At 44.9% G+C, this 70464-nt stretch overlaps 1 protein-coding gene and 16 non-coding genes across 17 annotated transcripts; 4 read left to right on the top strand and 13 right to left on the bottom strand.

The window, feature by feature from the left end:
• The first annotated feature begins 6308 nt into the window (after window positions 1–6308).
• On the top strand, window positions 6309–10364 carry LOC137302236 (probable G-protein coupled receptor 139). Its single transcript, XM_067971889.1, has 4 exons — window positions 6309–6368; window positions 6458–6702; window positions 7506–7684; window positions 9457–10364. The coding sequence occupies exons 1-4, from the start codon at window positions 6309–6311 to the stop codon at window positions 10362–10364; spliced, it is 1392 nt and encodes a 463-aa protein (XP_067827990.1).
• Window positions 10365–22470: 12106 nt separating this feature from the next.
• trnad-guc (transfer RNA aspartic acid (anticodon GUC)) lies at window positions 22471–22542 on the bottom strand. The gene has a single exon. It is a non-coding gene; the product is annotated as a tRNA-Asp (tRNA).
• Window positions 22543–23495: 953 nt separating this feature from the next.
• trnad-guc (transfer RNA aspartic acid (anticodon GUC)) lies at window positions 23496–23567 on the top strand. The gene has a single exon. It is a non-coding gene; the product is annotated as a tRNA-Asp (tRNA).
• Window positions 23568–24590: 1023 nt separating this feature from the next.
• Window positions 24591–24662, bottom strand: trnad-guc (transfer RNA aspartic acid (anticodon GUC)). The gene has a single exon. It is a non-coding gene; the product is annotated as a tRNA-Asp (tRNA).
• A 2066-nt stretch (window positions 24663–26728) lies between these two features.
• trnad-guc (transfer RNA aspartic acid (anticodon GUC)) lies at window positions 26729–26800 on the bottom strand. Its single transcript has one exon. It is a non-coding gene; the product is annotated as a tRNA-Asp (tRNA).
• Window positions 26801–27761: 961 nt separating this feature from the next.
• trnad-guc (transfer RNA aspartic acid (anticodon GUC)) lies at window positions 27762–27833 on the top strand. The gene has a single exon. It is a non-coding gene; the product is annotated as a tRNA-Asp (tRNA).
• Window positions 27834–28856: 1023 nt separating this feature from the next.
• Window positions 28857–28928, bottom strand: trnad-guc (transfer RNA aspartic acid (anticodon GUC)). Its single transcript has one exon. It is a non-coding gene; the product is annotated as a tRNA-Asp (tRNA).
• Window positions 28929–30984: 2056 nt separating this feature from the next.
• On the bottom strand, window positions 30985–31056 carry trnad-guc (transfer RNA aspartic acid (anticodon GUC)). The gene has a single exon. It is a non-coding gene; the product is annotated as a tRNA-Asp (tRNA).
• A 1971-nt stretch (window positions 31057–33027) lies between these two features.
• Window positions 33028–33099, bottom strand: trnad-guc (transfer RNA aspartic acid (anticodon GUC)). The gene has a single exon. It is a non-coding gene; the product is annotated as a tRNA-Asp (tRNA).
• A 1981-nt stretch (window positions 33100–35080) lies between these two features.
• On the bottom strand, window positions 35081–35152 carry trnad-guc (transfer RNA aspartic acid (anticodon GUC)). The gene has a single exon. It is a non-coding gene; the product is annotated as a tRNA-Asp (tRNA).
• Window positions 35153–37218: 2066 nt separating this feature from the next.
• trnad-guc (transfer RNA aspartic acid (anticodon GUC)) lies at window positions 37219–37290 on the bottom strand. Its single transcript has one exon. It is a non-coding gene; the product is annotated as a tRNA-Asp (tRNA).
• Window positions 37291–39342: 2052 nt separating this feature from the next.
• trnad-guc (transfer RNA aspartic acid (anticodon GUC)) lies at window positions 39343–39414 on the bottom strand. Its single transcript has one exon. It is a non-coding gene; the product is annotated as a tRNA-Asp (tRNA).
• A 975-nt stretch (window positions 39415–40389) lies between these two features.
• Window positions 40390–40461, top strand: trnad-guc (transfer RNA aspartic acid (anticodon GUC)). Its single transcript has one exon. It is a non-coding gene; the product is annotated as a tRNA-Asp (tRNA).
• Window positions 40462–41484: 1023 nt separating this feature from the next.
• On the bottom strand, window positions 41485–41556 carry trnad-guc (transfer RNA aspartic acid (anticodon GUC)). Its single transcript has one exon. It is a non-coding gene; the product is annotated as a tRNA-Asp (tRNA).
• Window positions 41557–50826: 9270 nt separating this feature from the next.
• trnaf-gaa (transfer RNA phenylalanine (anticodon GAA)) lies at window positions 50827–50899 on the bottom strand. The gene has a single exon. It is a non-coding gene; the product is annotated as a tRNA-Phe (tRNA).
• A 2443-nt stretch (window positions 50900–53342) lies between these two features.
• On the bottom strand, window positions 53343–53414 carry trnah-gug (transfer RNA histidin (anticodon GUG)). The gene has a single exon. It is a non-coding gene; the product is annotated as a tRNA-His (tRNA).
• Window positions 53415–69047: 15633 nt separating this feature from the next.
• Window positions 69048–69119, bottom strand: trnae-uuc (transfer RNA glutamic acid (anticodon UUC)). Its single transcript has one exon. It is a non-coding gene; the product is annotated as a tRNA-Glu (tRNA).
• Window positions 69120–70464: the final 1345 nt, after the last annotated feature.

Below are 70464 nucleotides of genomic sequence, written 5' to 3'. Positions count from 1 at the left end.
ATCAGGGATAGTCAACATGGCTTTGTCAAGGGAAGATCATGTCTGACTAATTTGATTGAATTTTTTGAGGGGGTGACTAGGCGTCTGGATGTGGGTAACGCAGTGGATGTGGTATACATGGATTTCAGTAAGGCCTTCGATAAAGTCCCCCACAGGAGACTGGTCAAGAAGGTACGAGCCCATGGAATCCAGGGTGCCTTGGCACTTTGGATACAAAACTGGCTTAGTGGCAGAAGGCAGAGGGTGATGGTCGAAGGTTGTTTTTGTGACTGGAAGCCTGTGGCCAGTGGGGTACCACAGGGATCTGTGCTGGGGCCCTTGCTGTTTGTGGTCTACATTAACGACATGGATATGAATGTAAAAGGTATGATCAGTAAGTTCGCTGATGATACAAAAATTGGTAGGGTGGTAAATAGCGAGGAGGATAGCCTCAGTCTTAGGACGATATCGATGGGTTGGTCAGATGGGCGGAACAGTGGCAAATGGAATTTAACCCGGAAAAGTGCGAGGTGATGCACTTTGGAGGGACTAACAAGGCAAGGAAATACACAATGAATGGGAAGACCCTAGGCAAGACAGAGGGTCAGAGGGATCTTGGTGTGCAAGTTCACAGATCCCTGAAGGCGGCAGAACAGGTAGATAAGGTGGTAAAGAAGGCATATGGGATACTTGCCTTTATTAGCCGAGGCATAGAATATACGAGCAAGGAGGTTATGATGGAGCTGTATAAAACACTGGTCAGGCCACAGCTGGAGTACTGTGTGCAGTTCTGGTCGCCGCACTACAGGAAGGATGTGATCGATTTGGAGAGGGTGCAGAGGAGATTCACCAGGATGTTACCAGGGCTGGAGCGCTTCAGCTATGAAGAGAGACTGGGAAGATTGGGTTTGTTTTCCTTGGAGCAGAGGAGGCTGAGGGGGGACATGATTGAGGTGTACAAAATTATGAGGGGCATAGATAGGATGGATACTAAGGAGCTTTTTCCCTTCGTTGAGGGTTTTATAACAAGGGGGCATAGATTCAAGGTAAAAGGCGGGAGGTTTAGAGGGGATTTGAGAAAGAACTTTTTCACCCAGAGGGTGGTTGGAGTCTGGAACTCACTGCCTGAGAGGGTTGTGGAGGCAGGAACCCTCACAACATTCAAGAAGCATTTGGATGAGCACTTGAAATGCCATAGCATACAAGGCTACGGACCAAATGCTGGAATATGGGATTAGATTAGACTGGGCTTGATGGCCGGCGCGGACACGATGGGCCGAAGGGCCTCTATCCGTGCTGTATAACTCTATGACTCTATAACTCCATATACCTGCCTTAGTCATATCACTTACCTTTTGGTTAACAAAATTTTATTCTGTGATAATAGATTTAACAATTGAGCGAGCATCAACTGCTCTTTGTGGAAGAGTGTTCCTAACGTCTCGCACTCTTTGCGTGTAGAAGTGTCTCTTAACTTCACTCCTGAAAGTCCTGATTCTAATTTTTAGGTTATGTCCCCTGGTCGCTAAACTGGCTGTTTTTATATCTTTACAGTGAATTGGGCCAAATCCATGTCTGGGACACCCTTTACTTTGAAATATTGAAATTTGTTCATAAAATGTTCTTCAGATTAATAAGAGAATGTTTAACTTTACTGAGCTGGGTTTTTCTTTTTGGTTAATCAGACATTCAGGGGGTCTATTAAACAGGATGGGAGCTGTTAGCAGTAAACACCCTCGCTTCAGACAACATTCTTTGGCAGGTGGAAACCACTTCTCCATTTAAATCAAATCATAGTAATATTTTACTTGAGCTCCAATCACTGAAGTTTAGTGTTTAAACATAGCAGGAGATCCAGGCTCGTTCTGTTGAAGTAGAATAACAATGAGTTCGTGGGAACTTTTAACAAGAGCAATTCATTTCTGCTCACTGTACACACTGAAGGTGATTTTTCTTCCAGTGGAAACTGCAGTCAGACGGCCCCTCCTCACTTTCACTCTGAGCTTCCTCACACTATTGATAAATAGTGTTCGGAAACTTTAAACCCAATAGATGACAATACATTCAAGTGCAGTGTAGGTCCATCCTACCCTCTTCTGACTGTTGTCTGATTTACATGTAAACATTTCAGGGAGACTTTACAAACTAGATATACTGGCCAGGACACCAGGAGAACTACTTTGGGATTTTGTTTACAATGTTGCAAAAAAATACTATGTATGAATGCTTAAAGAATTCATTCTCAATGAAGCTTAGGATCTTACAGTACAGAAACAGGTGACTTTCCTCTTGCTCCTCATCCAATTTAATGTTCCTCTGTTCCAAGGTCCCTGGACACGACACAAAGCTGGGGTGGAATGTGAGCTGTGAGGAGGATGGAAAGAGGTTCCAATGTGATTTAGACAAGTTGTGTGAGTGGGCAAGAACATGGCAGATGTAATATAACGTGAATAAATGTGAGGTTATCCACTTTGGTTGTAAAAACAGAAAGGCAGATTATTATCTGAATGGAGATAGATTTGGAAAAGGGGAGGTGCAACGAGACCTGGGTGTCCTTGTCCGCCAGTCGCTGAAAGCGAGCATTCAGGTGCAGCAAACAGTTAGGAAGGCGAATGGTATGTTGGCCTTCATTGCAAGAGGATTTGAGTATAGGAACAGGGATGTCTTACTGCAGTTATACGGGTCTTGGTGAGACAACATCTGGAGTATTGTGTGCAGCTTTGGACTCCTTATCTGAGGAAGGATGTCCTTGCCATGGAAGGAGTGCAATGAAGGTTTACCGGACTGATTCCTGGGATGGCAGGACTGACGTATGAGGAGAGATTGGGTCGACTAGGTCGATATTCAGTAGAGTTTAGAAGAATGAGAGGTGATCTCATCAAAACATATAAAATTCCAGCAGGACTAGATGCAGGGAGGATGTTCCCGATGGCTGGGGAGTCCAGAACCAGGGGTCACAGTCTGAGGATACGGGGTATGCCATTTAGAACAGAGATGAGGAGAAATTTCTTCACTCAGAGGGTGGTGAACCTGTGGAATTCTCTACCACAGAACGCAGTGGAGGCCAAGTCATTAGATGTATTCAAGAAGGAGGTAGATATATTTATTAATGGTAAAGGGGTAAGGGGGAAAAGCGGGAACAGGATACTGAGTTAGAAGATCAGCCATGATCATTTTGAATGGTGGAGCAGGCCCGAAGGGCTGAATGGCCGACTCTTGCTCCTATTTTCTATGTTTCTATACTCCCGTTTAAAATAATTCATGGAGTCTCTGTCAATAACACTGTCGGGCAGAACTCTACATTGTCCCTTCCCTCTCTGTAAAGATTTTTTTTGAACCATAAACATGTATCTTTTGCCATGTCACATTTGACCCAAGGGGTTATAGAATGATAGAAATTTACAGCACAGAAGGAGGCTATTCGGCCCATTGTGTCAGTGCCAGCTGAAAAAGAGCTCTCCAGCCGAATCGCACTGTTGGTCTTGGTCCGCAGCCTTGTAGGTGACGGCACTTCAAGTGCACATCCAAGTATTTTTAAAACGCGATGTGGGTTTCTGCCTCTGCCACCCTTTCAGCCAGTAAGGTCCATACCCACACCACCCTCTGGGTGAAAAAAATTATCCACAGATCCCCTCTAATCCTTCTACCAATTACTTGAAATATATGCCCCCTGGTTATTGGCCTCTCTGCTAAGGGAAATAGGACCTTAATATCCTTTTTTTATTTGTTCATGGGATGTGGGCTTTGCTGGCAAGGCCAGAATTTATTGCGCATCCGAAATTGCCCTTGAGAAGGTGGTGGTGAGCTGCTGTCTTGGAAGTGATGCAGTTCGTCTGTCCCTCAATAATTTAAACACCTCAATTAAATCCCCCCCTCAGCCTCCTCTGTTTCAATGAAAACAACTCCAGCCGATCCAATCCTTCCTCATAGCTAAAATTCTCCAGTCCTGGACCATCCTTGTAAATCTCCTCTGGACCCTCTCTGGTGCAATCCCATCTTTCCTGTAATGTGGTGACCTGAACTGGACACGGGTTAAATTTATTAGTCCGCCTGTTCCCACAGGTCCCAGTCGAGTTTCTTCATTCCTTTCCTTGGTTCAATCCGTCATTCACCGATTGGGTTTATGACCGGTCACCACCTCCTGTGATTTCCCCAATTGGCTGCCCCTCTTCTCAGAGATTCTCTCGCTCCACAGACCACCTGCACTCTGTCGGTTCCACCAATCCGGGAAGCTTCACCTGTGATTGGATGAACTCGGTGACCCGGGCCCGTCATGGCGGCCGAATCTCCCACAATGCACAGCGGCAGAGAAAAGGCCCCATCTGTGAGACAGGCCGCGCTGCACTCTGGGAGAATGTTCGCACATGCGCACATCACCCGCCGGATCAGTGACCGCTTCCTGTTGTGTCGCGAGACAAACTTTCCGTTTTTTCGGTTGAGAACGAGCGGTTTTTATTGTGACGGAAACTGACGTCACTTTTCCTTTGAATCGCGCGGTTTGATTTAAATAAACGGCGCACATGCGCAGTGTGGCGCGTCCCTCTTAAAGGGCCCTGGACCGGCCGAGAGTCCCCGAGCCCGGGGACAGGACCGAGAGACGGGCAATGGGATTAGAGCGGAGGGCGGCCCCGGGGAGGGGGAACTTGCATTTCTCGAGCGCCTGTCACATCCTCAGGACCACCCAAAGCCTCGCAGCCAATGGGGGGGCTTTGGAAATGAGGTCACTGTTGTAATGGGGGCAGCCATTTGTGCACAGCAACATCTTTGAATGCGGCAGCACAAGTTGGTGAAACCGTTAAAACAGCATCCGGTTCCTTGGCTTAATAATAGAGAAATAGAGCACAAAAGCAAGGAAGTTATGTTAAACGTTTATAAATCATTGTTCAGGCCTCATCTGAAGTATTGTGTCCAATTCTGGGCACTATAATTTATTAAGGAGGTCAAGGTCTTGGAGAGGATGGAGAGGAGATTTCCCAGAATTATACCAGGGATGGGGTTTAGTTGTGTGGAGAGACTCGAGAACCTGGGATTGTTCTGCTTCGAGCAATGAAGGTTAAGTGTAGAAGTAATCCACGTGTTCAAAATTAAGAGGGGTTTTGATCGAGTAAATAACGAGAAACTTCACCCACTGGCGGGAGGGTCGGCAAGCAACGGACGCAGATTTAAGATGATTGGCAAAAGAACTAGAAGGGAGATGAGGAGATTTTTTACACAGCGAATTGTTATGATCTGGAACGCACTGCCTTAAAGGATGGTGGAGCTCGATTCAATCGTAACTTTAAAAGGAAAATTGGATAAATACTTGAAAAGGTAAAAATTACAAAGTTTATGGGTAAAGAGCACGGGAATGGGAGTAATCGGGTACATCCTTCAAAGAGCTGGCCACTGCACGATGGGTCGAATGGCCTCCTGTGCTGTGAGATTCTAGGATTGTATATTTTCCATATATTTGTTTCTCTAAGAAGAACAATGGCAGGCTGTCTGAGCAAAGCAGATGTTCAAAGGGCCCAAACAGACGAGGCATCAAAGAATCAGGCGTAGATTTCAGCCCAAAGATGTTTTTTCTGCTCCAGTCATCAGCACAGCACAGACCCCTGAAACACAACCAGTCACTCCTTCCAATATCACAGAGCCAGAAACAGACCAGCTCTCAGTTTGCTTTCGAGTGAGTGCTGAACTCATCACATGGTGTCTGCACTAAACTGGCAATTAGAATCTCCTAATCACTTGGCTGTTTGTTAATACGGTAAAAAATCAGATTTTAACTGACCTGCCCTTTTCAATCCATTTATTGATCATTCACAGAGGCCCAAAGAGACCTCTTAGAGTGTCTGAATCAGCTGTACTAATGATGATCCATTAGTTCTTCGCGATGAACGTGATGAAAACATATGTCGCTCGTTGATTTTGGTGTCAGAGGGTTAGATATTTATCTCACGGTGGGAGAGAGATGAATAAGATGAAATAAAGCGAGTGTCTGTGGTAATGTTTGAATGACCGACACCAATCCGGAATTTGTACAATGCTGAATGTTTCAATTCACAATGTGGATTTCCAATGGATTCTCTGCAATGTTAACACAAATCCGTTTGTTCCACAGGAGATGGTCGGGGTTCTGGTCACAGGAAATGTACAAATTCAGAAAATTTATTGTCTTGAATTTCTATATACTTCAGTTCCCAGAACGAATAATTACAGACTCTCTGGGGTACATTTTCCGCTTGGTGATCTGGTGTAAAACTGGCCTTGCAGATTGACCGCTCGTTATTAAAACCACCTGGGGCAGGAATTCTTCCTGGACGGTACCGCCTGACGGCCGGTATCGCTCGATGAAGCTTCCTCCTGATATTCAGTCAAGTCCCACTGAAGTCAATGGAACTGAATATCAGGTGGGAGGTGTGATGGGAGGCCTATCCGCTATCACCCACTTTGTGCTACAGCCCAAGACCATTCTGATTCCCATTGAAATGAACGGCAGGGAAATTCCCGCGGTTTGTATAAACGGCGGGCGATCCGCCCACCAAATGACCTCCAGGCGGTGAAGACATATGTCGACACCTCCTCGTCACCGGGGCAGATTCGGTACTGGCGCTCTGGCATGAAACTGCCGTTGGCTCTGTGGGACTGGATAGACCCAGACCGACTGGAAGTGTACGGGGATATGCTTCTGGCAGACAGCATGGCAGAGTCCACGAGGAAAGGCATCATCACCCTCATCTCCAAGTGAAGCTTTCTTACATCGCCTCTCAGGCAAGTTTATCCTTGCTTAGATAAGGAGACCAAAACTGTACACATTACTCCAGGTGTGGTCTCACCAAAGCCCCGTACAATTGCAACAAGACTTCCTTACTCTTGTATTCCAGCCCCCTTGCAATAAAGGCCAACATGCCATTTGCCTTCCTAATTGCTTGCTGTACCAACATGTTAACTTTCTGTGTTTCTTGCACCAGGACACCCAAGTCTCTCTGAACATGAATATTCAATAGTTGCTCACCATTTTAAAACATTTTGTTTTTCTATTCTTCCTATCAAAGTGAATAACCTCACATTTCCCCACATTAGACTCCACCTGCCACCTTGTCCACTCACGTAACCTGTCTGTATCCCTTTGCAGACACTTTGTGTCCTCCTCACAGCTTACTTTCCCACGTAGCTAGCGTCAGAGATCTTTTTACACTCATATACATTGTAAATAGCTGAGGCCCAGTAAAGGCCGGTATCGCTCGCTGATAAGTCAAGGGTAAAATCCCTACGAGGACATTGGTCCCAGCCTTGTTGAGGTGCAACCCGTCCATCTTGTACAGGTGTAGATGTAGGTCTATTGTGTTATGAACATTATTACTGTGGGTGAATTATCCCACTGTTATTCCGGTGTATATGTAGTTATGTTGTGTTTATTGGTGCTGCACTGTGAAAGGTGTACTCTGTTATATCAGAGAATATATTGTATTGCTGCCGTTGTGTTGTGAATGGTATTATCACGTTATTATAAGATATGTAGGAAATTATTTTGTTCCTTGCTGCAGACTGACTGGTGGTGGGGTTCGGTTCTACAGACGCTCTCAACCCTCGGGTACCGTGACCATTCCTTTTTACTCAGGGCATTTCCACTCTAATTGTGAAGTTGCCCCTGAAGATATATCGGAGCCTCTACAGATGAATAAGAAGTGGAACCGCTGGCGATCCGCTAAACAGCAACATCAGGGTGAAAATTCTCTGCGTTTGATGCCAGCATTCTAGGCACCAATACGGGATGGTTCACTGATAGTTACGGTTACATTAATTAAAGCAAATTAAATCAAAAATATGTAACACTGATTGGATGTATTAATAATTCAACCAATTACAGACATAACTGTATAATCATGAAGGTGCTGGTTGAATTTAATCTCTGGATTTATTCATTACTGACTGGGTTTATTAAATGATTCATTTACTTGTCATCGTTTTGATAATTATTTACAGCACGGAGTAATTTCAACAAGTGCTTTATCGATTGAGATTATTCAGTGATTAAATAATTCCCGACTGAATTTAATAACTGACTTGATTGAAGGGACATTATTGGGCAGCCAATTGTTGACAAAAATATAAACAATGTAACAAGTGTCCGTTTTATGAATGAATCTGGATTTGCTCCAAACTCAGACCGCGCTGTGTTTGTGTTTCCAGTCTCTGACTCCATTCACTGGTTCAGTTTGACGCTGCTCTTCCACATCAGCTGCTGCTGACGGTTCTACAGTGACCGCTGCTGAGTCCGGGGGTTCGTTCCGCTCCTTGCACCTGCCAATGACCCGGACTGTTCCCCTCTTCACTCTTTTCTCCACATTGAATGAGGCAGCATAACTGGTGGTAACTCTCGTACTTGAGCCACAAAGTTGTAAATTCAATATCTACTTTCGGACTAAGTCTATTATTTATCCTGACAGCGCAGTGTATTACTGAGGGAGCACTGCATTGTAGGGAGGACCTTTCTCTGAATGAGACCTCGTTATCTGCTGGACATTGACGATCCCAGGTGACTATTAACAGAAGAGCTGGGAGTTATCATTGTGTCCTCGCCAACATTTCCCCCGCAAATTCTGAAAACATCAATTGTCAGTTCACCCTCCGCTGTTTGGGGATCTTCTTGTACAAGTTGACTGCTGAATTTTTCAACAGTGAATAATTTGACAGTTTGGATTATAAGTAATTGGTAGAAGGGCTAGACGGGAGCTCAGGAGAATATTTTTCACCCAGAGGGTGGTGGGGGTCTGGAACTCCGTGCCTGAAAGGGTGGGAGAGGCAGAAACCCTCAACTCATTTAAAAAGTCCTTGGATGTGCACTTGAAGTGCTGTAACCCACAGGGCTACGGACCGAGTGCTGGAAAGGGGGATAAAGCTGGATAGCTCGTCTTCAGCCGGCACGGACACGATGGGCCGAACGGCCTCCTTCTGTGCCGTAACTTTCTATGATTCCATGGTTTCATCGGATGAGAGCGATTTGGGCTCCGACAGGACATGGTCGGTTTTAAATGCAAGTTTTTTGTATTTTATTGGTTGTTTCCAGTTTCATTGTCAATTCTTATATTGTTTATTCTCTTAAAAATCTTCTGTAATACGTTTATCTTCCTGTCACCTAATCTTCGCATTTATTATTAACCATTTTACTGATTCTTTAAGATTTGTTTCTGTTCTTGTCTATTTGACGTTCCCGCATTGGTTTTAATGGGTTTCTTGTTCCCATTATGTTTTATTATATTCATTTCCATTCTGAAGTCTTTGGCCTGTCTGATTTTAATGCGGATAATTATTTTAGCACAGATACAGGTGTCCAGAGGGTAAAGATCGGTTTTCAACTCAGGATCAAGTGTCAAAGCTATAAGTTTCACACAGAATTCTGTCAATTGGATTATTTTGCTGGGAATCGGATCATTAACGCTCCTGTTCTCTCTCACACACGTACACATGCTCTGTCTCTCTCCTTCTCTCTTACAGCTAACTTGGCGGTGATTGTGATCCTGTCCCGAGGAAGGTGCGGTCTCTCCAGATGTATCACTTCCTACCTGGTGTCCATGGCGGTGACGGATCTCCTGGTCATTATCACGGCTGTGATATTAAACCGCATTGTTGGTATTTATTTCCCATTCAGTTTCCTGTCCATCGCTCCGGTCTGTTCTCTCAGTTTTGTGTTAATTTATGCAATCAGAGACAGTTCTGTCTGGGTAACGGTCGTGTTCACCTTTGATCGATTTGTAGCCATTTGTTGTCAGAAGCTGAAAACAAAATATTGCACCGAGAAAACGGCGGCTGTGGTTATCGGAACGGTCTGTGTCCTGAGCTGTTTAAAAAATACAATCTGGTATTTTATACATGAACCTTTGTATACAATTAACAACATACCCTGGTTCTGCAACATCAAGTTAATATTTTACACCTCACCCGCATGGGCTGCATTTGACTGGATTCACCGCATTTTAACCCCTTGTCTCCCATTCATTGTGATTTTATTGCTCAATGCTCAGACCGTCAGACACATTTTAGCGGCCATTAGAATCCGCAGAAGACTCCAGGTCCGCAGCAACGTTGAGAATCAGAGTGACCCAGAGATGGAGAACCGGAGGAAATCCATCGTTTTGCTCTTCTGTATCTCGGGCAGTCTCATCCTGTTATGGTTGTTGTTTCTTATAACTTTCCTCTATGTGCGAATTGCGAACGTTCGTTATTTCTCAGGTTCCAATTTCGATGATTCAAATTTTATTCTGGAGGAAAGCGGATTTATGCTTCAGCTTTTGAGTTCCTGCCTAAACCCGTTTATTTATGCAGGGACCCAGAGTAAATTCAGAGACGAGTTAAAGAATGTGGTGAAATATCCACTGACTCTAATTGTTAAATTATTTAAATAATGAAAATAGTAAAATCCAGCCTCAATTGTTCCTTATAATCCATCCTGTACACCTCTCGTTCCTCTCACACACTGCCTGCCCTCTCAGATACACAGTCACTCACTCTGAGATCCTTTCCCACTGTAAATTTACGAAAGTATAAGGAAAACTACATCATTGCACAATTCAGTGTTGTTTCCTGTTCTGTTAGTTTCCAGTTCTCTTGTCGGTGCTGACTCAGGCCTGGTGCATTCCCACCAGCCCCGAGGGCCCTCGAGTATCTCCACATTCATGTGGGAGACAGAGTCCGAGCTCTGATCTGTTGTTGGATATCAAGTTTAACTGTTTAATGAAGGGACCTCAATATCCCCCCTGGGAATGGTTTGGATTTTGAGGATAGTATACTCTCTGAAATGGGAACACACACTGTGCCCACCCATTGTTCTCCACTCACTGGGCACCGCCCCACAGCCACACTCGTGTGTCCATAAACATAAGAATTGCTGGATGGGAAAAGACCAAGGTCCATCCAGCTCGCCTTCCACTATCCGGTTAGTCACATGATACAACGACAATGGGGATGTTGCCTAATCATAGCGATCAATCCCGATCAATTAATCGACAACAGACCCTGACACCAGGCCAGGAATCGTCCAGTGGTCGAGAGCTTTGGGAACCATAGGTCCAAAGGCACCTGTTCCTCCCAAACATGTGACACTTACCACATGTCATGTCTCAAATTACTCAGATACTGAAATGCGAAATGTTATTTTCTGTAAGATTCTATCTCATTTTCATTTGAATGATTCAATATGAACTGCTTCCACCACCTCCCTGGGGAATCTATTCTATATAGTGACTACTTGCTCACTGAAATATTCTTTGTGGAGCTTAGTTTTGAATTTACCTGGCTTCAAGTGCAGGCCGTCTCCTCTGGTTCTACTCTTCTGGACAAGGTGAAATAGCTTGTCACGGTCTACATTATCTAGTCACTTTAGAAACCTAAAATTAGCAATAGTATCACCTCTAAACATTCCCGTTTCCAGTGAGAAAATGCCCAATTTACACAATCGCTCCATATGATTCAATCCCTCCACCCGCTCGATCATTCTGATTGCTCTCTTCTCTATCCTCTCAATAGCTGCATTATCCTTTTTGCACTGTGGCGACCAGTACTGTACACAGCATTGTAGGTGCGGTTGCACCTATAATTTTACAGTAGCAGGATTCCCGAACTACTTCAGCTCAATATTGACCTTTAAATGCATCTCAGCATCTGATTTGCTTTACTCACTGCCGCCGAGCATTGATGCGACAGCTTCAATTTATTATCAATCTACTCCCACAGATCATTTTCATTGCCATGGACATTATTTTCTTTCCAGTTAAGTAATGGATTCCCCCAGTGATCTCCGCTTGGCCCCCTCCTATTCTTCATTTACATGCTGCCTTTCGCAGACATCATCCTAAAACACTACATCAGATTCTACATGTACACTGATGACACACAGCTCTACCTCACCATCACCTCTCTCCAACCCTCCACTGCCTCTGAGTTGTCATATTGCTTGTCCGCCATCGAGCAGTGGGTGAGGAGAAATTTCCTCCAATTAATTATTGGGAAGACCGAATCCATTGTCTTCAGTCCCTGTCACAAACTCCGTTTCCTCCCCACCAAATCCATCTCTCTCCGTGGCCACTCTCTGAGGCGGAACGAGACTGTTAGCAACCCGGGCGTCCTATTTGACCCTAAGCTGAACTTCTGACCACATATCTTCTCCATCATCAATAGCGACTGTTTCCACCTCCTGTAAAATTGTCCATCTCCGCCCCTGCCTCAGCTCATCTGCTGCTGAAATCCTCATCCATGCCTTGGTTATATCTGGGCTCCACTATTCCAATGCTATCATTGCTGTCCTTCCAGCTTCCACCCTCCGTAATTTTGAGCTCATCCAAAACTCTGCTGCCCATATCCTAACTCGCACAAACTCCCATTCACTCATCACCCCGGTGCTCACTGTCCTACATCGGCTCCTGGTCGGGGAACACCTCGAATTAAAAATTCTCACCCTTATGTTCAAATCCCTCCATGGCCTCGCCCCTTCCTATCTTTAGCGCTACAGCCCACCAAGAACTCTGCGTTCCTCCAACTCTGGTCTCGTGTGCATCCCGATTTCCATTGCACCACAATTGGTGGCCGTGGCTTCAGTTGTCTCGGCCCTAATCTCTGGAACTCCCTCCTTAAACCTCTCCACTTCTCTGTCCTCCCATCTAACACGCTCCGTAAAACCTATCTCTTTGACCAAGTTTTTGGTCACCTGTCCTAATATCTCATTATGTAGCTCGGTGTCAAATTTTGTCTGATAACCGTCATATGAAACGTTTTATTATGTTAAAGGTGATCTATAAATGGACGTTGTTTTTGTTGTTGTTGCAATAGTCCATTCCTGTTTTTTTTGTCCCCGTGTGAAGCACTTTGCATTTCTCTACATTAAATTTCATCTGCTACCTGTCTGTCCGATGCCCAAGTATTTGAATCCTCCTGTAGCTTATCCTGTTCAGTTTGCAGTCTACCACCTTCATCAGCTTTGCATCATCTGCAAATTTGCTCTTAGTTCCAGATCACTAATGAAGATATTAAACAAAAGAGGTCCAAAACAGATCACTGTGGAACCCCACTGGTAACATTCTTGCAAGCTGATGACAATCCCTCTACCACTGCCCTCTGGATTCTATCGGTGAACAAATTACATATCCATTTTAAAACATTTCCACTGATTTCCGCATTCTTTGTTTTCAGTACCAGCCTTTCGAGAGGAACTGTATCAAAGGCCTTCCTGAAACCCAAGTACACCACATCCACTACCTTACCAATATCACACTCCTTTGCCACACATTCAAAGTAAACTAGTGAGCTAGATTGGCAAGACTTCCCCTTTCATGAATGCAAATTGTCTATCTTTTAAGGTTATATTTCTATTCACAAGCTCCTTGAACTTACCTTTAATAAGGATTTCCATAACTTTACCCACAATGGACGTTAAACTCACTGGTCAGTAGTTTCCTCAATGAATTTTGCTGCCTTTTTAACAATAGGAGTAACATCTGCCTTTCTCCAGTCCCCATCATATTGGAAATTAGCGAATGTAACTCCTCTATTCAAGAAAGGATGGCGACAGAAAGCAGGGAAGTACAGGCCAGTTAGCTTAACATCTATCATAGGGAAAATGTTAGAATTTTGTATTAAGGAAGTTAGAGCAGGGCACTTAGACAATCTCAATGCAATCAGGCAGAGTTAACACGGCTTTGTGAAAGGGAAATCGTGTTTGACTAATCAATTAGAGTTCTTTGAGGAAGTAACAAGCAACGTGGATAAAGGAGATCATGTGGACGTGGTGCACTTGGATTTCCAGAAGGCTTTTGACAAGGTGCCACATCAAAGGCTACCACACAAAATAAGAGCTCATGGTGTAGGGGGTAACATATTAGTATGGATAAAGGATTTGTTAGCTAACAGGAAACAGAGAGTAGGCATAAATGGGTCATTTTCAGGTTGGCAAGATGTAACGAGTGGAGTGCCACAGGGATCAGTGCTTGGGACTCGACTATTTACAATCTATATCAATGACTTGGATGAAGGAACCAAATGTATGATTGCTAAATTTGCTGATGACACAAAAGTAGATAGGAAAGTAAGTTGTGAAGAGGACATAAGGGGTCTGCAAAAGGATACATATAGGTTAAGTAAGTGGGCAAAATTTGACAGATGGAGTCCAATGTGGGAGAATGTGAACTTGCCCACTTGGCAGGAGGAATTCAAAAGCAGTATATTATTTAAATAGAGAGAGATTGCAGAACTCTGAGGTACAGAGGGATCTGGGTGTCCTAGTACATGAATCAAAAAAGTTCGATTGCAGGTACAGCAAGTGATTGGGAAGGTAAATGGAATGTTGTCATTTATTACAAGGGGAATGGAATATAAAAATAGAGATATTTTGCGACAGTTGTACAGAGCATTGGTGAGATCACATCTGGAATGCTGCGTGCAATTCTGGTCTCCTTATTTAAGAAAGGACAATAATTGCTTTGGAGGTGGTTCAGAGAAAGTTCACTCGACTGATTCCTGGGATGAGGGGGTTATCTCATGAGGAAAGGTTGGACAAGTTGGGCCTGTATACACTGGAGTTTAGAAGAATGAGAGGTGATCTTATTGAAACATATAAGATCCTCAGGGGACTGGACGGGCTAGATGCTGAGAGGATGTCTCCTCTTGTGGGAGAGACTAGAACTATGGGCCATAGCTTAAGAATAAGGGGTCTCCATTTAAGAAGGAGATGAGGAGACATTTTTTTCTCTCACAGGACCGTAAATCTGTGGAACTCCCTTCCCCAGAGAGCGGTGGGGGCAGGGTCATTGAATATTTTTAAGGCTGAGTTAGATAGATTCCTGCTTAACGAGAGAGTCAAAGGATCTGGTAGGTAGACGGGAAAGTCGGGTTGAGGTCACAATCAGATCAGCCATGAGCCTATCAAATGGCAGAGCAGGCTCGAGGGGCCGAATGGCCTACTGCTGCTCTTAATTCGTATGTTCGTAAAAGATGGTGGAGCTAGTTTCAATCGTAACTTTAAAAGGATAATTGGATAAATACTTGAAAAGGAAAAAAAATCGCAGAGTTTATGGGTAAAGAGCACGGGAATGGGAGTAATCGGGTACCTCCTTCAAAGAGCTGGCATTGGCACGATGGGTCGAATGGCCTCCTTCCATGCTGTGAGATTCTAGGATTGTATATTTTCCATATATTTGTTTCTCTAAGAAGAACAATGACAGGCTGCCTGAGCAAAGCAGATGGTCAAAAGGCCCAAACGCACGAGACATCAAAGAATCAGGCGTAGATTTCAGCCCAAAGGTGTTTTTTTCTGCTCCAGTCATCAGCACAACACAGACCCCTGAAACACAACCAGTCACTCCTTACAATATCACAGAGACAGAAACAGACCAGCTCTCAGTTTGCTTTCGAGTGAGTGCTGAACTCATCACATGGTGTCTGCACTAAACTGGCAATTAGAATCTCCTAATCACTTGGCTGTTTGTTAGTACGGGAAAAAAAATCAGATTTTAACTGACCTGCCCTTTTCAATCCATTCATTGATCATTCACAGAGGCCCAAAGAGACCTCTTAGAGTGTCTGAATCAGCTGTGCTAATGATGATCTCTTAGTTCTTAGCGATGAACGTGATGAAAACATAAGTCGCTCATTAATTTTGGTGTCAGAGGGTTCGATATTTATCTCACGGTGGGGGAGAGATGAATAAGATGAAATAAAGCGAGGGTCTGTGGGAATGTTTGAATGACCGACACCAATCCGTAACTTGTGCAATGCTGAATGTGCCAATTCAAAATGTGGATTTCCAATGGAGTCTTTGCAATGTTAACACAAATCCGTTTGTTCCACAGGAGGTGGTCGGGGTTCTGGTCACAGGAAATGTTTGAATTCAGAAAAGTTATTCTCTTGAATTTCTATATACTTCAGTTCCCAGAACGAATAATTGCAGACTCTCTGGTACATTTTCCGCTTGTCGACCTGGCGTAAAACTGGCCTTGTGGATTGACCGCTCGTTATTAAAATCACTTCAACTGCTCCGACCAGCAGTCGGTCCACACACTGATGGGCATCTGCATCCATTTCGAGCTGGCCTCGGGGGCCAGGGTGAACCAATGTAAGAGTGAGGCCATGTCTTTTGGCAGTTGGGAGACCCGGTCCTTTGTTCCCTTCACTGTCAGATCCGACGACCTGAACATTTTGGGGATCTGGTTCGAGGGGCCCCTGGCCTGTAGAAAGAACTGGGAGGAGCGGATCACTAAGGCCAAACAGAAGCTTGATATGTGGGTGGGGCGATCCCTCTCCATAACCGGCAGGAACCTGGTGATAAGGTGTGAGGTACTCACCGTGTTGCTCTACATGACCCAGCTCTGGCCCGTTCCCCAAAACTCCGCCGTCACAGTCACGCGAGATATCCTCCACTTTCCCTGGAGGTCCAAGGTAGAATGTGTCCGCAGGGTCACCATGTACAAGCTTCCAGACAAATGGGGAAAGAGCGTCTACAATGCTGCTCTGATCCTGACAGCCACCTTTGTGTGTGGCTGCCTCAGGATATGTGTAGAGCCCCAGTACGCAGATACCAAGTGTCATTACGTGCTGAGTTTCTACCTGGCCAACACACTGAGAAGGCTGGGTCTGGCTGTGCTGGCCGAGCAGGTGCAGGATGTCCCATCGAGCTGGACCGCTCCCCCCCACTATCTGTCCCAGGTGTAGAAGTTCCTGAGGAGTAACCCCTTCGAACACAAGGCCGTCAGACCGTGGTGAACGCGAAACATCCTGAGAACCCTTTCTTAAATAAAGAGACCAAAACTGTAATTCCAGTTGTGGTCTCACCAAAGTCCTGTACAATTGCAACAAAATCCTTACTCATGTATTCCAAACCCTTGAAATAAAGGCCAACATTTCATTTGCCTTCCTAATTGCTTGCTGTACCTACATGTTAACTTTTTGTGTTTCTTATACCAGGACACCCAAGTCTCTCTGAACACGAACATTTAATAGTTGCTCATCATTTTAAAAATATTCTGTTTTTCTATTCTTTCTACTAAAGTGAATAACCTCACATTTCCCCACATTATACTCCATCTTCCACCTTCTTGCCCATTCACTTAACCTGTCTATAAACCTTTGCAGACTATTTGTGTCCTCCTCACAGATGCTTTGTATCGTCAGAGATCTTCAATACATTACACTAATATAGATTGTAAATAGCTAAGGCCCTATTACGGTCGGCATTGCTCGCTGATAAGTCAAGGGTAACATCCCTGAGGGGACATTGGTCCCAGCACCGTTGAGGTGCAACCCGTCCATGTTGTACGGGTCTTCAGTATGAATCAAAGTGCAAAATGACGCCCGTGTTATGATGTTTCCTGACCTGCGGAGTGTTGCCAGCAATTTCTGGGATTATTTTTGGGCGTTCACTAGAGCAGTTTTCCTGACAACCTGCAACTTGCCTCAAGGGCGCAGCTTCAAGCACAACTTTCATGTGCTCTTCTCACACACAAGATCGCACTTTACTTTCCGACACACGCGCTATAAAATCTGCCGTTTCCGCACACAGCGTCCTGCGCCACGAGAATTCAAAAGTCCTTCCGCTCATGGCCTGTAATCACCCCTTTTTTTCGCCACAGGCGCTCTTTACATTTATTCTCTACTCGATTCAATGGCACGCTTCAACAGAACTATTAAGATCAAGGCGGAACACTTCCGATCTTACTGCACCGCCCCAACTTGCCAAATGTGAACCATTCAACCGCCATTCGCAGCTCTGTCCCGCTGCCCGTCGCTCACGCAACTCAACTGCTGAGAGAAAAGAGCCAACAAGCATCAAAACAATAACCAGTTCTTCAGTTACCATCCCCTGGATCACAAGATTCCCCAAGTAAATTTCGTGAACAATCGGGCGGCTGTCTTTCCAGAGACCAGCCCTGCTTTCGTCGTGTTTGTCTGTCGAGCGGTCACGCAGATCGAAATGTATCGACTGGTTTCAAGGCACAAATGAACATTGGTGCGAATGGGACATGTGCCCAATAGAAACAGCGGTCGGAGCAGAACAAACTGAAAGGCGTGAGATCGTGAAAGTGAATGTTAGAGTCGGCAATGGAGCAGGAAAGTGTCCATGAAATGGGAGGAGGAAAGGGAAGGCGGCCTATTGACTGTGGAAGGAAGAAAAAGCTGGGAGAAGAGGCGGGTTTGAACTGTGGAACATCAAGTACAGGCATGTGAGAGTGCTGGGATTTGATGGAATAAATAGGTTTTCGCCACCAACAAAAAATGTTTTTCTCCTGTGTTAAATATTGATATATTATGTTCGCAAGCGTGGGAGAGAACAAAAGAAGCAGCGCACACTATGCCGTGACTCGGATTCGAACCGAGGTTGCTGCGGCCACAACGCAGAGTACTAACCACCATACGATCACGGCACCACATGTCAGTGGGTGAAACTCTGCCCGAACTATTTAAATAGCACCATTAACGTAGCGAAACGTCCCAATGCGCTTCACAGGAGATTTTAAACAAAATTTGACCCCGAGCCACAGAAGGAGATATTCGAAGCAAAATACTGCCGATGCTGGAAATTTGAAATAAAACCAGAAAATGCTGTAAATAATCAGCAAGTCAGGCAGCGTCTGTGGAGAGAGAAACAGAGTTAACTTTTCAGATCGATGACCCTTGGTCAGAAATGGAAAAAGTTGAAGATTAAACAGTTTTTAAGCAAGTCCAGCGTCAGGAAAAGGGATGGGGGAGGAAGGGGAGGGGAGGAAAGAACAAAAGGGAAGGTCTCTGATAGGGTGGAGGGCAGGAGTGATTAAATAACAAAAGGGATGATGGTGCAAGGCAAGGAGGGTGGTAATGGGACAAGTAAAGAAACAAAAGATGGGTCTAGAGGAGCTGTAAATGGCAACATTTGAACCACAATCAGCACTTGCTGTCCGAAAAAATGTGATCAGTGTTTATGATCTGAAGTTATTGAAATCAATGCTGAGTTCAGAAGGTTGTAAAGAGCCTGATCGAAAGATGAGGTGTTGTTTCTCGAGCTTATGTTGAGCTTCATTGGAACAGTGCAAGAGGCCGAGGACAGAGAGTTCAGAGTGGGAGTGGGACGGGGAATTAAAATGGCAAGCGACCGGAAGCTCAGGGTCACGCTTGTGGACTGAGCGGAGGTGTTCAGCAAAGCTATTACAAATAAATCGCTGTTTCACCTGGAAGGAATGTTTGGGACCCTGGAAGGTGGGAAGGGAGAAGGTGAAAGGTCAGGTGTTTCATCTCCTGCACTCGCATGGGAAGGTGCCGAGGGGAGGAGAGCGAGTGTTGGGGGTGATGGAAGAGTGGACCAGGGTTTCCTGGAGGGAGCGGTCCCTTCGGAAGGCTGAAAGGGGAGGGGAGGGGAAGATGTTTGTGGTGATGGTGGAAGTGGCGGAAGGTAAGGACAAGGGGACCTACCGTGGTTCTGGGAGGGAGTGGAATGAATAAGGACAGAAGTGCAGGAAATAGGACGGACACAGTCGAGGCCAAGTCAACTGCAGTGGAGGGGAATCCTCTGTTGAGGAAAAAGGAAGACATATCAGAAGTAGTGTTGTGGAAAGTGGCATCGTCAGAACAGACGCGACGGAGAAAGAAAAACTGTGAGAATGGGATAGAAACAGCGGTCGTAGCAGAACAGATAAGATCGTGAAAGTGAATGTTAGAGTCGGCAATGCCGTATGAAAGTGTCCCTGAAATGGAAGGAGGAAAGGAAAGCCGGCCTATTGATTATGGAAGGAAGAAAAAGCCTGGAGAACAGACCGTTTTGAACTGTGGAACATCAAGTCCAGGCATGTGAGAGTGCTGGGATTTGAAGGAATGGATAGGTTTTCACCAGCAACAAAAAAAATTTATTCATGTGCTGAAGATTGATTTCTTGCTGCATTCTATTCACAAATGTGGCAGAGGACAAAAGAGGTAAACAAAACTGTACTGTAACTCGGATTCCTGCGACCACAACGCAGAGTATGGACCAGGATACGATCACGGCGACGCACATCAGCTGTGGCAGTCGTGCCCGAACAACAGCAATGTCGCGCACGGTGCTGGTTGGAAAAGAAGGATGTTTGGTGATGTGGTTAAAGTATTAAGCACTTTAAACTCTGGCAGCGGTGGGATCGGAACCCATATCCCTTCAGAGACTGGAGTTTTAATCCAGCGCCTTGGACCGCTCGGCCACGCTACCAGTTGATTATATTTCCTCATAATTTGCTATCTAATGATTGAAATGCGGCTTTCTTGCTTTTTGACCTTTGAGTCAAGGATTTTCCATTGAACGAATAAAATAAATGGACTTTCTGAGCAATGTTCATGCGACGAGGTGACCGAGTGGTTGAGGTGATGGATTCCTAATCCACTGTGCTCTGCACGCATGGTTTTTATCCCATCCGCGCCATTATTACATTTACCGTTTGATGTGTTGGTTCCTTCCTTGTCTTCATCCAGAAGTCCTGGGCCTCGGTCCAATCCGAAGCCACGGTGGATGAATTTTGCATTGCTCGCTGAACTCTGCTCAAATCTGCAAAGTCCTGAGGTGTTGCGAGTGTAAGATGTGAATAACGTGAAGTATCAATCAAAGTGCACAATGACGCCCCGGGAAAGCGAGTATCTCTCCACAGATACTGCGATTTATTTATTTATCCAACTGTCTTTTGCGAAATGACCGAATGTGTTTATTTATATATCTGTATGGGTAAGGAAAACCCCATTTTGATCATTTCCAGGAACCAGTCAAGTACATAAATTAGTTTGTCAAACTCAAAACAACCGCTGGGATTTGCTGATTGAAAATTTCAATGGAAATTGAGACCGTCACGAAGTATCGGAACAAATATACCCGCTGGGGTTTCGGGGTTGTTATCGGTTTATTGATATCACTGAGGAACCCATTTTAAACTAGGTGTAGGTGCAAATCTAACGATGGATTTCAAATTTATCACCTTAACCACTGCTTAGTTAAAATCGCAATGATTGATCGCTCGGTAACACACCGTGCATCCAGCCCCCAACCCGTCTCCGTTCAATCATGTTCTGAAAGTGACAATCACCTGTTTAATTTTTTCTTCTGTTCTATTTTTCTCTGTAGTTTTGTAAGAAGAAGCGAGCCGAAGACACAAAATTAAAAGATGGTGTCTTAAAAATGCTTCCCCCCTGCCGGGGAATTAAACCCCGGACGAAGGTGGGGCAACTCACCACGATAAGAGAGAAAGAAAGAACGAAAGAAAGACAGAGTCAGTTGTCGTTGTCTAAAAAAGAGATGGAAATGTAAAAGATTTTTTCTCGAGTGGCCCGTGGAAAATGAAACAAACTGTCATCAAGTAAATAGTGAAAAGAAATGCACTGATACATGAAGCATGTCTAACGCCATCTGGGATGAGTGCACAGTCAATGCAGCAGTTCCTCGTTAGTATAGTGGTGAGTAACCCCGCCTGTCACTGCGGGAGACCGGGTTTCAATTCCTCGACGGGGAGATTAAAGTTTCGCCGCCTTTAAAAGCTTTTTCTCTCATTCATCTCCAATATTGGATGCGGAATATACAGTGTAAAACTGACTCGGAGTTTCCCACTTTTCCCAATTTAATTTCACTGATATTCCAGCGGTTTTAAAATCTGCTCTCAGCTTCACTCTTCACTTCGATGTTCGACTGGTTTCTGTGATGTTGGGGATTTCGGGAGGAGGCCGAGATGGATCATCCACTCGGCACTTCTGGCTGAAGACGGTTTCTAAAACTTTGCACTCACACGCTGGGCTTTACCATCATTGAGGATGGGGATGTTCATAGAGCCTCTTCCCATTAGTTGTTTAATTATCCACCATCATTCACAAATGGGTGTGGCAGGACTGCAGAGCTTTGATCTGATCCGTTGTTTGTGGGATCGTTTAGCTCTGTCTACAGCATGCTGCTTCCACTGTTTGTCAAGTAGTCCTGTGTTACTTTCAGGTTATTGGTGTGTGTATATGTCTGTGTGCGAGTGTTTATGTAGCTCGGAATGTGTGCGTTTGTGTATGTGTGAATATGACTATGTCTGTCTCACTTGTTATATGCGTTTCTGAGTGTCCCTCTCTTTCTTTCTATCTGTCACTTTTAACCTGCTCCCCAAATAATTTTTCTCTGGACCTTGACTAACAAAGAGATAGAAAGTAAGTCTTCTTTCAACAGTGGCATGTGGAAAGTTAATCAAATTGTCATCAAAGAAGTAGTTAAAATAGATTCACTGAAAAATGCATCCTTTTCATTGCTGCATGTGAGATCTTTCATGTCTGCGCCTGTTCCGAGACCTGTCTCTCTCTGTTTCGGGCTGGTGACAGCGCGATTCTGCGTTTCATTTCTTGCCCATCATTGTGGTTCTCACATCGAGCTGAAGCGTGAGGCAGAGAGCAGATTTTTAAAATCGCTGTGAAATCAATTTGTGGAAGTGGGAAAGGCCGAGTCAGTTTTTCGTTGTATTTTCAACATCCAATATTGCAGATAAATGAAAGTGAAGCTTCGAAAGCAGCAATAACCTCCTCGTCGGGGAATTGAACCCCGGTCTCCCGCGTGACAGGCGGGGATACTCACCACTATACTAACGAGGAATTCGTGCAGACATTTGCCGTATATTCACCACAGATGCTTCACGTTTCAGTGAATCTGTTTGAACTGTTCATTTGATGACAGTTTGTTTAACTTTCCACGGACCACTGTTGAAAGAAGAATTACCGACCACTTTTCCATCTCATGTTGGATCATGATGTGGGTAACGCGGGAGAGAGTGAGACAGATCTTCTCTGGAAAATATAGAAAATATGAGGCACAAACACAGACAGACAGACACAGACACATGGATTGACTCAGAAATACTGAGAGTCAGAATATGGATAATTTGGCTGATTTTTGTTCCATTTCTGTCGTAGATTTCGTGAAATCTTGCAGATCAATTAAAATGAGCATAAAACTCGAGGTCCTCAATGCTGTGGAATTTTAATTCACTTAAGAATTATTAATTCGACAAGAAACTTGTTGAATTTTGAAACGCAGAGATGAAACAGGTTGATGAATGACGGGATCTGAAGTCTGTCAGATTTGAACCTGCGCGGGGGAAATGAATGAATTTCGAATCTGTCACCTAACCCACCAGTTAGTAAAAATCACAATTGCTCTGCATCCAGTCCTCAAATAGTCTCCGTACAATAATATTCTGAAAGTGACAATCACCTGTTTTTTTGCTCTGTAGTTTTTGTTTAGGAAGAAGGTCGGCGAAGACATAAAATTAAAAGTTAGCGTCTGAAAACTGCTACCTCCCAGTCGGGGTATTAAACCCCGGACTGAGGTGGGGCAACTCACCACGATAAGAGAGAAAGAAAGAACGAAAGAAAGACAGAGTCAGTTGTCGTTGTCTAACAAAGAGATGGAAATGTAAATGGTTCTTTCAAGAGTGGCCCGTGGAAAATGAAACAAACTGTCATCAAATAAATAGTTAAAAGAAATGCACTGATACGTGAAGCATGTCTAACACCATCTGGGATGAGTGCACAGTCAATGCAGCAGTTCCTCGTTAGTATAGTGGTGAGTATCTCCGCCTGTCACGCGGGAGACCGGGGTTCAATTCCCCGACGGGGAGATTAAACTTTCGCCGCCTTTTAAAGCTTTTTCTCTCATTTATCTCTAATATTCGATGCGGAATATACAGTGTAAAACTGACTCGGAGTTTCCCACTTTCCCCGATTTAATTTCACTGATATTCCAGCGGTTTTAAAATCTGCTCTCAGCTTCACTCTTCACCTCGATGTTCGACTGGTTTCTGTGATGTTGGGGATTTCGGGAGGAGGCCGAGATGGATCATCCACTCGGCACTTCTGGCTGGAGACGGTTTCTAAAACTTTGCACTCACACGCTGGGATTTACCATCATTGAGGATGGGGATGTTCATAGAGCCTCTTCCCATCAGTTGTTTAATTATCCACCATCATTCACAAATGGGTGTGGCAGGACTGCAGAGCTTTGATCTGATCCGTTGTTTGTGGGATCGTTTAGCTCTGTCTACAGCATGCTGCTTCCACTGTTTGTCAAGTAGTCCTGTGTTACTTTCAGGTTATTGGTGTGTGTATATGTCTGTGTGCGAGTGTTTATGTAGCTCGGAATGTGTGTGTTTGTGTATGTGTGAATATGACTATGTCTGTCTCACTTGTTATATGCGTTTCTGAGTGTCCCTCTCTTTCTTTCTATCTGTCACTTTTAACCTGCTCCCCAAATAATTTTTCTCTGGACCTTGACGAACAAAGAGATAGAAAGTAAGTCTTCTTTCAGCAGTGGCATGTGGAAAGTTAATCAAATTGTCATCAAAGAAGTCGTTAAAATAGATTCACTGAAACATGCATCCTTTTCATTGCTGCATGTGAGATCTTTCATGTCTGCGCCTGTTCCGAGACCTGTCTCTCTCTGGTGACAGCGCGATTCTGCGTTTAATTTCTTGCCCATCATTGTGGTTCTCACATCGAGCTGAAGCGTGAGGCAGAGAGCAGATTTTTAAAATCGCTGTGAAATCAATTTGTGGAAGTGGGAAAGGCCGAGTCAGTTTTTCATTGTATTTTCAACATCCAATATTGCAGATAAATGAAAGTGAAGCTTCGAAAGCAGCAATAACCTCCTCGTCGGGGAATTGAACCCCGGTCTCCCGCGTGACAGGCGGGGATACTCACCACTATACTAACGAGGAATTCGTGCAGACATTTGCCGTATATTCACCACAGATGCTTCACGTTTCAGTGAATCTGTTTGAACTGTTCATTTGATGACAGTTTGTTTAACTTTCCACGGACCACTGTTGAAAGAAGAATTACCGACCACTTTTCCATCTCATGTTGGATCATGATGTGGGTAACGCGGGAGAGAGTGAGACAGATCTTCTCAGGAAAATATAGAAAATATGAGGCACATACACAGACAGACAGACACAGACACACATACACATGGATTGACTCAGAAATACTGAGAGTCAGAATATGGATAATTTGGCTGATTTTTGTTCCATTTCTGTCGTAGATTTCGTGAAATCTTGCAGATCAATTAAAATGAGCATAAAATTCGAGGTCCTCAATGCTGTGGAATTTTAATTCACTTAAGATTTATTAATTCTACAAGAAACTTGTTGAATTTTGAAACGCAGAGATGAAACAGGTTGATGAATGACGGGATCTGAAGTCTGTCAGATTTGAACCTGCGCGGGGGAAATGAATGAATTTCGAATCTGTCACCTAACCCACCAGTTAGTAAAAATCACAATTGCTCTGCATCCAGTCCTCAAATAGTCTCCGTACAATAATATTCTGAAAGTGACAATCACCTGTTTTTTTGCTCTGTAGTTTTTGTTTAGGAAGAAGGTCGGCTAAGACATAAAATTAAAAGTTAGCGTCTGAAAACTGCTACCTCCCAGTCGGGGTATTAAACCCCGGACTAAGGTGGGGCAACTCACCACGATAAGAGAGAAAGAAAGAACGAAAGAAAGACAGAGTCAGTTGTCGTTGTCTAACAAAGAGATGGAAATGTAAATGGTTCTTTCAAGAGTGGCCCGTGGAAAATGAAACAAACTGTCATCAAATAAATAGTTAAAAGAAATGCAGTGATACGTGAAGCATGTCTAACACCATCTGGGATGAGTGCACAGTCAACGCAGCAGTTCCTCGTTAGTATAGTGGTGAGTATCCCCGCCTGTCACGCGTGAGACCGGGGTTCAATTCCCCGACGGGGTGTTTAAACTTTGGCCGCCTTTTAAAGCTTTTTCTCTCATTTGTCTCTAATATTCGATGCGGAATATACAGTGTAAAACTGACTCGGAGTTTCCCACTTTCCCCGATTTAATTTCACTGATATTCCAGCGGTTTTAAAATCTGCTCTCAGCTTCACTCTTCACCTCGATGTTCGACTGGTTTCTGTGATGTTGGGGATTTCGGGAGGAGGCCGAGATGGATCATCCACTCGGCTCTTCTGGCTGAAGACGGTTTCTAAAACTTTGCACTCACACGCTGGGCTTTACCATCATTGAGGATGGGGATGTTCATAGAGCCTCTTCCCATTAGTTGTTTAATTATCCACCATCATTCACAAATGGGTGTGGCAGGACTGCAGAGCTTTGATCTGATCCGTTGTTTGTGGGATCGTTTAGCTCTGTCTACAGCATGCTGCTTCCACTGTTTGTCAAGTAGTCCTGTGTTACTTTCAGGTTATTGGTGTGTGTATATGTCTGTGTGCGAGTGTTTATGTAGCTCGGAATGTGTGTGTTTGTGTATGTGTGAATATGACTATGTCTGTCTCACTTGTTATATGCGTTTCTGAGTGTCCCTCTCTTTCTTTCTATCTGTCACTTTTAACCTGCTCCCCAAATAATTTTTCTCTGGACCTTGACTAACAAAGAGATAGAAAGTAAGTCTTCTTTCAACAATGGCATGTGGAAAGTTAATCAAATTGTCATCAAAGAAGTAGTTAAAATAGATTCACTGAAACATGCATCCTTTTCATTGCTGTATGTGAGATCTTTCATGTCTGCGCCTGTTCCGAGACCTGTCTCTCTCTGTTTCGGGCTGGTGACAGCGCGATTCTGCGTTTCATTTCTTGCCCATCATTGTGGTTCTCACATCGAGCTGAAGCGTGAGGCAGAGAGCAGATTTTTAAAATCGCTGTGAAATCAATTTGTGGAAGTGGGAAAGGCCGAGTCAGTTTTTCATTGTATTTTCAACATCCAATATTGCAGATAAATGAAAGTGAAGCTTCGAAAGCAGCAATAACCTCCTCGTCGGGGAATTGAACCCCGGTCTCCCGCGTGACAGGCGGGGATACTCACCACTATACTAACGAGGAATTCGTGCAGACATTTGCCGTATATTCACCACAGATGCTTCACGTTTCAGTGAATCTGTTTGAACTGTTCATTTGATGACAGTTTGTTTAACTTTCCACGGACCACTGTTGAAAGAAGAATTACCGACCACTTTTCCATCTCATGTTGGATCATGATGTGGGTAACGCGGGAGAGAGTGAGACAGATCTTCTCAGGAAAATATAGAAAATATGAGGCACATACACAGACAGACAGACACAGACACACATACACATGGATTGACTCAGAAATACTGAGAGTCAGAATATGGATAATTTGGCTGATTTTTGTTCCATTTCTGTCGTAGATTTCGTGAAATCTTGCAGATCAATTAAAATGAGCATAAAACTCGAGGTACTCAATGCTGTGGAATTTTAATTCACTTAAGAATTATTAATTCGACAAGAAACTTGTTGAATTTTGAAACGCAGAGATGAAACAGGTTGATGAATGACGGGATCTGAAGTCTGTCAGATTTGAACCTGCGCGGGGGAAATGAATGAATTTCGAATCTGTCACCTAACCCACCAGTTAGTAAAAATCACAATTGCTCTGCATCCAGTCCTCAAATAGTCTCCGTACAATAATATTCTGAAAGTGACAATCACCTGTTTTTTTGCTCTGTAGTTTTTGTTTAGGAAGAAGGTCGGCGAAGACATAAAATTAAAAGTTAGCGTCTGAAAACTGCTACCTCCCAGTCGGGGTATTAAACCCCGGACTGAGGTGGGGCAACTCACCACGATAAGAGAGAAAGAAAGAACGAAAGAAAGACAGAGTCAGTTGTCGTTGTCTAACAAAGAGATGGAAATGTAAATGGTTCTTTCAAGAGTGGCCCGTGGAAAATGAAACAAATTGTCATCAAATAAATAGTTAAAAGAAATGCACTGATACGTGAAGCATGTCTAACACCATCTGGGATGAGTGCACAGTCAACGCAGCAGTTCCTCGTTAGTATAGTGGTGAGTATCCCCGCCTGTCACGCGGGAGACCGGGGTTCAATTCCCCGACGGGGAGATTAAACTTTGGCCGCCTTTTAAAGCTTTTTCTCTCATTTATCTCTAATATTCGATGCGGAATATACAGTGTAAAACTGACTCGGAGTTTCCCACTTTCCCCGATTTAATTTCACTGATATTCCAGCGGTTTTAAAATCTGCTCTCAGCTTCACTCTTCACCTCGATGTTCGACTGGTTTCTGTGATGTTGGGGATTTCGGGAGGAGGCCGAGATGGATCATCCACTCGGCACTTCTGGCTGAAGACGGTTTCTAAAACTTTGCACTCACACGCTGGGCTTTACCATCATTGAGGATGGGGATGTTCATAGAGCCTCTTCCCATTAGTTGTTTAATTATCCACCATCATTCACAAATGGGTGTGGCAGGACTGCAGAGCTTTGATCTGATCCGTTGTTTGTGGGATCGTTTAGCTCTGTCTACAGCATGCTGCTTCCACTGTTTGTCAAGTAGTCCTGTGTTACTTTCAGGTTATTGGTGTGTGTATATGTCTGTGTGCGAGTGTTTATGTAGCTCGGAATGTGTGTGTTTGTGTATGTGTGAATATGACTATGTCTGTCTCACTTGTTATATGCGTTTCTGAGTGTCCCTCTCTTTCTTTCTATCTGTCACTTTTAACCTGCTCCCCAAATAATTTTTCTCTGGACCTTGACTAACAAAGAGATAGAAAGTAAGTCTTCTTTCAACAGTGGCATGTGGAAAGTTAATCAAATTGTCATCAAAGAAGTAGTTAAAATAGATTCACTGAAACATGCATCCTTTTCATTGCTGCATGTGAGATCTTTCATGTCTTCGCCTGTTCCGAGACCTGTCTCTCTCTGGTGACAGCGCGATTCTGCGTTTCATTTCTTGCCCATCATTGTGGTTCTCACATCGAGCTGAAGCGTGAGGCAGAGAGCAGATTTTTAAAATCGCTGTGAAATCAATTTGTGGAAGTGGGAAAGGCCGAGTCAGTTTTTCATTGTATTTTCAACATCCAATATTGCAGATAAATGAAAGTGAAGCTTCGAAAGCAGCAATAACCTCCTCGTCGGGGAATTGAACCCCGGTCTCCCGCGTGACAGGCGGGGATACTCACCACTATACTAACGAGGAATTGGTACAGACATTTGCCGTATATTCACCACAGATGCTTCACGTTTCAGTGAATCTGTTTGAACTGTTCATTTGATGAAAGTTTGTTTAACTTTCCACGGACCACTGTTGAAAGAAGAATTACCGACCACTTTTCCATCTCATGTTGGATCATGATGTGGGTAACGCGGGAGAGAGTGAGACAGATCTTCTCAGGAAAATATAGAAAATATGAGGCACATACACAGACAGACAGACACAGACACACATACACATGGATTGACTCAGAAATACTGAGAGTCAGAATATGGATAATTTGGCTGATTTTTGTTCCATTTCTGTCGTAGATTTCGTGAAATCTTGCAGATCAATTAAAATGAGCATAAAACTCGAGGTACTCAATGCTGTGGAATTTTAATTCACTTAAGAATTATTAATTCTACAAGAAACTTGTTGAATTTTGAAACGCAGAGATGAAACAGGTTGATGAATGACGGGATCTGAAGTCTGTCAGATTTGAACCTGCGCGGGGGAAATGAATGAATTTCGAATCTGTCACCTAACCCACCAGTTAGTAAAAATCACAATTGCTCTGCATCCAGTCCTCAAATCGTCTCCGTACAATAATATTCTGAAAGTGACAATCACCTGTTTTTTTGCTCTGTAGGTTTTGTTTAGGAAGAAGGTCGGCGAAGACATAAAATTAAAAGTTAGCGTCTGAAAACTGCTACCTCCCAGTCGGGGTATTAAACCCCGGACTAAGGTGGGGCAACTCACCACGATAAGAGAGAAAGAAAGAACGAAAGAAAGACAGAGTCAGTTGTCGTTGTCTAACAAAGAGATGGAAATGTAAATGGTTCTTTCAAGAGTGGCCCGTGGAAAATGAAACAAACTGTCATCAAATAAATAGTTAAAAGAAATGCACTGATACGTGAAGCATGTCTAACACCATCTGGGATGAGTGCACAGTCAACGCAGCAGTTCCTCGTTAGTATAGTGGTGAGTATCCCCGCCTGTCACGCGGGAGACCGGTGTTCAATTCCCCGACGGGGAGATTAAACTTTGGCCGCCTTTTAAAGCTTTTTCTCTCATTTATCTCTAATATTCGATGCGGAATATACAGTGTAAAACTGACTCGGAGTTTCCCACTTTCCCCGATTTAATTTCACTGATATTCCAGCGGTTTTAAAATCTGCTCTCAGCTTCACTCTTCACCTCGATGTTCGACTGGTTTCTGTGATGTTGGGGATTTCGGGAGGAGGCCGAGATGGATCATCCACTCGGCACTTCTGGCTGAAGACGGTTTCTAAAACTTTGCACTCACACGCTGGGCTTTACCATCATTGAGGATGGGGATGTTCATAGAGCCTCTTCCCATTAGTTGTTTAATTATCCACCATCATTCACAAATGGGTGTGGCAGGACTGCAGAGCTTTGATCTGATCCGTTGTTTGTGGGATCGTTTAGCTCTGTCTACAGCATGCTGCTTCCACTGTTTGTCAAGTAGTCCTGTGTTACTTTCAGGTTACTGGTGTGTGTATATGTCTGTGTGCGAGTGTTTATGTAGCTCGGAATGTGTGTGTTTGTGTATGTGTGAATATGACTATGTCTGTCTCACTTGTTATATGCGTTTCTGAGTGTCCCTCTCTTTCTTTCTATCTGTCACTTTTAACCTGCTCCCCAAATAATTTTTCTCTGGACCTTGACGAACAAAGAGATAGAAAGTAAGTCTTCTTTCAGCAGTGGCATGTGGAAAGTTAAACAAATTGTCATCAAAGAAGTAGTTAAAATAGATTCACTGAAACATGCATCCTTTTCATTGCTGCATGTGAGATCTTTCATGTCTGCGCCTGTTCCGAGACCTGTCTCTCTCTGGTGACAGCGCGATTCTGCGTTTAATTTCTTGCCCATCATTGTGGTTCTCACATCGAGCTGAAGCGTGAGGCAGAGAGCAGATTTTTAAAATCGCTGTGAAATCAATTTGTGGAAGTGGGAAAGGCCGAGTCAGTTTTTCATTGTATTTTCAACATCCAATATTGCAGATAAATGAAAGTGAAGCTTCGAAAGCAGCAATAACCTCCTCGTCGGGGAATTGAACCCCGGTCTCCCGCGTGACAGGCGGGGATACTCACCACTATACTAACGAGGAATTCGTGCAGACATTTGCCGTATATTCACCACAGATGCTTCACGTTTCAGTGAATCTGTTTGAACTGTTCATTTGATGACAGTTTGTTTAACTTTCCACGGACCACTGTTGAAAGAAGAATTACCGACCACTTTTCCATCTCATGTTGGATCATGATGTGGGTAACGCGGGAGAGAGTGAGACAGATCTTCTCAGGAAAATATAGAAAATATGAGGCACATACACAGACAGACAGACACAGACACACATACACATGGATTGACTCAGAAATACTGAGAGTCAGAATATGGACAATTTGGCTGATTTTTGTTCCATTTCTGTCGTAGATTTCGTGAAATCTTGCAGATCAATTAAAATGAGCATAAAACTCGAGGTACTCAATGCTGTGGAATTTTAATTCACTTAAGAATTATTAATTCTACAAGAAACTTGTTGAATTTTGAAACGCAGAGATGAAACAGGTTGATGAATGACGGGATCTGAAGTCTGTCAGATTTGAACCTGCGCGGGGGAAATGAATGAATTTCGAATCTGTCACCTAACCCACCAGTTAGTAAAAATCACAATTGCTCTGCATCCAGTCCTCAAATAGTCTCCGTACAATAATATTCTGAAAGTGACAATCACCTGTTTTTTTGCTCTGTAGGTTTTGTTTAGGAAGAAGGTCGGCGAAGACATAAAATTAAAAGTTAGCGTCTGAAAACTGCTACCTCCCAGTCGGGGTATTAAACCCCGGACTAAGGTGGGGCAACTCACCACGATAAGAGAGAAAGAAAGAACGAAAGAAAGACAGAGTCAGTTGTCGTTGTCTAACAAAGAGATGGAAATGTAAATGGTTCTTTCAAGAGTGGCCCGTGGAAAATGAAACAAATTGTCATCAAATAAATAGTTAAAAGAAATGCACTGATACGTGAAGCATGTCTAACACCATCTGGGATGAGTGCACAGTCAACGCAGCAGTTCCTCGTTAGTATAGTGGTGAGTATTTATCTCTAATATTCGATGCGGAATATACAGTGTAAAACTGACTCGGAGTTTCCCACTTTCCCCGATTTAATTTCACTGATATTCCAGCGGTTTTAAAATCTGCTCTCAGCTTCACTCTTCACCTCGATGTTCGACTGGTTTCTGTGATGTTGGGGATTTCGGGAGGAGGCCGAGATGGATCATCCACTCGGCACTTCTGGCTGAAGACGGTTTCTAAAACTTTGCACTCACACGCTGGGCTTTACCATCATTGAGGATGGGGATGTTCATAGAGCCTCTTCCCATTAGTTGTTTAATTATCCACCATCATTCACAAATGGGTGTGGCAGGACTGCAGAGCTTTGATCTGATCCGTTGTTTGTGGGATCGTTTAGCTCTGTCTACAGCATGCTGCTTCCACTGTTTGTCAAGTAGTCCTGTGTTACTTTCAGGTTATTGGTGTGTGTATATGTATGTGTGCGAGTGTTTATATAGCTAGGAATGTGTGTGTTTGTGTATGTGTGAATATGACTATGTCTGTCTCACTTGTTATATGCGTTTCTGAGTGTCCCTCTCTTTCTTTCTATCTGTCACTTTTAACCTGCTCCCCAAATAATTTTTCTCTGGACCTTGACTAAAAAAGAGATAGAAAGTAAGTCTTCTTTCAACAGTGGCATGTGGAAAGTTAATCAAATTGTCATCAAAGAAGTAGTTAAAATAGATTCACTGAAACATGCATCCTTTTCATTGCTGCATGTGAGATCTTTCATGTCTGCGCCTGTTCCGAGACCTGTCTCTCTCTGGTGACAGCGCGATTCTGCGTTTCATTTCTTGCCCATCGTTGTGGTTCTCACATCGAGCTGAAGCGTGAGGCAGAGAGCAGATTTTTAAAATCGCTGTGAAATCAATTTGTGGAAGTGGGAAAGGCCGAGTCAGTTTTTCATTGTATTTTCAACATCCAATATTGCAGATAAATGAAAGTGAAGCTTCGAAAGCAGCAATAACCTCCTCGTCGGGGAATTGAACCCCGGTCTCCCGCGTGACAGGCGGGGATACTCACCACTATACTAACGAGGAATTCGTGCAGACATTTGCCGTATATTCACCACAGATGCTTCACGTTTCAGTGAATCTGTTTGAACTGTTCATTTGATGACAGTTTGTTTAACTTTCCACGGACCACTGTTGAAAGAAGAATTACCGACCACTTTTCCATCTCATGTTGGATCATGATGTGGGTAACGCGGGAGAGAGTGAGACAGATCTTCTCAGGAAAATATAGAAAATATGAGGCACATACACAGACAGACAGACACAGACACACATACACATGGATTGACTCAGAAATACTGAGAGTCAGAATATGGATAATTTGGCTGATTTTTGTTCCATTTCTGTCGTAGATTTCGTGAAATCTTGCAGATCAATTAAAATGAGCATAAAACTCGAGGTACTCAATGCTGTGGAATTTTAATTCACTTAAGAATTATTAATTCGACAAGAAACTTGTTGAATTTTGAAACGCAGAGATGAAACAGGTTGATGAATGACGGGATCTGAAGTCTGTCAGATTTGAACCTGCGCGGGGGAAATGAATGAATTTCGAATCTGTCACCTAACCCACCAGTTAGTAAAAATCACAATTGCTCTGCATCCAGTCCTCAAATAGTCTCCGTACAATAATATTCTGAAAGTGACAATCACCTGTTTTTTTGCTCTGTAGGTTTTGTTTAGGAAGAAGGTCGGCGAAGACATAAAATTAAAAGTTAGCGTCTGAAAACTGCTACCTCCCAGTCGGGGTATTAAACCCCGGACTAAGGTGGGGCAACTCACCACGATAAGAGAGAAAGAAAGAACGAAAGAAAGACAGAGTCAGTTGTCGTTGTCTAACAAAGAGATGGAAATGTAAATGGTTCTTTCAAGAGTGGCCCGTGGAAAATGAAACAAATTGTCATCAAATAAATAGTTAAAAGAAATGCACTGATACGTGAAGCATGTCTAACACCATCTGGGATGAGTGCACAGTCAACGCAGCAGTTCCTCGTTAGTATAGTGGTGAGTATTTATCTCTAATATTCGATGCGGAATATACAGTGTAAAACTGACTCGGAGTTTCCCACTTTCCCCGATTTAATTTCACTGATATTCCAGCGGTTTTAAAATCTGCTCTCAGCTTCACTCTTCACCTCGATGTTCGACTGGTTTCTGTGATGTTGGGGATTTCGGGAGGAGGCCGAGATGGATCATCCACTCGGCACTTCTGGCTGAAGACGGTTTCTAAAACTTTGCACTCACACGCTGGGCTTTACCATCATTGAGGATGGGGATGTTCATAGAGCCTCTTCCCATTAGTTGTTTAATTATCCACCATCATTCACAAATGGGTGTGGCAGGACTGCAGAGCTTTGATCTGATCCGTTGTTTGTGGGATCGTTTAGCTCTGTCTACAGCATGCTGCTTCCACTGTTTGTCAAGTAGTCCTGTGTTACTTTCAGGTTATTGGTGTGTGTATATGTCTGTGTGCGAGTGTTTATGTAGCTCGGAATGTGTGTGTTTGTGTATGTGTGAATATGACTCTGTCTGTCTCACTTGTTATATGCGTTTCTGAGTGTCCCTCTCTTTCTTTCCATCTGTCACTTTTAACCTGCTCCCCAAATAATTTTTCTCTGGACCTTGACTAACAAAGAGATAGAAAGTAAGTCTTCTTTCAACAGTGGCATGTGGAAAGTTAACCAAATTGTCATCAAAGAAGTCGTTAAAATAGATTCACTGAAACATGCATCCTTTTCATTGCTGTATGTGAGATCTTTCATGTCTGCGCCTGTTCCGAGACCTGTCTCTCTCTGTTTCGGGCTGGTGACAGCGCGATTCTGCGTTTCATTTCTTGCCCATCATTGTGGTTCTCACATCGAGCTGAAGCGTGAGGCAGGGGGCAGATTTTTTAAATCGCTGTGAAATCAATTTGTGGAAGTGGGAAAGGCCGAGTCAGTTTTTCATTGTATTTTCAACATCCAATATTGCAGATAAATGAAAGTGAAGCTTCGAAAGCAGCAATAACCTCCTCGTCGGGGAATTGAACCCCGGTCTCCCGCGTGACAGGCGGGGATACTCACCACTATACTAACGAGGAATTCGTGCAGACATTTGCCGTATATTCACCACAGATGCTTCACGTTTCAGTGAATCTGTTTGAACTGTTCATTTGATGACAGTTTGTTTAACTTTCCACGGACCACTGTTGAAAGAAGAATTACCGACCACTTTTCCATCTCATGTTGGATCATGATGTGGGTAACGCGGGAGAGAGTGAGACAGATCTTCTCAGGAAAATATAGAAAATATGAGGCACACACACAGACAGACAGACACAGACACACATACACATGGATTGACTCAGAAATACTGAGAGTCAGAATATGGATAATTTGGCTGATTTTTGTTCCATTTCTTTCGTAGATTTCGTGAAATCTTGCAGATCAATTAAAATGAGCATAAAACTCGAGGTACTCAATGCTGTGGAATTTTAATTCACTTAAGAATTATTCATTCTACAAGAAACTTGTTGAATTTTGAAACGCAGAGATGAAACAGGTTGATGAATGACGGGATCTGAAGTCTGTCAGATTTGAACCTGCGCGGGGGAAATGAATGAATTTCGAATCTGTCACCTATCCCACCAGTTAGTAAAAATCACAATTGCTCTGCATCCAGTCCTCAAATAGTCTCCGTACAATAATATTCTGAAAGTGACAATCACCTGTTTTTTTGCTCTGTAGTTTTTGTTTAGGAAGAAGGTCGGCGAAGACATAAAATTAAAAGTTAGCGTCTGAAAACTGCTACCTCCCAGTCGGGGTATTAAACCCCGGACTAAGGTGGGGCAACTCACCACGATAAGAGAGAAAGAAAGAACGAAAGAAAGACAGAGTCAGTTGTCGTTGTCTAACAAAGAGATGGAAATGTAAATGGTTCTTTCAAGAGTGGCCCGTGGAAAATGAAACAAACTGTCATCAAATCAATAGTTAAAAGAAATGCACTGATACGTGAAGCATGTCTAACACCATCTGGGATGAGTGCACAGTCAATGCAGCAGTTCCTCGTTAGTATAGTGGTGAGTATCCCCGCCTGTCACGCGGGAGACCAGGGTTCAATTCCCCGACGGGGAGATTAAAGTTTTGCCGCCTTTTAAAGCTTTTTCTCTCATTTATCTCTAATTTTCGATGCGGAATATACAGTGTAAAACTGACTCGGAGTTTCCCACTTTCCCCGATTCAATTTCACTGATATTCCAGCGGTTTTAAAATCTGCTCTCAGCTTCACTCTTCACCTCGATGTTCGACTGGTTTCTGTGATGTTGGGGATTTCGGGAGGAGGCCGAGATGGATCATCCACTCGGCACTTCTGGCTGAAGACGGTTTCTAAAACTTTGCACTCACACGCTGGGCTTTACCATCATTGAGGATGGGGATGTTCATAGAGCCTCTTCCCATTAGTTGTTTAATTATCCACCATCATTCACAAATGGGTGTGGCAGGACTGCAGAGCTTTGATCTGATCCGTTGTTTGTGGGATCGTTTAGCTCTGTCTACAGCATGCTGCTTCCATTGTTTGTCAAGTAGTCCTGTGTTACTTTCAGGTTATTGGTGTGTGTATATGTCTGTGTGCGAGTGTTTATCTAGCTCGGAATGTGTGTGTTTGTGTATGTGTGAATATGACTATGTCTGTCTCACTTGTTATATGCGTTTCTGAGTGTCCCTCTCTTTCTTTCTATCTGTCACTTTTAACCTGCTCCCCAAATAATTTTTCTCTGGACCTTGACTAACAAAGAGATAGAAAGTAAGTCTTCTTTCAACAGTGGCATGTGGAAAGTTAATCAAATTGTCATCAAAGAAGTAGTTAAAATAGATTCACTGAAACATGCATCCTTTTCATTGCTGTATGTGAGATCTTTCATGTCTGCGCCTGTTCCGAGACCTGTCTCTCTCTGTTTCGGGCTGATGACAGCGCGATTCTGCGTTTCATTTCTTGCCCATCATTGTGGTTCTCACATCGAGCTGAAGCGTGAGGCAGAGAGCAGTGTTTTAAAATCGCTGTGAAATCAATTTGTGGAAGTGGGAAAGGCCGAGTCAGTTTTTCGTTGTATTTTCAACATCCAATATTGCAGATAAATGAAAGTGAAGCTTCGAAAGCAGCAATAACCTCCTCGTCGGGGAATTGAACCCCGGTCTCCCGCGTGACAGGCGGGGATACTCACCACTATACTAACGAGGAATTCGTGCAGACATTTGCCGTATATTCACCACAGATGCTTCACGTTTCAGTGAATCTGTTTGAACTGTTCATTTGATGACAGTTTGTTTAACTTTCCACGGACCACTGTTGAAAGAAGAATTACCGACCACTTTTCCATCTCATGTTGGATCATGGTGTGGGTAACGCGGGAGAGAGTGAGACAGATCTTCTCAGGAAAGTATAGAAAATATGAGGCACATACACAGACAGACAGACACAGACACACATACACATGGATTGACTCAGAAATACTGAGAGTCAGAATATGGATAATTTGGCTGATTTTTGTTCCATTTCTGTCGTAGATTTCGTGAAATCTTGCAGATCAATTAAAATGAGCATAAAACTCGAGGTACTCAATGCTGTGGAATTTTAATTCACTTAAGAATTATTAATTCTACAAGAAACTTGTTGAATTTTGAAACGCAGAGATGAAACAGGTTGATGAATGACGGGATCTGAAGTCTGTCAGATTTGAACCTGCGCGGGGGAAATGAATGAATTTCGAATCTGTCACCTAACCCACCAGTTAGTAAAAATCACAATTGCTCTGCATCCAGTCCTCAAATAGTCTCCGTACAATAATATTCTGAAAGTGACAATCACCTGTTTTTTTGCTCTGTAGTTTTTGTTTAGGAAGAAGGTCGGCGAAGACATAAAATTAAAAGTTAGCGTCTGAAAACTGCTACCTCCCAGTCGGGGTATTAAAACCCGGACTAAGGTGGGGCAACTCACCACGATAAGAGAGAAAGAAAGAACGAAAGAAAGACAGAGTCAGTTGTCGTTGTCTAACAAAGAGATGGAAATGTAAATGGTTCTTTCAAGAGTGGCCCGTGGAAAATGAAACAAACTGTCATCAAATAAATAGTTAAAAGAAATGCACTGATACGTGAAGCATGTCTAACACCATCTGGGATGAGTGCACAGTCAACGCAGCAGTTCCTCGTTAGTATAGTGGTGAGTGTCCCCGCCTCTCGAGATACCGGGGTTCAATTCCCCGACGGGGAGATTAAACTTTTGCCGCCTTTTAAAGCTTTTTCTCTCATTTATCTCTAATATTCGATGCGGAATATACAGTGTAAAACTGACTCGGAGTTTCCCACTTTCCCCGATTTAATTTCACTGATATTCCAGCGGTTTTAAAATCTGCTCTCAGCTTCACTCTTCACCTCGATGTTCGACTGGTTTCTGTGATGTTGGGGATTTCGGGAGGAGGCCGAGATGGATCATCCACTCGGCACTTCTGGCTGAAGACGGTTTCTAAAACTTTGCACTCACACGCTGGGCTTTACCATCATTGAGGATGGGGATGTTCATAGAGCCTCTTCCCATTAGTTGTTTAATTATCCACCATCATTCACAAATGGGTGTGGCAGGACTGCAGAGCTTTGATCTGATCCGTTGTTTGTGGGATCGTTTCGCTCTGTCTCCAGCATGCTGCTTCCACTGTTTGTCAAGTAGTCCTGTGTTACTTTCAGGTTATTGGTGTGTATATATGTCTGTGTGCGAGTGTTTATGTAGCTCGGAATGTGTGTGTTTGTGTATGTGTGAATATGACTATGTCTGTCTCACTTGTTATATGCGTTTCTGAGTGTCCCTCTCTTTCTTTCTATCTGTCACTTTTAACCTGCTCCCCAAATAATTTTTCTCTGGACCTTGACTAACAAAGAGATAGAAAGTAAGTCTTCTTTCAACAGTGGCATGTGGAAAGTTAATCAAATTGTCATCAAAGAAGTAGTTAAAATAGATTCACTGAAACATGCATCCTTTTGATTGCTGTATGTGAGATCTTTCATGTCTGCGCCTGTTCCGAGACCTGTCTCTCTCTGGTGACAGCGCGATTCTGCGTTTCATTTCTTGCCCATCATTGCGGTTCTCACATCGAGCTGAAGCGTGAGGCAGAGAGCAGATTTTTTAAATCGCTGTGAAATCAATTTGTGGAAGTGGGAAAGGCCGAGTCAGTTTTTCATTGTATTTTCAACATCCAATATTGCAGATAAATGAAAGTGAAGCTTCGAAAGCAGCAATAACCTCCTCGTCGGGGAATTGAACCCCGGTCTCCCGCGTGACAGGCGGGGATACTCACCACTATACTAACGAGGAATTCGTGCAGACATTTGCCGTATATTCACCACAGATGCTTCACGTTTCAGTGAATCTGTTTGAACTGTTCATTTGATGACAGTTTGTTTAACTTTCCACGGACCACTGTTGAAAGAAGAATTACCGACCACTTTTCCATCTCATGTTGGATCATGATGTGGGTAACGCGGGAGAGAGTGAGACAGATCTTCTCAGGAAAGTATAGAAAATATGAGGCACATACACAGACAGACAGACACAGACACACAGAAACAGACACACATACACATGGATTGACTCAGAAATACTGAGAGTCAGAATATGGATAATGTGGCTGATTTTTGTTCCATTTCTGTCGTAGATTTCGTGAAATCTTGCAGATCAATTAAAATGAGCATAAAACTCGAGGTACTCAATGCTGTGGAATTTTAATTCACTTAAGAATTATTCATTCTACAAGAAACTTGTTGAATTTTGAAACGCAGAGATGAAACAGGTTGATGAATGACGGGATCTGAAGTCTGTCAGATTTGAACCTACGCGGGGGAAATGAATGAATTTCGAATCTGTCACCTAACCCACCAGTTAGTAAAAATCACAATTGCTCTGCATCCAGTCCTCAAATAGTCTCCGTACAATAATATTCTGAAAGTGACAATCACCTGTTTATTTGCTCTGTAGTTTTTGTTTAGGAAGAAGGTCGGCGAAGACATAAAATTAAAAGTTAGCGTCTGAAAACTGCTACCTCCCAGTCGGGGTATTAAACCCCGGACGAAGGTGGGGCAACTCACCACGATAAGAGAGAAAGAAAGAACGAAAGAAAGACAGAGTCAGTTGTCGTTGTCTAACAAAGAGATGGAAATGTAAATGGTTCTTTCAAGAGTGGCCCGTGGAAAATGAAACAAACTGTCATCAAATAAATAGTTAAAAGAAATGCACTGATACGTGAAGCATGTCTAACACCATCTGGGATGAGTGCACAGTCAATGCAGCAGTTCCTCGTTAGTATAGTGGTGAGTATCCTCGCCTGTCACGCGGGAGACCGGGGTTCAATTCCCCGACGGGGAGATTAAACTTTTGCCGCCTTTGAAAGCTTTTTCTCTCATTTATCTCTAATATTCGATGCGGAATATACAGTGTAAAACTGACTCGGAGTTTCCCACTTTCCCCGATTTAATTTCACTGATATTCCAGCGGTTTTAAAATCTGCTCTCAGCTTCACTCTTCACCTCGATGTTCGACTGGTTTCTGTGATGTTGGCGATTTCGGGAGGAGGCCGAGATGGATCATCCACTCGGCACTTCTGGCTGAAGACGGTTTCTAAAACTTTGCACTCACGTGCTGGGCTTTACCATCATTGAGGATGGGGATGTTCATAGAGCCTCTTCCCATTAGTTGTTTAATTATCCACCATCATTCACAAATGGGTGTGGCAGGACTGCAGAGCTTTGATCTGATCCGTTGTTTGTGGGATCGTTTAGCTCTGTCTACAGCATGCTGCTTCCACTGTTTGTCAAGTAGTCCTGTGTTACTTTCAGGTTATTGGTGTGTGTATATGTCTGTGTGCGAGTGTTTATGTAGCTCGGAATGTGTGTGTTTGTGTATGTGTGAATATGACTATGTCTGTCTCACTTGTTATATGCGTTTCTGAGTGTCCCTCTCTTTCTTTCTATCTGTCACTTTTAACCTGCTCCCCAAATAATTTTTCTCTGGACCTTGACTAACAAAGAGATAGAAAGTAAGTCTTCTTTCAACAGTGGCATGTGGAAAGTTAATCAAATTGTCATCAAAGAAGTCGTTAAAATAGATTCACTGAAACATGCATCCTTTTCATTGCTGTATGTGAGATCTTTCATGTCTGCGCCTGTTCCGAGACCTGTCTCTCTCTGGTGACAGCGCGATTCTGCGTTTCATTTCTTGCCCATCATTGTGGTTCTCACATCGAGCTGAAGCGTGAGGCAGAGAGCAGATTTTTAAAATCGCTGTGAAATCAATTTGTGGAAGTGGGAAAGGCCGAGTCAGTTTTTCATTGTATTTTCAACATCCAATATTGCAGATAAATGAAAGTGAAGCTTCGAAAGCAGCAATAACCTCCTCGTCGGGGAATTGAACCCCGGTCTCCCGCGTGACAGGCGGGGATACTCACCACTATACTAACGAGGAATTCGTGCAGACATTTGCCGTATATTCACCACAGATGCTTCACGTTTCAGTGAATCTGTTTGAACTGTTCATTTGATGACAGTTTGTTTAACTTTCCACGGACCACTGTTGAAAGAAGAATTACCGACCACTTTTCCATCTCATGTTGGATCATGGTGTGGGTAACGCGGGAGAGAGTGAGACAGAAAGAGACAGATCTTCTCAGGAAAATATAGAAAATATGAGGCACATACACAGACAGACACACAGACAGACAGACACAGACACACATACACATGGATTGACTCAGAAATACTGAGAGTCAGAATATGGATAATTTGGCTGATTTTTGTTCCATTTCTGTCGTAGATTTCGTGAAATCTTGCAGATCAATTAAAATGAGCATAAAACTCGACGTACTCAATGCTGTGGAATTTTAATTCACTTAAGAATTATTAATTCTACAAGAAACTTGTTGAATTTTGAAACGCAGAGATGAAACAGGTTGATGAATGACGGGATCTGAAGTCTGTCAGATTTGAACCTGCGCGGGGGAAATGAATGAATTTCGAATCTGTCACCGAACCCACCAGTTCGTAAAAATCACAATTGCTCTGCATCCAGTCCTCAAATAGTCTCCGTACAATAATATTCTGAAAGTGACAATCACCTGTTTTTTTGCTCTGTAGTTTTTGTTTAGGAAGAAGGTCGGCGAAGACATAAAATTAAAAGTTAGCGTCTGTAAAATGCTACCTCCCAGTCGGGGTATTGAACCCCGGACGAAGGCGGGGCAACTCACCACGATAAGAGAGGAAAAAAAAGAAAGAAAGACAGAGTCAGTTGTCGTTGTCTCACAAAGAGATGGAAATGTAAAGGGTTCTTTCAACAGTGGCAAGTGGAAAATGAAACAAACTGTCATCAAATAAATAGTTAAAAGTAATGCACTGATACGTGAAGCATGTCTAACACCATCTGGGATGAGTGCAAGATCAATGTAACAGTTCCTCGTTAGTGTGGTGGTGAGTATCCCCGCCTGTCACGCGGGAGACCGGGATTTAGTTCCCCGACGGGGGGTTTAAACTTTCGCCGCCTTCCAAAGCTTTTATCTCCAATATTGGATGCGGAATATACAGTGTAAAACTGACTCGGAGTTTCCCACTTTCGCCAATTTAATTTCACTGATATTCCAGCGTATTTAAAATCTGCTCTCAGCTTCACTCTTCACCTCGATGTTCGACTGGCTTCTGTGATGGTGGGGATTTTGGGAGGAGGCCGAGATGGATCATCCACTCGGCACTTCTGGCTAAAGACGGTTTCTAAAACTTTGCACTCACGTGCTGGGCTTTACCATCATTGAGGATGGGGATGTTCATGGAGCCTCTTCCCGTTCGTTGTTTAATTATCCACCATCATTCACAAATGGGTGTGGCAGGACTGCAGAGCTTTGATCTGATCCGTTGTTTGTGGGATCGCTTCGCTCTATCTGCAGCATGCTGTTTGTCAAGTAGTCCTGTGTTACTTTCATGTTATTGGTGTGTGTATGTTTGTGTGTATATGTCTGTGTGTGAGTGTTTATGTCGCTAGCATGTGGGCTTCCATTTTTACAGCTTTTTTATTTTAAACTCTTGGGGGCCGGGATTCCTGGGCCTTCTCCTTCACACCACATGAGAGGAGGCGAGAAGGCCCGAAACAGCAGGTAAATGCCTTTATCGCACAGCTTGTGGGCCCGGAGGAACAGGAGTGCTTCCCCCTGGCCCAACAAGCCAACCGGCCGTGATCCCACACAGGCGATCGGCCGACCCCCTCCAAATCTCCGACACCCCTGCACGAGCGACAAACCCCATGATCTCCGACCCCCGCGATGACCCCCGACCCCCGATGACTGACTCGCCGATGCCCCCGATGAGTGACCCACCCATGACCTCATGACCCCCGTGACCCCCATCCCCGATAAAATCATGCCCAATGGGTTTGATTCCCGTTGTGTTATCTCTCTGTCGGTTTGCTGATAAACGTTTAACTCGCGGCCTGTTCCCGTCAATGGTCACAAGTAGTAACAGACAGAGCGGGTCTGACCGCCCCGAGATGTGGAAAAGACATCAGTTTAGGACAAATGCCTCAAATCAAATGGTCTCCCGGCACCGAGAGAGAGAAATTCCAGAGAAAAAGGCAGAAGAGAAAAGAGAAATAAAAACTCAATAAAGACACTATCAATATTTCCCATTGTTGATGCCTGTCTATTTCTTCCCCAACCTTTCTGTGCCGGTTAAAATTTCAGTGAAATAAATGCGAGAATCGACTCAAAGAACGAGAACAGAGCAACAAAAATCACCGAACACAGAATCAAACCCAGAGACCTTCAGATCTTCAATCTCACGCTCTCCAAACTCAACTATTTCGACTCCACTGCAAATTGGACTTTGTGACATCACCTTGGACAAAAATATAAACCGGGTGGAATTTCCCCTCCCGCTCATTCCTCACTCTGGGGGAATGGGACCCGGTCAGATCTCGGAGCTCAGGTTATGTTAATGTTCAGCTGATGACATCTTAATATTATCTTGTGTTTGGCCTCATTTAATCAGGTTCATGGGCACTTTCTTCCATCATCCCTTCTCCCTGAAAGGAATGTGGTGCAGCGGTTGCCAAATTTAACAGGAAAAATCAATTATCGCCCGCTTTTCACAGGAGAAGAAACTCATCCTGGAGATTCACGCGGAGCAATTTCCCAAATAATGGTCCCGCCCGGGATTGAATCAGAGACTTTTCATGAGTGATGTATCCATGATAACCGCTGCACTCGGGAAACCACTGCTCAATTTAAGGCATCGTGTGCCTTCTCCGTTAAACAACTTCTGTCCCACACTTAAAGCTCTCATTCCATCTCTTTCTCAAACATTTCACTGACCAAAACTTCACAAGTCACAGAGGAAAAAGACTTAATTTCAAAATCATTAAACTCCCGAAGGAGCTGCGGGGACAGACTGAGCGGTGTCACTGAGTACAGAGATACAGAGAGACACCAGCAGAGGGAGGTAGAGAGCGGTGTAACTGAGTACAGAGATACAGAGAGACACCAGCAGAGGGAGGTAGAGAGCGGTGTAACTGGGTACAGAGATACAGAGAGACACCAGCAGAGGGAGTTAGAGAGCCGTGTAACTGAGTACAGAGATACAGAGAGACACCAGCAGAGGGAGGTAGAGAGCGGTGTAACTGAGTACAGAGATACAGAGAGACGCCAGCAGAGGGAGGTAGAGAGCGGTGTAACTGAGTACAGAGATACAGAGACACACCAGCAGAGGGAGGTAGAGAGCGGTGTAACTGAGTACAGAGATGCGGAGAGACACCAGCAGAGGGAGGTAGAGAGCGGTGTAACTGAGTACAGAGATACAGAGAGACACCAGCAGAGGGAGGTAGAGAGCGGTGTAACTGAGTACAGAGATACAGAGAGACACCAGCAGAGGGAGGTAGAGAGCGGTGTAACTGAGTACAGAGATCCAGAGAGACACCAGCAGAGGGAGGTAGAGAGCGGTGTAACTGAGTACAGAGATACAGAGAGACACCAGCAGAGGGAGGTAGAGAGCGGTGTAACTGAGTACAGAGATACAGAGACACACCAGCAGAGGGAGGTAGAGAGCGGTGTAAATGAGTACAGAAATACAGAGAGACACCAGCAGAGGGAGGTAGAGAGCGGTGTAACTGAGCACAGAGATACAGAGAGACACCAGCAGAGGGAGGTAGAGAGCGGTGTAACTGAGTACAGAGATCCAGAGAGACACCAGCAGAGGGAGGTAGAGAGCGGTTTAACTGAGTACAGAGATACAGAGAGACACCAGCAGAGGGAGGTAGAGAGCGGTGTAACTGAGTACAGAGATACAGAGACACACCAGCAGAGGGAGGTAGAGAGCGGTGTAAATGAGTACAGAAATACAGAGAGACACCAGCAGAGGGAGGTAGAGAGCGGTGTAACTGAGTACAGAGATACAGAGAGACACCAGCAGAGGGAGGTAGAGAGCGGTGCAACTGGGTACAGAGATACAGAGAGACACCAGCAGAGGGAGGTAGAGAGCGGTGTAACTGAGTACAGAGATGCAGAGAGACACCAGCAGAGTGTCCAGGAAACCAACCTTTTATCTGAAATCTGAGGCGAGATATAAACTGCACAGAGTAGAGGAAGCATTACTGTGTATCTAACCCGTGTTTTACCTGCCCTGGGAGTGTTTGATTTGACAGTGTGGAGGGAGCTTCATTCTGCATCTAACCCGTGCTGTACCTGTCCTGGGAGTGTTTGATGGGGCAGTTCAGATGGAACTTTAATCAGTCTCTCCACATAACTGAAGTCCCTCATCCCTGGTACCATTCTAATAAATCTCCTCTGCACCCTCTCTGAGGCCTTGACATCCTTCTTCATGTTACGTGCCCAGAATTAAACACAATACTCCAGCTGAGGCCTCACCAGTGTTTTATAAAGGTTTTGTATCAATTCCTTGCTTTTGTATTCAATGCCTCAATTAATAAAGCAAAGGGCCCCATTTGCTTTTTTAACTGCCTTCTCAACTTGTCCTGCCACCTTCCAAGATTTGTGTAACTACACCCCCAGTTCTCTCGATTCCTGCACTCCCTTTAAAATTGTGCCATTTCGTTTAAATTGCCTCTCCTCATTCTTCCTACCAAAATGTATCAATTCACAATTCTCTGCATTAAATTTCATCTGCCCATTTCACCAGTCTGTCTGTGTCCTCCTGAAGTCTGTTACCATCCTCAACATTGTTTATTACATTTCTGAGTTTCGTGTCATCTGCAAACTTTGAAATTATACCCTGTACTCCCAAGTCCCGGTCATTAATATATATTAAAAAGAGCAGTGGTCCGAATACCGAGCCCTGGGGGGCACCACTGTATACTTGCCTCCAGTCTGAAAAACAACCGTTCACCACTCCTCTCTGTTTTCTGCTCCTTAGCCAATTTTGTATCCATGCTGACATTGTCCGTTTAATCCCATGGGCTTCAATTTTGCTAACAAGTCTATTGTGTGATACTTTATCCTCCCTTAATCTCTCCCTGCATAGAAACTCCCCGACCCATATTCATGGCCACCCCCTCGACCTTGCCATCTCACGTGGTCTCTCTTCTCCTGATCGTGTCAATCATGGATAAGGCCATCTCTGATCACTTCCTTGTAACCCTCTCCACCCACATGGAATCAGAGAATCATAGAAAGGTCACAGCATGGTTTGAGGCCATTTGGCACATCGAGTCCTAATCGGCTCCATGCAAGATCAATCCAGCTAGTCCCACTCCCCCAATGCACATCACAGAATGAACTCAGGAATCCCACGCCACTTTCTATGAGCGGTATCAGGCTGCGGTTATGGTGCAGACCGGGACCCAGGGCTGAGGCTGTGGTCATCAGTTACTCTGGGAGTGGCACAGTCTGGTTCATGACTAGCCGGGGGTGAGAGTAACACCAGAGAGTCAGGATGGTGTTTAGAAGGGTGTGGGTTCCAGCTCCAGTTCCAGGACTGGGACACATGATCCAGACTGACTGTGTCGTGCTGAAAGGGAGCTGCATCGTGAGAGGTGCTGTCCTTTGAATGAGGTGTTTAATGGGGGTCCCTTCTTTCTGCTCCGAGGTGTAAAAGATCCCGTGGCAATTTGTGAAGAGCAGGGAGTTCTCCCGGTGTCCTGGCCAACATTCTTCCCTCGACCATCAGCACCCAACAAACAGGAGATCGGCTCAATATCTCATCACTGTTTGTGGGATCTTGCTGTACACAACTTGTCTGCTACCTTCTCTTAAAAACGATAGTGACTGAACTTCTAGTGAAGTGCGTTGGGATGTCCTGAGGATGTGAAAGGTGCCATACAAATGCAAGTTCCTTGTTTCTCACAGGGGGCCGTGTCTCGCTCCTCGTCTCATTGAGACTCTCAGTTGATTGGTCCGTTCTCTGCGCAGATGGGGCCCGACTCACTGAGTGTTTCCCGAATGTTCTGTGTGTGTTTCACTCAGACTCGGGCTTTACAGTAAATAATAAAAGGACTGTAGTCAAACACTTGGCCATGAGCTGCTGCCCAACCTGTCGTGACATTGTTGCTTGCTTCCCTTCAGTTTTTGGTGCACTGTTGCCTCATTTCTCAGTGTGATTGTGGGACTGACACAGAAATGAGAGAGAAAGCAGCAGCCACAGCCTGGACTGCAGGCAAATTGGGAGGCTGAAACTAAAAGTAAACTATTCCCACACCGGGAATCGAAGCCGTGCCACCTGGGTAAAAACCAAGAATCCTAACCGCTGGACCACATGGGAACTGAAATAAAGCACGAGCAGGAAGGGCACTGAGACTACAACCGGAAAGTTAACGGACGATTCAAAGGAGGTATTCACAATTATGAAAGGTTTTGACAGAGTGTGTAAAGAGAAATTGTTTCCAGTGATGGAATGGTTAATAACCAGAGGTCACAGATTTCAGATAAATTGAAAGAAATCATTGGGGGATTTGGAGAGATTTTTTTACACAGCGAGTTGTTATGATCTGGAATGCACTGCCTGAAAGGGAGGTGGAAGCAGGTTCAATAGTAACTTTCAAAAGGGAATTGGATAAATAGTTGACGTGTAATAAATTGCAGGGCTGTGGGGAAAGAGCCGGGGAGTGGGACTAACCCACTTCCTTCTGTGTTCATCCCTGGAAAAAACCCTCCCCCAGGTCACTTACAACGGCACTTTCAAATTCCCAACTCTCTGGACTTTGTCCCTTCATTCACCACGACATTTCTGCAGCTACTGATTTGCTCAATCACACCCTCACCTACACCTTTGACGCCCTTGTACCCATTAAAGCCATCACTCTCCCTCACCCTGGTCAATCCCCCTGGGTCTGCCCTCATTTCTGCTTCCTTAAGTCCAAGGGACACAGCTTTGAAAGTTTATGGTGGACAACTGCTTTGGCCATTCATCGCCAGATCTGGCTGGACCACATAAAGTACTATCGGGTCCTGTCTCCTCTGACAAAACTGCTCACTATTCCAGGATCATCCTGGAATGTAAAGATAACCCCCGGCTTCTCTTCTCCACTACAAACCGTCTTCTTAAACCCCACTCCCCTCACTCCTCCACCCTCACCTCCAACAAAAAGTGCGAGGAGCTCATGGACTTCTTTGTCACTGAGATTGAGACCATCCATTCAGCTGCCTCTGCCGCTCGCCTCCCTTCCCCGAGCTCACCAAGTTTCTCTCCTATCTCCCCTCATGCCCTCTCTGAGCTCATCTTGACCATGAGACCCACCTCCTACTCCCTCGACCCTATTCCCAACAATCTGCTGACCACACAACCTCCCTTCCTGGCCCCATGTTAGCTGACATTGTTAATGGTCTCCTCTCCTCAGGTACTGTCCCCCTCCCCATCAAATATGCCGTCATCACCCTCCTTCTCAAAAGACCCACCCTTGACCCCTGTGTCCTTGTAAACTACCACCCCATCTCCCACCTCCCTTTCCTCTCCAAAGTCTTGTCACCTCCCAAATCCATGTCCATCTTTCCCACAACACCATGTTTGAATCCCTCCAATCAGGTTTCCACTCCTGCCACTGTACTGAAACGGCCCTTGTCAAAGTCACAAATGACATCCTCTGTGACAGTGTAGAGGGAGATTTAATCTTGATCTAACCCTTGATGTACCTGCCCCCGGAATGTTTGATGGCACAGTGCAGAGGGAGCTTTACTCTGCCATGTACTGTACAGTATCAGTCTGTGATGGAGCAGAGCCCTGCTCTTTAATGGAAATTATTCTTTCGATGAGCCACTGAGCCCCTAAAGCAGCCTCCGAGACCCAAAGTCTGATTTCCATCCCACAGTTGCAGCAGTTAGCGAGGGCTGGGCCACGTTAACAGCAGCTCTCTGTTCCTGGTCTGGAGCTGAGGTGTTGTGTATTGTCCCTGACACAGGGACCAGACGGTGAGCTGCTGGCTCCTATTGTTCTGGGATCATTCCCTGCTGCTCTGTTCTCACCTCTTCACTGGGTCTCAGATTATTACCAGCCATCTTCCTGATCAATAAACAATCGGCAGTCTGACCGCGGAGATTTGAAATGTGTGAAACATTTCATGTGTCTCATCCCTCTCCCTGGACACAAATAAATAGGCCGTCATGAAATGTTCACAGTCCATTTCTTCAGCCTTCTCCTTCTTAGAAGAATCTTCTAAACTCCTTGCTAAAGTGACCTTTGATCATAATGTCTTGTTTTGCGGTATGTTCTAGATTGTTCCAGGTCAGCATTGTAATAATTCGGGGTAGTTGAAAAGTGGGATCATTATATTAAATCGAGATATTTTTCACAGCCCCGCCCCCCGAACATTCAAACCACCGTTCAGGAGGAGAACCCCTCTGCTCGCTGACCTACATTGGCTCCCAGTCCACCAACATCTCAAATTTTAAATTATCATCCTCGTGTTCAAATCCCTCCATGACCTCGCCCCTCCCTATCTCTGTAACCTGCTCCACCCCGACAACCCTCCGAGATCTCTGAGCTCCTCCAATTCAGGCCTCTTGCGCATCCACGATTTTCATCGCTCCACCATTGGCGGCCGTGCCTTCAACCGTCTGGGCCCAAAGCTCTGGATTTCCCTCCCTAAACCTCCCGCCTCTCTGCCTCTCTCTCCTCCCTTAAGACACTTAAAACCTACCTCACCTGTCCCAATATCTCCTTATGTGGCTCCGTGTCACATTTTGTTTGATAATCGCTCCTGTGGCTTGGGACGTTTTACTCCGTTAAAGGCGCGATATCAATGCAAGTTGTTGTTGTTGGGGTGGAGAAAGCGTTTTCTTTCTTTTTATGACTCTTTTCTATCTCTCTATTTCTTTCCTTTCTCGGACTCTGTTTTCCGGGTCTGTTTACTGACACACATTACAATCTGTGTCACTCGGTGTCTAACAATGTGAGGCAATGTGTTTTATTCCCGCTGTGTTATCTCTCTGGCGGTTTGCTGATAAATGTTTAACTCGCGGCCTGTTCCCATTAATGGTCACAAGCAGTAACAGACAGACAGAGCGTGTCTGACCGCCCTGAGATGTGGAAAAGGCATCAGTTCAGGGCAAATGCATCAAATCAAATGTTCATCGAGCACCGAGAGAGACAAGAACCAGAGAGAAAGGCAGAAGGAAATAGAGAAATTAAAGCTAAATACAGACATCCTTGATGTCTCTCTATTCCATCCCCAACCGTTCAGTGTCGGGTAAAAATGTCAGTGCAAATAAATGTTCGAGAATCGGCCCGAAGAAGAAACAAAATAACCCAAAACTGCCGAAACCCGGGATCAAATCAGGGACCTTGAGATGTTCACTCTAACGCTCTCCCAACTGAGCTATTTCGGCCCCACTCTTAATTTCCTTTTGATCACCCTCTTGGAATAAAATATAACCCCGGGTGGAATTGCCCCTCCCGCTCATTCCTCACTTCGGGAGAATGAGACCGACCATCAAGGAGAGATTTTCTGAGACTGTCGTTGAATCTCATTTATATTAAACATTCCTTGAACTCTCTGCCGGGGGGATTCAGAGCTGGGGTTCGCCATGAACCAGCTTCCCCTCAATTCCCAGCTTTATCAGTGAATCGACCAACAAACGCTCGACAGAGCTCAGGTTATATTAATAATAAAAACAGAAAATGCGGGAAACACTCAGCAGGTCAGGCAGCATCTGTGGAGAGAGAAACATCCTTTCAGGTCGATGACCTTTCATCAGAACTCTCTCCACAGATGCTGCCTGACCTGCTGAGTATTTCCAGCATTTTCTGTTTTTACTTCAGATTTCCAGCATCTGCAGTATTTTGTTTTTGTTTTACAGCTTGTATTAATGTTCTGCTGATGATATCTTAATATTATCTTGTTTTTGGGCCACTTTAATCAGGTTCATGGACAAATTCTTCCATCAGCCCTTCTCCCACATCGCTTCTCTCTCTCATTCATTCTTTTCTCCTTTCAATCCAGAAGAGGGCGGGAATCAGAGCTCACCCCCCGAACCCTCCGCACACAGACCCCCGTCTACCACCCCGTGTGATCCAAGAGACAATTCAATACATTACACTCTGTATAAACACAGAAAGCTGACACACCAGGGGAGATCGCACGGTGTTGGACACGGAGTGAAATAAACTGAAGTGTTTATAAAAAGTTACAGATCACAACCCGTGTCTCTGTCTCTCTCCACCATCCCCAGCCGGTGCTGTGTTATCCGATCTCACCCAATGTGTTCCTGGGAATTTTCATCAACATCTTTGAATGTGGCAGCAGAAGTTGGTGAAACCGTTCAAACAGCATCCGGTTCCTTGGCTTAATAATAGAGAAATAAGAGTACAAAAGCAAGGAAGTTATGTTAAACGTTTATAAATCATTGTTCAGGCCTCATATGAAGTATTTTGTCCAATTCTGGGCACTATAATTTATTAAGGAGGTCAAGGTCTTGGAGAAGATGGAGAGGAGATTTACCAGAATTATACCAGGGGTGGGGTTTAGTTGTGTGGAGAGACTCGAGAACCTGGGATTGTTCTGCTTCGAGCAATGAAGGTTAAGGGTAGAAGTAATCCACGTGTTCAAAATTAAGAGGGGTTTTGATCGAGTGAATAAGGAGAAACTTCACCCACTGGCGGGAGGGTCGGCAACCAACGGACGCAGATTTAAGATAATTGGCAAAAGAACTAGAAGGAAATACGGAGATTTTTTTTACACAGCGAATTGTTATGATCTGGAACGCTCTGCCTTAAAGGATGGTGGAGCTCGATTCAATCGTAACTTTAAAACGAGAATTGGATAAATACTTGAGTATCTCTCCACAGATACTACCTGACCTGCTGAGTGTTGCCAGCAGTTTCTGGGTTTATTTCTGAGTTTTCACTATCGCAGTTTTCCTGACAACCTGCAACTTGCCTCAAGGGCGCAGCTTCAAGCACAACTTTCTTGTGCTCTTCTCACACACAAGATCGCACTTTACTTTCCGACACACGCGCTTTAAAATCTGCCGTTTCCGCACACAGCGTCCTGCGCCACGAGAATTTGAAAGACCTTTCGCTGATGGCCTGGAATCGCTCCTTTTTCCCCACTGGCGCTCTTTACATTTATCCTCTACTCGATTCAATCGCATGTTTCAACAGAACTATTAAGATCAAGGCGGAACACTTCCGATCTTACTGCACCGCCCCAACTTGCCATTTCAACCGCCATTCGCAGCTCTGTTGCGCTGCCCGTCGCTCACGCACCTCAACTGCTGAGAGAAAAGAGCCAACAAGCATCAAAACAAAAAACAGTTCTTCAGTTACCATCCCCTGGATCACAAGACTCACCAAGTAAATTTCGTGAACATTCGGGCGGCTGTCTTTCCAGAGACCAGCCCTGCTTTCGTCGTGTTTGTCTGTCGAGCGGTCACGCAGATCAAAATGTATCGATTGGTTTCAAGGCACAAATGAACATTGGTGCGAATGGGACATGTGCCCAATAGAAACAGCGGTCGGAGCAGAACAATCTTAAAGGCGTGAGATCGTGAAAGTGAATGTTAGAGTCGGCAATGGAGCAGGAAAGTGTCCATGAAATGGGAGGAGGAAAGGAAAGGCGGCCCATTGACCGAGGAAGGAAGAAAAAGCTGGGAGAAGAGGCGGGTTTGAACTGTGGAACATCAAGTACAGGCATGTGAGAGTGCTGGGATTTGATGGAATAAATAGGTTTTCGCCACCAACAAAAAATGTTTTTCTCATGTGTTCAATATTGATATATTATTGCATGATATTCGCAAGCGCGGGAGAGAACAAAAGAAGCAGCGTACACTATGCCGTGACTCGGATTCGAACCGAGGTTGCTGCGGCCACAACGCAGAGTACTAACCACTATACGATCACGGCACCACATGTCGGTGATTGAGTTGCTGCCCGAACTATTGAAATAGCGCCATTAACGTAGCAAAACGTCGCAAGGCGCTTCACAGGAGCTTTTTGAAAAAAATTTGACCCCGAGCCACAGAAGGAGATATTCGAAGCAAAATACTGCCGATGCTGGAAATTTGAAATAAAACCAGAAAATGCTGTAAATAATCATCAAGTCAGGCAGCGTCTGTGGAGAGAGAAACAGAGTTAACTTTTCAGGTCGATGACACTTCGTCAGAACTGGAAAAGCTTGAAGATTAAACAGTTTTTAAGCAAATACAGAGTCAGGGAAAGGGATGGGGGAGGAAGGGGAGGGGAGGAAAGAACAAAAGGGAAGGTCTCTGATAGGGTGTGGGGGCAGGAGTGATTAAATAACAAAAGGAATGATGGTGCAAGGCAAGGAGGGTGGGAATGGGACAAGTAAAGAAACAAAAGATGGGTCCAGAGGAGCTGCTATTGGCAACATGAGAACCACCATAGGGGTTCCCATAGCGACATCTTTTATTTGGAGGAAGTGAGTGGAGTCAAAGGAGAAGTTGTTCACCGTAAGAACAAGTTCAGCCAGGCGGAGGAGGGTGGTGGTGGATGGTGATTGTTTGGGCTCTCGTTCGTGGAAGAGGCAGGGGGCCCGCAGGCGGTCCTGGTGGGGGATGCAGGTGTAGATGGACTGGATGTTCATGGTGAAAAGGAGGGGGTTAGGACCGGGGAACTGGAAATTGTTCAAGTGGCGGAAGGAATCGGATGAGTTACGGATAGAGAATAAACTGGACGAGGGGAGAGAAAGTAGAGTCGAAATAGGAAGAAATTTGTTCCGCGGGGCAAGAACAGGCTGAGACGATGGATCAACTGGGACAGTCCTGTTTTTGGATCTTGGGAAGGAGGTAGAAGCAGGGTTTGGGGACTGTGAGGTTGGAGGCCGTGGGGGGAAGATCTCCAGAGGAGGCGGTCAGTGATGGCTTGATGTTCGGTGGTGGGGTCATGGTCCAGGGGAAGGTAGGAGGAGGTATCGGAGAGTTGGTGTTCAGCCTCCACTAGGTAGAGGTCGACTCACCTCACAACAACAACAGCACCGCCCTTGTCAGCAGGTTTAATGACAATGTCAGGGTTGGACTCGAGAGAACGGAGTGCTGCAAGTTCAGAGGGAGGGAGGTTAGAGTGAGTGAGGGGAGCAGAGAAATTGAGACGGCTGATGTCACGCCGGCAGTTCCCAATGAAAAGATCAAGAGAGGGTAAGAGGATAGAGGGAGGGGTCCAGGTGGACCGAGAATTCTGAAGAAGGGAGAAAGGGTCCGCTGTGCGGGGGGAAGACTCCTGGTCAATGAAATGGGCGCGGAGGTGAAGGTGACGGAAGAAGAGCTCAGCATCGAGTCCAGCTCGAAACTCATTGAGGTGGGGGCGTACGGGGATGAAGCTGAGGCCTTTGCTGAGGACTGAAGTTTGGGGCCAGAGAGGGGAAGGTCAGAGGGAATGGTGAAAACACGACAAAGAGATTGGAGGGAGGGGTGGGGTCAGAGGAAAGTGAAGGGGAAGAAGGATCGGGAGGGGTGTTGGTATCTAAGAGTTGTTGAAACTTGCGGTCCTTGACACCTGAAAGGAAGAAAAAAAGTTTTTTGTTGAAGCGCCCGATGCGGCGAAGGATGAAATGGAACTGCGGACCAGGACAGCTCTGAAGTAGAGAGAGTCGGTGCTGCTGAAGACAGAGTGTTTGATCAGGTTTCTACTAAAACTCACTTTCACAGACACATCTCCTTCCTCAGCAACTGTGTCCGGCTCCGACTTATTCCACATGGATTCCAACTTAAATTCCACCCTTCATGTTTCGGATCCACCCATGATTCCAGATATCTCCATGATATTCAGCGTTCCTCCAACCACTGCTCCCGCCGCTTCCTGAGATCCACGCTCAACGCCACGCACCGCCACATGCTCACTCTCGACCTCTCTCTCCACGCATGGTTTTTATCCCATCCGCGCCATTATTGCATTTACCGTTTGATGTGTTGGTTCCTTCATTATATTCATCCAGAAGTCCTGGGTTTCAGTCCAATCCGAAGCCACGGTGGATGAATTTTGCATTGCTCACTGAACTCTGCTCAAATCAGCAAAGTCCTGATTGGCGGCCGGAGGTGTTGCGAGTGTAAGATGTGAATAACGTGAAGTATCAGTCAAAGTGCACAATTTCTGTTTAATCTTCAACCTTTTCCAGTTCTGACGACGGATCATCGACCTGAAACGTTAACTCTGTTTCTCTCTCCACAGACGCTGCCTGACTTGCTGATTATTTACAAAATTTTCTGTTTTTTTTTTCAAATTTCCAGCATCGGCAGTATTTTGCTTCTAATATCTCCTTCTGTGGTTGTGTCAAATTTTGTTTGAAAACGTGACTGTGAAGCCCCTTGGGATCTTTTGCTACCTTAAAGGAGCTTTATAAATACTATAGGTAGAGCAGTTCCAGTTGTGGTGTGGTGGAGTGATCGTATAGTGGTTAGTACTCTGCGTTGTGGCCGCAGCAACCTCGGTTCGAATCCGAGTCACGGCATAGTTTTTGTCTTCTGCCTCTCTTGCTCATCGAATGCAGTAATATTTCAATCTTTAATACATGAAATAAAACCAAATATTCCATCAAATCCTAGCACTCTCACATGCCTGTATTTCATGTGCCGCAGTTCAAACCCGCCTGTTCTCCCAGCTTTTTCTTCCTTCCACAGTCAATAGGCCGCCTTTACTTTCCTCCTTCCATTTCATGAACATTGCCGACTCTAACATTCATTTTCACGATCTTATGCCTTTAATTTTGTTCTGCTCCGACCGCTGTTTCTATTGGGCACATGTCCCATTCACACCAATGTTCATTTGTGCCTTGAAACCAGTCGATACATTTCGATCTGCGTGACCGCTCGACAGACAAACACGACGAAAGCAGGGCTGGTCTCTGGAAAGACAGCCGCCCGAATGTTCACGAAATTCACTTGGGTGATCTTATGATCATGGGGATGGTAACTGAAGAACTGGTTTTTGTTTTGATGCTTGTTGGCTCTTTTCTCTGAACAGTTGAGTTGCGTGAGCGACGGGCAGCGCTGCAGAGCTGCGAATGGCGGTTGAAAGGTGCACATTTGGCAAGTTGGGGCGGTGCAGTAAGATCGGAAGTGTTCCGCCTTGATCTTAATATTTCTGTTGAAGCGTGAGATTGAAGCGAGTCGAGGATAAATCTAAAGAGCGCCTGTGGGGAAAAAGGAGCGAGGACAGGCCATGAGCAGAAGGTCTTTCAAATTCTCGTGGCGCAGGACGCTGTGTGTGGAAACGGCAGATTTTAAAGCGTGTGTCAGAAAGTAAAGTGCGATCTTGTGTGTGAGAAGAGCACAAGAAAGTTGTTCTTGAAGCTGCGACCTTGAGGCAAGTTGCAGGTTGTCAGGAAACCTGCTCCAGTGAAAGCACAAAAATAAACCCTGAAACTGCTGGCAACACTCAGCAGGTCAGGTAGTATCTGTGGAGAGATACTCGCTTTCCCAGGGCCTCATTGTGCATTGATTAGTATTAAACACCTGCACAAGATGGACGTGTTGCACCTCAACAAGGCTGGGACCAATTTCCAGGCAGGGAAGTTCCTCTTGACTGAACAGAGAGCAATGCCGGCCGTTTTTGGGCGTCAGCTATTTTCAAACTGTATTAACGAATTAGATGAAGGGACCGAGTGCAATGTGTCCAAGTTTGCTGACGATACAAAGATAGATAGGAAAGTAAACTGTGAGGAGGACACAAAGTGTCTGCAAAGGGAGATAGACAGGTTAAGTGAGTGGGCAAGAAGGTGGCAGATGGAGTATAATGTGTGGAAATGTGAGGTTATTCACTTTGATGGGAAGAATAAAAGAACAGAATATGTTTTAAATGGTGAGAAATCATTAAACGTTGGTGAAATTAAAAAGGAAAATAGGAAAGCAAAGAGAGGGCATGAAAAAATAGGCCTCTTGCGCATCCACGATTTTCATCGCTCCACCATTGGCGGCCGTGACTTCAACCGACTGGGCCCAAAGCTCTGGATTTCCCTCCCTGAACCTCCCCGCCTCTCGACCTCTCTCTCCTCCCTTAAGACACTTAAAACCTACCTCACCTGTCCCAATATCTCCTTATGTGGCTCCGTGTCACATTTTGTTTGATAATCGCTCCTGTGAAGCGCCTTGGGACGTTTTACTCCGTTCAAGGCGCGATATAAATGCAAGTTGTTGTTGTTGTTGGGGTGGAGAAAGGGTTTTCTTTCTTTTTATCACTCTTTTCTATCTCTCTATTTCTTTCCTTTCTCGGACTCTGTTTTCCGGGTCTGTTTCCTGACACACATTACAATCTGTGTCACTCGGTGTCTAACAATGTGAGGCAATGTGTTTTATTCCCGCTGTGTTATCTCTCTGGCGGTTTGCTGATAAATGTTTAACTCGCGGCCTGTTCCCGTTAATGGTCACAAGCAGTAACAGACAGACAGAGCGTGTCTGACCGCCCTGAGATGTGGAAAAGGCATCAGTTTAGGACAAATGCATCAAATCAAATGTTCATCGGGCACCGAGAGAGACAAAAACCAGAGAGAAAGGCAGAAGGAAATAGGGGAAAAAAAGCTAAATACAGACATCCTTGATGTCTCTCTATTCCATCCCCAACCTTTCAGTGTCGGGTAAAAATGTCAGTGTAAATAAATGTTCGAGAATCGACCCACAGAAGAAGAAACAAAATAACAGAAAACTGCTAAAACCCAGGATCGAACCAGGGACCTTTACATTTTCTGTTGAACGCTCGCCCAATCGAGCTGTTTCAGCCCCACTCTAAACTGGCCTTTGGGTCATCCTCTTGGAATAAAATATAACCCCGGGTGGAATTGCCCCTCCCGCTCATTCCTCACTTCGGGAGAATGAGACCGACCATCAAGGAGAGATTTTCTGATCCTGTCGTTGAATCTCATTTATATTAAACATTCCTTGAACTCTCTGCCGGGGGGATTCAGAGCTGGGGTTCGCCATGAACCAGCTTCCCCTCAATTCCCAGCTTTATCAGTGAATCGACCAATGAACGCTCGAGAGAGCTCAGGTTATATTAATAATAAAAACAGAAAATGCGGGAAACACTCAGCAGGTCAGGCAGCATCTGTGGCGAGAGAAACATCCTTTCAGGCCGATGACATTTCATCAGAACTCTCTCCACAGATGCTGCCTGACCTGCTGAGTATTTCCAGCATTTTCTGTTTTTATTTCAGATTTCCAGCATCTGCAGTATTTTGCTTTTGTTTTACAGCTTGTATTAATGTTCTGCTGATCATATCTTAATATTATCTTATTTTTGGCCACTTTAATTAATTCACGGACAAATTCTTCCATCATCCCTTCTCCCACATCGCTTCTCTCTCTCATTCATTCTTTTCTCCTTTCAATTCAGAAGAGGGCGGGAATCAGAGCTCACCCCCCGAACCCTCCGCACACAGACCTCCGTCTACCACCCCGTGTGATCCAAGAGACAATTCAATACATTACACTCTGTATAAACACTGAAACCTGACACACCAGGGGAGATCGCACGGTGTTGCACACGGAGTGAAATAAACTGAAGTGTTTATAAAAAGTTACAGATCACAATACGTGTCTCTGTCTCTCTCCGCCATCCCGGCCTGTGCTCTGTTATCCGTTCTCACCCAATGTGTTACTGGTAATTTTGTGGAAGTGCATGACGGGATACTTGACCATATTAACTCTTTATTAACTCACATGATAGGATTAGCCACAAACACAAAGTAAGCACAATTGTGTAATTGCGTTTGAGCCTTGGTATGTTGATAATTAGGCCTAGCACAGCCAGGCCTTCCTTGAGAGAAGGACAGAATATAATAATAATAGAGTTGATGAATGGCCATGAAGCCTTGAGACTGGCTCCAGCCTTACTGATAACAAGGAACAGGAATGCAGAGAGAAAGAAAATAGCTGACATCTGCTCAGGCCGACGTGATGGTGATGGATGTTCGGCGGCTGGCTCACTACTTGATTGACCAACTACCTGAGCCAATAAAGAATGTACGTGTACGCCCATATTCTGTAACAGGTGGGCGTTGCCTCATGAATTGTATAAACATGAACTGATTCATTGACTCGGCGAAGTTGCACCCTCAACCATTGTTTGAGGTGCACATCCACTTGTATACAAGTTGGGGTTCAATAAAGTTTCACCTTGTACTACTTGTTTGGGTGTTAATGCATTTGTATAGTGTTAAGTTTCGACAGTTTTCATCAACATCTTTGAATGTGGCAGCACAAGTTGGTGAAACCGTTAAAACAGCATCCGGTTCCTTGGCTTAATAATGGAGAAATAGAGTACAAAAGCAAGGAAGTTATGTTAAACGTTTATAAATCATTGTTCAGGCCTCATCTGAAGTATTGTGTCCAATTCTGGGCACTATAACTTATTAAGGATGTCAAGGTCTTGGAGAGGATGGAGAGGAGATTTCCCAGAATTATACCAGGGATGGGGTTTAGTTGTGTGGAGAGACTCGAGAACCTGGGATTGTTCTGCTTCGAGCAATGAAGGTTAAGGGTAGAAGTAATCCACGTGTTCAAAATTAAGAGGGGTTTTGATCGAGTAAATAAGGAGAAACTTCACCCACTGGCGGGAGGGTCGGCAACCAACGGACGCAGATTTAAGATAATTGGCAAAAGTACTAGAGGGAAATAAGCAGGTTTTTTTACACAGCAAATTGTTATGATCTGGAACGCACTGCCTTAAAGGATGGTGGAGCTCGATTCAATCGTAACTTTAAAAGGAGAATTGGATAAATACTTGAGTATCTCCCCACAGATACTACCTGACCTGCTGAGTGTTGCCAGCAGATTCTGGGTTTATTTTTGTGCTTTCACTATCGCAGTTTTCCTGACAACCTGCAACTTGCCTCAAGGGCGCAGCTTCAAGCACAACTTTCTTGTGCTCTTCTCACACACAAGATCACACTTCACTTTCCAACACACGCGCTTTAAAATCTGCCGTTTCCGCACACAGCGTCCTGCGCCACGAGATTTTGAAAGACCTTCCGCTCATGGCCTGTAATCGCTCCTTTTTCCCCACAGGCGCTCTTTACATTTATCCTATACTCGATTCAATCGCACGTTTCAACAGAACTATTAAGATCAAGGCGGAACACTTCCGATCTTACTGCACCGCCCCAACTTGCCAAATGTGCACCTTTCAACCGCCATTCGCAGCTCTGCAGCGCTGCCCGTCACTCACGCACATCAACTGCTGAGAGAAAAGAGCCAACAAACATCAAAACAAAAACCAGTTCTTCAGTTACCATCCCCTGGATCACAAGATTCCCCAAGTAAATTTCGTGAACATTCGGGCGGCTGTCTTTCCAGAGACCAGCCCTGCTTTCGTCGTGTTTGCCTGTCGAGCGGTCACGCAGATCGAAATGTGTCGACTGGTTTCAAGGCACAAATGAACATTGGTGCGAATGGGACATGTGCCCAATAGAAACAGCGGTCGGAGCAGAACAAACTTAAAGGAGTGAGATCGTGAAAGTGAATGTTAGAGTCGGCAATGGAGCAGGAAAGTGTCCATGAAATGGAAGGAGGAAAGGAAAGGCGGCCTATTGACTGTGGAAGGAAGAAAAAGCTGGGAGAAGAGGCGGGTTTGAACTGTGGAACATCAAGTACAGGCATGTGAGAGTGCTGGGATTTGACGGAATTGAAAGGTTTTCACCAAAACATTTTTCTTTCATGTTCTGAAGATTGATTTCTTGCTGCATTCTCTCAGCACATGTGGCGAAGGAAAAAATCGGTAAATGAAACTCTGTGGAGACTCGGATTCGCTCCGATGTTACTGCGACCACAACGCAGAGTGTGAACCTCAAAACGATCACGACGCAGCACGTGAGGTGTGGCAGTTGTGCCCCAACAACATTAATGGCACGCATGACACTGCTGAGAAAAGAAAGATTTTGGTGATGAGGCTAAAATGTTCAACAGCTCAGATTATGGCAGCGCAGAGACTGGAGCCTAAATCCAGCGCCGCAGACCGCTCGGCCACGCTACCGCTTCACAAGGGTGTTGTCCAGAATCTCGGAACTGGTGATTGAAAAGCGGCTTTCCGACTCTGACCTTTGAGTCCAAGATTTTTGCCTTGAAAGAATCTAATAAAAGGGCTTTCTTTGCACTGTTCTTGCGACCAGGTGGCTGAGTGGTTGAGGTGATGGACTGCTAATCCATTGAGCTTTGCCAGCATGGTTTTGTATCCCAGCCGCGCCATTACTGCCTTTTTTTAATCGTTCATGGGATGTGGGCGTCGCTGGCGAGGCCACCATTTATTGCCCATCCCGAATTGCCCTTGAGAAGGTGGTGGTGAGCCGCCTTCTTGAACTGTTGCAGTCCATGTGGTGAAGGTTCTCCCACAGTGCTGTTAGGTAGGGAGTTCCAGGATTTTGACCCAGCGACGATGAAGGAACGGTGATATATTTCCAAGTCGGGATGGTGTGTGACTTGGAGGGGAACGTGCAGGTGGTGTTGTTCCCATGTGCCTGCTGCCCTTGTCCTTCTATATGTTAGAGGTCGTGGGTTTGGGAGGTGCTGTCGAAGAAGCCTTGGCGAGTTGCTGCAGTGCATCCTGTGGATGGTACACACTGCAGCCACAGTGCGCTGGTGGTGAAGGGAGTGAATGTTTAGGGTGGTGGATGGGGTGCCGAACAAGTGGGCTACTTTGTCCTGGATGGTGTCGAGCTTCTTGAGTGTTGTTGGAGCTGCACTCCTGACTTGTGCCTTGTCGATGGTGAAAAGGCTTTGGGGAGTCCGGAGGTGGGTCACTCACCACAGAATACCCAGCTTCTGGCCTACTCGTGTAGCCACAGTATTTATATGGCTGGTCCAGTTAAGTTTCTGGTCAATGGTGACACCCAGGATGTTGATGGTGGGGGATTCGGCGATGGTAGTGCCGTTGAATGTCAAGGGGAGGTGGTCAGACTCTCTCTTGTTGGAGATTGTCATTGCCTGGCAATTGTCTGGCATGAATGTTACTTGCCACTTATGAGCCCAAGCCTGGATATTGTCCAGGTCTTGCTGCATGTGGGCACGGACTGCTTCTTATCTGTGGGGTTGCGAATGGAACTGAACACTGCGCAATCATCAGCAAACATCCCCATTTCTGACCTTATGATGGGGGAAAGCTCATTGATGAAGCAGCTGAATATGGTTGGGCCAAAGACACTGCCCTGAGGAACTCCTGCAGCAATGTCCTGGGGCTGAGATGATTGGCCTCCAACAACCACTACCATCTTCTTTTGTGCTCCTTCTGACTCCAGCCACTGGAGAGTTTTCCACTGAAGCGGCAGCTGAACGGATGGTCTCAATCTTTGTGACAAAATAGTCCAGGAGCTCCTCGCAAATTTTGTGGTGAGGGTGGAGGAGGCAGGGGGTGCAAGAAGTCGGTTTGTGGTCGAGAAGAGATACCGGGGGTATCTTTGGATTCCTGGATAATCCTGGAATAATGAGCAGTTTTCTGTCTCTCTCTGTTTTGGGCTGGTGAATTAGCCCGGGTCTGTTCACAGGGCGATTCTGCGTTTTATTTCTTCCTCATTATTGTGGTTCTGATATCGAGGTGAGGATTTTAAAATCTGCTCGGAGATCAGTGAAATTAAATCGTAGAAAGTGAAAAAGTCCGAGTCAGTTTTTCACTGTATTTTCTTCATTCGATGTTGCTGATAAATGAAAGTGAAGCTTCTAAAGGCAGACCTTCCCGTCGGGGAATTGACCCCAGTCTCCAGGGTGATAGACACTGATACTCACCACGACACTAACGAGGAACTGGTGCCGGAAGGGGATGTACGTTCACCACAGATGCTTCACGTTTCAGGAAATCTGTTTGAGCTATTCTTTTGGTGACAGTTTGTTTAAATTTCCACGGACCACTGTTGAAAGAAGAATTACCGACCACTTTTCCATCTCATGTTGGATCATGATGTGGGGAGTGCGGGAGAGAGTGAGACAGAGAAAGACCGACTCAAGAAAACAAAGAAAATATGAGGCACAAACACAGACAGATAGACACAGACACGCATACACATGGAGTGACTCAGAAATATGGAGAGACAGAACATGGATAATTTGGCTGATTTTTGTTCTATTTCTGTCGTAGATTTCGAGGAATCTCAAAGATCAATTAAAATGAGCATAAAACTCGAGGTGTTCAATGCCGTGGAATTTTAATTCACTTCAGAATTATTAATTCGACAAGAAACTTGTTGAATTTTGAAACGCAGAGATGAACACGTCGATAAATGACGGGATCTGAAGTCTGTCAGATTTGAACCTGCGCGAGGGAAATGAATGAAATTTTAATCTGTCACCTGAACCACGAGGAAGTCAAAATCACAATCGCTCTGCATCCAGTCCTCAAATAGTCTCCGTACAATAATATTCTGAAAGTGACAATCACCTGTTTTTTTTCTCTGTAGTTTTTTTTTAGGAAGAAGCTCGGCGAAGACATAAAATTAAAAGTTGGCGTCTTATAAATGCTTCCTCCCCGTCGGGGAATTAAACCCCGGACTGAGGCGGGGCAACTCACCACGAGAAGAGAGATAGAAAGAACGAAAGAAAGACAGAGTCAGTTGTCGTTGTCTAACAAAGAGATGGAAATGTAAAAGGTTCTTTCAAGAGTGGCCCGTGGAAAATGAAACAAACTATCATCAAATAAATAGTTAAAAGAAATGCACTGATACATGAAGCATGTCCAACACCATCTGGGATGAGTGCACGGTGGGTGCAGCAGTTCCTCGTTAGTATCGTGGTGAGTATCCCCGCCTGTCACGCGGGAGACCGGGGTTCAATTCCCCGACGGGGGGATTAAACTTCCGCCGCCTTTCGAAGCTTTTCTCTCATCCATTTCCAATATTGGATGCGGAATGGACAGTGTCAAACTGATTCGGAGTTTCCCACTTTCCCCAATTTAATTTCACTGATATTCCAGCGGTTTTAAAATCTGCTCTCAGCTTCACTCTTCACCTCGATGTTCGACTGGCTTCTGCGATGGTGGGGATTTCGGGAGGAGGCCGAGATGGATCATCCACTCGGCACTTCTGGCTGAAGACGGTTTCTAAAACTTTGCACTCAAGTGCTGGGCTTGACCATCATTGAGGATGGGGATGTTCATCGAGCATCTTCCCGTTAGTTGTTCAATTATCCACCATCATTCACAAATGGGTGTGGCAGGACTGCAGAGCTTTGATCTGATCCGTTGTTTGTGGGATCGCTTAGCTCTATCTGCAGCATGCTGCTTCCACTGTTTGTCAAGTCGTCCTGTGTTACTTTCATGTTATTGGTGTGTGTATGTTGGTCTGTATATGTCTGTGTGTGAGTGTTTTTGTAGCTAGAATGTGGGCCTCCATTGTTACAGCTTTTTTATTTTAACCTCTTGGGGCCGGGATTCCTGGGCCTTCTCCTTCACACCACATGAGAGGAGGCGAGAAGGCCCGAAACAGCAGGTAAGTGCCTTTATAGCACAGCTGGTGGCCCGGAGGAGCAGGAGTGCTTTCCGCAGGCCCAACAAGCCAACCTGCCGTGATCCCATACAGATGATCGGCCGACCCCCTCCAAATCTCCGACACCCCTGCACGAACTACGAACCCCATGATCTCCGACCCCTGCAATGACTCCCGAACCCGACCCCCGATGACTGAGCCCTCCCTCCGATGACTGACCCACCCATGACCTCATGACCCCGTGACCCCCCTCCCCGATAAAATCATGCCCAATGAGTTTGATTCCCGTTGTGTTTTCTCTCTGTCGGTTTGCTAATAAACGTTTAACTCGCGGTCTGTTCCAGTCAATTGTCACAAGTAGTAACAGACAGAGCGGGTCTGACCGCCCCGAGATGTGGAAAAGACATCAGTTCAGGACAAATGCCTCAAATCAAATGGTCTCCCGGCTCCGAGAGAGACAATTTCCAGAGAAAAAGGCAGAAGAGAAAAGAGAAATAAAAGCTCAATAAAGACACTATCAATATTTCCCATTCTTGATGCCTGTCTATTTCTTCCCCAACCTTTCTGTGCCGGTTAAAATTTCAGTGTAAATAAATGCGAGAATCGACTCAAAGAACGAGAACAAAGCAACAAAAATGACCGAACACAGAATCAAACCCAGAGACCTTTAGATCTTCAATCTCACGCTCTCCAAACTCAACTATTTCGGCTCCACTGTAAATTGGACTTTGTGACATCACCTTGGACAAAGATAGAAACCGGGTGGAATTTCCCCTCCCGCTCATTCCTCACTCTGGGGGAATGGGACCCGGTCAGATCTCGGAGCTCAGATTATGTTAATGTTCAGCTGATGATATCTGAATATTATCTTGTGTTTGGCCTCATTTAATCAGGTTCATGGGCACTTTCTTCCCTCATCCCTTCTCCCAAATCGCTTCTTCCCTGAAGCAATGTGGTGCAGCCGTGGTCAAATTTAACAGGAAAAGCCAATTATCGCCTGCTTCCCACAGGAGAAAAAGCTCACCCTGGAGATTCAAGCGGAGCAAATTCCCAAATAACGTTCTCATCTGGGATCGAACCGGGGACTTTTCGCGTGTGAGATAAATGTGATAACCGCTCCACTCCAGAAACCATTGCTCAATTTATCGCATCGTGTGGCTTCTCTGTTAAACAACATCTGTCCCACACTAAAGGCTCTCAATCCTTCTCTTTCACAAACATTTCACTGATCAAAACTTCACAAGTCACACAGGAAAAAATCTTCATTTCAAAATCATTAAACTCCCGAAGGAGCTGCGGGAACAGATTGAACTGAGTACAGAGATACAGAGAGACACCAGCAGAGGGAGGTAGAGAGCCGTGTAACTGAGTACAGAGATACAGAGAGACACCAGCAGAGGGAGGTAGAGAGCGGTGTAACTGGGTACAGAGATACAGAGAGACACCAGCAGAGGGAGGTAGAGAGCGGTGTAACTGAGTACAGAGATACAAAGAGACACCAGCAGAGGGAGGTAGAGAGCGGTGTAACTGAGTACAGAGATACAAAGAGACACCAGCAGAGGGAGGTAGAGAGCGGTGTAACTGAGTACAGAGATACAAAGAGACACCAGCAGAGGGAGGTAGAGAGCGGTGTAACTGAGTTCAGAGATACAGAGAGACACCAGCAGAGGGAGGTAGAGAGCGGTGTAACTGAGTACAGAGATACAGAGAGACACCAGCAGAGGGAGGTAGAGAGCGGTGTAACTGAGTTCAGAGATACAGAGAGACACCAGCAGAGGGAGGTAGAGAGCGGTGTGACTGAGAACAGAGAAATGCAGAGAATCTGACAACACCAGGTTATTGTCCAACAATTTTATTTGAAAATGACAGCTTTCGGAGGCTTTCTCCTTCGTCAGGTGAGGCACCAGCAGAGGGAGGTAGAGAGCGGTGTCACTGAGTACAGAGAAAGAGAGAGACACCAGCAGAGGGAGGTAGAGAGCGGTGTAACTGAGTACAGAGAAAGAGAGAGACACCAGCAGACTGTGCAGCAAAGCAACCTTTTATCTGAAATCTGAGGCGAGATCGAAACTGCACAGAGTTGAGGAAGCATTACTGTGTATCTAACCCGTGTTGTACCTGCCCTGGGAATGTTTGATTTGACAGTGTAGAGGGAGCTTCATTCTGCATATAACCCATGCTGTACCTGTCCTGCGAGTGTTTGATGGGGCAGTTCAGAGAGAACTTTAATCAGTCTCTCCACATAACTGAAGTCCCTCATCCCTGGCACCATTCTAGTAAATCTCCTCTGCACCCTCTCTAAGGCCTTGACATCCTTCCCAATGTTTGGTGTCCAGAATTGAACACAATACTCCAGCTGAGGCCCAACCAGTGTTTTATAAAGGTTTAGTATCAATTCCTTGCTTTTGTATTCTGTGCCACAATTAATAAAGCCAAGGGCCCCATTTGCTTTTTTAAACAGCCTTCTCAACTTATCCTGCCACCTTCAAAGATTTGTGTACATACACCTCCAGGTCTCTCTATTCCTGCACTCCCTTTAAAATTGCACCATTTACTTTTTATTTTCTCTCCTCATTCTTCCTACCATAATGTATCACTTCACAATTCTCTGCATTAAATTTCATCTGCCATGTTTCTGCCCATTTCACCAGTCTGTCTGTGTCCTCCTGAAGTCTGTTACTATCCTCCACATTGTTTATTACATTTCTGAGTTTCGTGTCATGTGCAAACCTTGAAATTATACCCTGTACTCCCAAGTCCCAGTCATTAATATATATCAAAAAGAGCAGTGGTCCTAATAACGAGCCCTGGGGGACACCACTGTATACTTGCCTCCAGTCTGAAAATCAACTGTTCACCACTACTTTCTGTTTTCTGCCCCTTAGCCAAATTTGGATCCACGCTGCCATTGTCCGTTTAATCCCATGGGCTTCAATTTTGCTAACAAGTCTATTATGTGATACTTTATCCTCCCTTAATCTCTCCCTGCATAGAAACTCCCCGACCCATATTCATGGCCAGTCCCTCGACCTTGCCATCTCACGTGGCCTCTCTGCTCCCGATCGTGTCAATCATGGATAAGGCCATCTCTGATCACTTCCTTGTATCCCTCTCCACCCACATAGAATCATAGAAACGTTACAGCACGGAAGGAGGCCTTTTGGCCCATCGAGTCCATACCGGCTCTATGCAAGATCAATCCAGCGAGTCCCACTCCCTCAATGCACATCACAGAATGAACTCAGGAATCCCACGCCATTTTCGATGAGCGGTAACAGGCTGCGGTTATGGTGCAGACCGGGACCCAGGGCTGAGGCTGTGGTCATCAGTTACTCTGGGAGTGGCACAGTCTGTTTCATGACTAGCCAAGGGTGAGAGTAACCCCAGGGAGTCAGGCTGGTGTTTAGAAGGGTGTGGGTTCCAGCTCCCGTTCCAGGACTGGGACACATGATCCAGACTGACTGTGTCGTTCTGAGAGGGAGCTGCATCGTGAGAGGTGCTGTCCTTTGAATGAGGTGTTAAGTGGTAATTTGTGAAGAGCAGGGAGTTCTCCCGGTGTCCTGGCCAATATTCTTTCCCCAACCATCAGCACCCAACAAACAGGAGGTCTGCTCAATATAGCATCACTGTTTGTGGGATCTTGCTGTACACAACTTGGCTGCTACGTTCTCTTATAAAACGATAGTGACTGAACTTCTAGTGAAGTGCGTTCGGATGTCCTGAGGATGTGAAAGGTGCTATACAAATGCAAGTTCCTTGTTTCTCACAGTGGGCCATGTCTCTTTCCTTGTCTCATTGAGACTCTCAGTTAATTGGTCCGTTCTCTCCGCAGATGGGGCCCGACCCGCTGAGTGTTTCCAGATTGTTCTGTGCGTGTTTCACTCAGGCTCGGGTTTTACAGTAAATAATAAAAGGACTGCAGTCAAACACTTGGCCATGAGCTGCTGAGTGACCTGTCGGGACATTGTTGCTTGCTTCCCTTCAGCTTGTGGGACTGGGTTTTTGGTGCACTGTCCCTTCAAGTGCTGTGGTTTGCCTCATTTCTCAGTGTGATTGTGGTGCGAACTCAGAAGCAGCAGCCACAGTCCGGACTGCAGGCAAATTGGGAGGCTGGGACTAAAAGTTCACAATTCCCACACCGGGAGTCGAACCCGGGCCGCCTGGGTGAAAACCAAGAATCCTCACCGCTGGACCATATGGGAACTGAAAAATCAATTAGCAGGAAGGGCACTGAGACTACAACCGGAAAGTTAACGGACGATTCAAAGGGGGTATTCACAATTATGAAAGGTATTGACAGAGTATTTAAGGAGAAATTGTTTCCAGTGATGGAAGGGTTAATAACCAGAAGAGAAAGATTTAAGGTAAATTGAATGACAGTCATGGGGGGATGTGACTAAGATTGAGACCATTCATTCAGCTGCCTCTGCAGCTCCCCTCCCTTACCCGAGCCCACCAAGTTAATCTCCGATCTCCCCTCATGCCCTCTCTGAGCTCTCTTGACCATGAGACCCACCTCCTGCTCCCTCGACCCTATTCCCACCAAACTGCTGACCACCCAACCTCCCTTCCTGGCCCCATGTTAGCTGACATTGTTAATGGTCTCCTCTCCTCAGGTACGTTCCACCTCCCGATCAAATCTTCCATCATCACCCTCCTTCATAAAAGACCCACCCTTGACCCCTGTGTCCTTGCAAACTACCACCCCATCTCCCACCTCCCTTTCCTCTTCAAAGTGTTGTCGCCTCCCAAATCCATGTCCATCTTTCCCACAACACCATGTTTGAATCCCTCCAATCAGGTTTCCACTCCTGCCACAGTACTGAAACGGCCCTTGTCAAAGTCACAAATGACATCCTCTGTGACTGTGTGGAGTGAGATTTAATCTTGATCTAACCCTTGATGCACCTGCCCCCGCAGTGTTTGATGGCACAATGTGGAGGGAGCTTTACTCTGCCATGTACTGTACAGTATCAGTCTGTGATGGAGCAGAGCCCTGCTCTTTAATATAAATCATTCTTTCGAAGAGCCACTGAGCCCCTAAAGCAGCCTCCAAGATCCAAAGTCTGATTTCCATCCCACAGTTCCAGCAGTTAGCGAGGGCTGGGCCACGTTAACAGCAGCTCTCTGTTCCTGGTCTGGAGCTGAGGTGTTGTGTATTGTCCCTGACACAGGGACCAGACGGTGAGCTGCTGGCTCCTATTGTTCTGGGATCATTCCCTGCTGCTCTGTTCTCACCTCTTCACTGGGTCTCAGATTATTACCAGCCATCTTACTGATCAATAAACAATCGGCAGTCTGACCGCGGAGATTTGAAATATGTGAAACATTTCATGTGTCTCATCCCTGTCCCTGGACACAAATAAATCGGCCATCATGAAATGTTCACAGTCCATTTCTTGAGCCTTCTCCTTCTTAGAAGAATCTTTTAAACTCCTTGCTAAAGTGACCATTGATCTTAATGTCTTGTTTTGCGGTATGTTCTAGATTGTTCCAGATCAGCATTGTAATAACTCGGTGGTAGTTGAAAAGTGGGATCATTATATT

The sequence above is a fragment of the Heptranchias perlo genome, chromosome 35 (genome assembly GCF_035084215.1).
Source record: "Heptranchias perlo isolate sHepPer1 chromosome 35, sHepPer1.hap1, whole genome shotgun sequence".
Lineage (NCBI taxonomy): Eukaryota > Metazoa > Chordata > Chondrichthyes > Hexanchiformes > Hexanchidae > Heptranchias > Heptranchias perlo.
The sequence above is the reverse complement of the archived record's forward strand: the minus strand, read 5'-3'. Positions and strand labels throughout refer to the sequence as shown.

Excerpts from the sequence above, each read along its gene's own strand:
- LOC137302236 (XM_067971889.1), top strand. The coding sequence starts at position 6,309 with ATGAAGCTTCCTCCTGATATTCAGTCAAGTCCCACTGAAGTCAATGGA. Across the intron at positions 6,369-6,457 it reads TCAATGGAACTGAATATCAG|GGAAATTCCCGCGGTTTGTA; the intron begins GTGGGAGGTGTG and ends AATGAACGGCAG. Across the intron at positions 7,685-9,456 it reads CGCTAAACAGCAACATCAGG|CTAACTTGGCGGTGATTGTG; the intron begins GTGAAAATTCTC and ends TCTCTCTTACAG.